The 72,089-nt window shown below is 32.5% G+C and overlaps 6 protein-coding genes across 7 annotated transcripts; 3 read left to right on the plus strand and 3 right to left on the minus strand.

Moving 5' to 3' along the window:
- Positions 1-13,631: 13,631 nt before the first annotated feature.
- LOC125836493 (protein NUCLEAR FUSION DEFECTIVE 4-like) lies at positions 13,632-17,896 on the plus strand. Its single transcript, XM_049515665.1, has 3 exons — positions 13,632-14,177; positions 16,123-17,060; positions 17,126-17,896. Exons 1-3 carry the CDS (start codon positions 13,839-13,841, stop codon positions 17,631-17,633), a joined length of 1,785 nt encoding a protein of 594 aa, XP_049371622.1. The 5' UTR covers positions 13,632-13,838; the 3' UTR covers positions 17,634-17,896.
- A 294-nt stretch (positions 17,897-18,190) lies between these two features.
- On the minus strand, positions 18,191-25,284 carry LOC125836194 (mitochondrial import receptor subunit TOM20). Its single transcript, XM_049515297.1, has 6 exons — positions 25,113-25,284; positions 24,884-24,962; positions 24,483-24,652; positions 24,345-24,392; positions 18,890-18,976; positions 18,191-18,535 (listed from the first exon to the last, which is right to left on the minus strand). Exons 1-6 carry the CDS (start codon positions 25,206-25,208, stop codon positions 18,401-18,403), a joined length of 615 nt encoding a protein of 204 aa, XP_049371254.1. The 5' UTR covers positions 25,209-25,284; the 3' UTR covers positions 18,191-18,400.
- Positions 25,285-29,337: 4,053 nt separating this feature from the next.
- Positions 29,338-33,267, plus strand: LOC125836220 (B2 protein-like). The gene is made up of 5 exons (XM_049515337.1): positions 29,338-29,933; positions 30,557-30,657; positions 32,474-32,557; positions 32,645-32,755; positions 32,862-33,267. Exons 1-5 carry the CDS (start codon positions 29,375-29,377, stop codon positions 32,901-32,903), a joined length of 897 nt encoding a protein of 298 aa, XP_049371294.1. The 5' UTR covers positions 29,338-29,374; the 3' UTR covers positions 32,904-33,267.
- A 692-nt stretch (positions 33,268-33,959) lies between these two features.
- Positions 33,960-37,698, minus strand: LOC125836225 (transcription and mRNA export factor ENY2). The gene is made up of 5 exons (XM_049515341.1): positions 37,673-37,698; positions 37,487-37,574; positions 37,309-37,403; positions 34,758-34,834; positions 33,960-34,446 (listed from the first exon to the last, which is right to left on the minus strand). Coding segments are annotated over exons 1-5 (336 nt in total). The 5' UTR covers positions 37,675-37,698; the 3' UTR covers positions 33,960-34,372.
- A 2,579-nt stretch (positions 37,699-40,277) lies between these two features.
- On the minus strand, positions 40,278-43,297 carry LOC125836146 (SWI/SNF complex component SNF12 homolog). Of its 2 annotated transcripts, XM_049515237.1 has the most exons (4): positions 43,194-43,297; positions 41,427-43,094; positions 40,575-40,671; positions 40,278-40,544 (listed from the first exon to the last, which is right to left on the minus strand). In XM_049515237.1, exons 2-3 carry the CDS (start codon positions 42,995-42,997, stop codon positions 40,602-40,604), a joined length of 1,641 nt encoding a protein of 546 aa, XP_049371194.1. In that variant the 5' UTR covers positions 42,998-43,094; positions 43,194-43,297; the 3' UTR covers positions 40,278-40,544; positions 40,575-40,601. The 2 variants fall into 2 exon arrangements, with proteins under 2 accessions (XP_049371194.1, XP_049371193.1); XM_049515236.1 differs by having other exon boundaries at positions 40,278-40,671.
- A 19,153-nt stretch (positions 43,298-62,450) lies between these two features.
- LOC125836269 (30S ribosomal protein S21, chloroplastic) lies at positions 62,451-65,623 on the plus strand. The gene is made up of 2 exons (XM_049515441.1): positions 62,451-62,974; positions 65,320-65,623. Exons 1-2 carry the CDS (start codon positions 62,529-62,531, stop codon positions 65,429-65,431), a joined length of 558 nt encoding a protein of 185 aa, XP_049371398.1. The 5' UTR covers positions 62,451-62,528; the 3' UTR covers positions 65,432-65,623.
- The last annotated feature ends 6,466 nt before the right edge of the window (positions 65,624-72,089 follow it).

Here is a 72,089-nt window from a genome sequence, read left to right on the forward strand (position 1 = left end):
ACTAGTAGCAAGAGCAGCCTTGAAAAGGCCCAAAAACGGGAAGCTATTATTATTGGGTTAAAACTCGGGAAGACAACAGCATCAATAGCCTAAAGGGGCTGGAAAATTGAAGATTGGATGAACTCAACAGTAGCGACCAATTGCTTTTGGACTAAAAGTCCAAATTCTTTTAAATTTCATCATTCTTACCATTTTGGATGTCTTATTATCTATTATATTATTTGCTTACTAATCTTTGTTAATTTAGGTGATTCCTTGGGGAGATTTTTTTTATTTAAGTATTCAAATTTTCAAAACATGTTTTAAGTTAGGCAATTTAAGCTTCAACACTAACTTGAGATTTATTCATATTCTTTCATAGTTAGTATTTACTTTTCAAATTCACGCCTACGTGATTGTGTTGATTATTCGACTAAAACACTTGACTCGGATAAATTATTAAGTTAAAATTTTATTTCGACACTTTAACGTTTAAAATATTTCATTATTTGAGATAATACGAATATATAAGTATCAAAAAATTTCTCATTTTCAAAAAAATAAGATTTTTAAGTAATTTAAGTTTTTTTAAAAAAAAATAAATTAGCCAAACTTTTTAATTCGCCGGTCAACCGTGTGTTAGCGAATTCTCTAAGATGCTTAAATCCTTTCTTGGAGAATTATTTGAACCCTTACTGGAGATTTTGGTTTATTAAAGTTTTTATTTAAAACGTTTTCTTACAAAAAACTCTTTTCAAATGGTTTCTTAATTTTTCATGAAATTAAGTGGCGACTTCTAATAAATTGTAAATTTTTTCCAAAATCAACAAATTGCCAAAGTTGTGAAAATGTTTTCGAAACCTTAGTTTCTTAAATCACATCATAACATAATGGAGACTCTGCTGGGGATTTATCTAGGTTCTAACCAAAATGATTTTATCGTTTGGCTGACTATTTTTGTGTTAATTGTTACTTTATGCAATTATGTGTTTAAATTTTGAATATTAACTCTCATATTGCATTCATGGCATTTTCCAATATGTATGTATAGTATATTAAAGAACGGTTTTGCGAAACCGCAATCGGGCTTTTTTATACTCAATCCTTTTTCGAAATGATTGACAATTTATTGGTTCATCATGCGCCCAATGGTTGTTGTGAGTTCCAGCCTAATTTGTCCGTTTGGGTTTTCGGTCTTTCAAAAGTCACTCCTAGTCAACTAGCATAGAGCGAAACTAAATACCGAATTTAGCGCATTTTGAACTAAGTTGACTCAACACCAAAGGCGTGTTGGGCCCATTAGAAGACCATCTTATGTCTAATTGACCCCCGGTCAATATAAGACGATCATTCAACTACTTGTTAAATTTGAAGGATATGTATGTCAATTTGTGAGTGCCATTATCACTTGGGGGTCGGGTTTTTATTTTATAGGTAGTTTCTTTCTTTAAGTCAAAGAAATATCCTTCTCATCCAGAAGAAATTCAAAAGCATCAAGAAGTTTTGGAATGAATATTTTATGTGAAAGCTTAGTTTAGTTTATCATTGTACCCCTGCATGAAACTGATATTTATTTCCCTCTCATCTATTATGTATCCCCATTTGTTTTATTTATAAGGTTTGTATAAATATTTTGGGGCAGTGGAACATTTTTCAAACGATATACACATCATTCAAACATTAGGCCTACCTTTGACTCAAAATGTCACATATATGTTAGGAGGCATTATATATTAAAAAAAATTGTGTTAATTGTTACAAATTTTGTTTCATTTGTGCTTGTTTGACCTATGTGTTTATATACAATGTTTTGCTTTAAACATAATTGATTCATTATTCCATTCCAAAGTCCTGGAACGTCATTTAACATATAAACTCAATTTTCAAGCCTTATTATATTTTTTGACTCCATTAACAAAATACGTTCAAAATCACTTAAGTTCTAGGTTCAATAGAGCTTTAAAAAATTATTCGGTCATCATTCAAATTCACGTTGATCTCGTTGTTTCTTGAAAAATATAATTTTTTACACCTACCTAGCCGGCGTTACTAAATATTTCGTCAGTTTCGAGTCAATTTTAAGACGTCTTTGTTTCTCGAAAGAGATTTTCAATTGAACCTTCCAAAAGGTACATTTGAATCTTCACAAAAATCATATAGTTTGCTTTGTTCATACTCCTTTCTTTCGTTAAAATTTTAGTTCACAAAATGATCAAAGTTTTTCCCTTTTTGTCACCCTTTTAGAGTCTTTTGTTCTTTGAATTTTGGACAAATTTGTTTTAAGCAAAACAAATGTTATTGTTTTATATGTTACTTTGGTTGATTATTATGATTAATGGACTAACTCTCTTATTTTTTGAATTTTTTTTTAGAAGAAGAGACTAATTTGTGTTGGTAATCAAACTTACTCACTTCACAAAAGTATCCGCTAGCAGAACTTCAATATTTTACACGGTCTAAGGTTAAGGAAATTTCTAAAGACTCTTCATTTCTTACTTGGACTACTAAGAGAACTTGGTCAAAAATGGATTTCACTATCAACACGATTGTTTAGTCCGAAATGATCCCCACTTCATCTGTCGTGGTTAATCCTAGTGCCTCGGTAGCAACATAATCACCCACGAAAATCATTGCTCGTCTAGAGCAACGAATTGGTGAACTGAACCTCCTGGTAACACAATGTCATGCTGCTTCTCATAACTTACCACCTGATGCTCGCCAAAAAGCGCCCATGCCACCTTCGCTTCCAACTTCAAGTGAGCTCAATCAAGTAGATCATTTTACCACATTTCAACAAACTCAAAGTGCTTCGCTCACTCATTCAACTCAGGATACTCCTCTTGTGTACACATTTGCTCCCCCAAAAGCTTCAACGGTAACACATCATGCTCCGCCAGTGTACACTTATGTCACTGCTCCACATGTTACCAAGGCTCAAGAGTTTCACCACCAAGTTGTTAATCAATATGTTGGAATTGAAAATTATGCAAAAAATCAATTGATGCTGAAATGATGAATAGGAAGATGAAAAACTTAGAAGATGCAACTAGAGGTCTTCGTGGGTTTGATAGTAGCCAGAGTGTGAGTCATGAAGAGTTGTGCAGATTCCTTAAGGTTGAGCTTCCACCCGGTTACAAGATTTCGAAGTTTGAAAAGTTCAGTGGATCAGAAAATCCTTTCTTTCACTTAAAAATTTACTGTGAAAAGTTGATTGGCGTTGGAAACAACGAAGGGATAAGAATCAAGCTATTCAATCAAAGTATGACTGGAAAAGCCTTGGAGTGGTAATCAAAGCAAGATGTGACTAAATGGAGAACTTGGGATGATCTAGCGAATGCTTTTGTGGATCACTACAAGTTTCATGTGGAAATCCTCCTGATATGATCTCTATTACCAAGCTAAAACCAAAGTCGACTGAATACTTTCAAGAATATGCCATTCGTTGGAGGGCAGAAGTTGCTAGGGTGCACCTACCTATGGGGGAATCAGAAATGATCACCTACTTCATTCAAGCTCAAGACTCAAAATACTATGAACGTATGGTGACAATGGGTGGAAAGACATTTGCAGAAGTTATCAAAGCTGGAGAAATGATTGAAGACGGTCTCAAGACTGGCCGAATAGTGAGTTATACCTCATCCCAGTTTGCTAACAGGGCCTATCAAACAGGTTCCTTTGGAAGTGGAAAGAAAAAAGAGAAAGAGGTTATGATGTTAAAGACTCGAGGAGCTACCTCATATAACTGTCAACCACCTCCAGGCTATCCTGGTTCACAATATTATGTTTGCAATAATCAAGCAACATTTTGTCATCCACAACCAATGCAAAATCATCGAAATAATACACCTCGTCCCAATTTTGAAAAAAAACCTCTCTGAGTCATCACTCTATTGTGTGAGACACAAACTCAACTTTTTGAGAGATTGAAAGAGGCAGGAATACTCCATCTAATGGAATCCAAGATTGTGAATACTTCAGCCGAGTTGTATGACCAAACAAGCGGTGTGCTTATCATTCAAGAGTTATTGGGCATGATACTGAGAGGTGTATCACTCTGAAGCATAAAATTCAAGATCTGATTGACAACGAGGTGGTAAAATTTGCTCAAGCTCCATCGAATGTGAACACCAATCCATTACCGAAGCACAAAGAGTACTCATTGGAGTAACTAGTTGCGAACGAGAATCAAGTTTTTCTGAAAGTCACACTTTTGGTGTCTTTTAGTCTTGCATTTGGAGTTTGTTGTTTTATTTCCTTGTAATCACACGTTTATCGCTTTGTTTCCTTTGTAATCGTTTGTTTGGATTTGATTTCCTTTGTAAGCATCTTTCATCTGTAATGAACTACGTTCGACCTTAATTCTCAAGAATGAGATATGTAGGCGGCCTATGTCGGCCTCGGTTGTTTCCATAGTTAAATTTTTCTAGTCCCGTTAATCCTTGAGAGTTGGAACTACGTTTGACCTGATTCCCGTTCAACGGGATACGTAGGCGTTACACCAGCTCGATCATATTCCCCGTAAGATTTCCATTTTTCTTTATAATGGAAACTGGGGCAGAATTTTGAAAGGATCTCAAAATTCATTATGAGAGGAATTTTCCCAACAAGTCTGAATCAAGGATCACTTCGGAGTTGCAACTGGGGCAGAATTTTTGAGTGAACTAAAAACTACAGAAAGTTCAAAGCTATATTATCTTTTAAACCGGGGCAGAATTTTGAAAAGATCTCAAAATTCATTATGAGAGGAATTTTCCTAACAAGTCTGAATCAAGGATCACTTCAGGATTGCAACTGAGGCAGAATTTTTGAGTGAACTAAAAACTACAGAAAGTTCAAAGCTATATTATCTTTTAAACTGGGGAAGAATTTTTGAGAAGGTCCTAAAAAATTCCATCAAACAACATTTCGACCAAACAAACTTGTAATCCAGAAGGCAAAAGAGCATCAGGATGGCAAGGCAAAGCCAACATGAATCAGTCTCTCAAAACTAAGAATTTTTCTTTGGATGCAGGAACTACAAAGTTACAAGGCATCATTAGACCCACAGTGGCCTCGTCATAACTCAGATGATTTCTACTCTTACTCATCTTCTAAAATTTTCCTTTCGTTTTATTGTGACTTACACATTCTCAATTTTACAGACATAATAGTTTGGCACAATGAAGAAGAACATAAAACGTTATTCCAGAATCTCGTGTTCTCTATTGTTACCAGATCGTCATGACGTGTTCAAAAGTCTTGACATGGGTTAATTCTTGTTATCTATTAAAAAATTCTTTATAAGCATAGGAACAACCCTTTTTAGACAATCACAGATCTTACCAGCTTTAAAAATTACAAGAGACAAACCACATTACTATGTTATAACCTTACTCCCTATATTTTTAAAATTTGTTCTTTATAATTAGGGTATTATTATTGGAGAGTCACTTCCTTCAACGTGACACATTATTATATTGGAGCATCACTTTCTTCAACGTGACACATTATTATATTGGAGTGTGACTTCCTTCAATGTGACACATTATTATTATTGGAGCATCACTTCCTTCAACGTGATACATTATTTTATTGGAGTGTCACTTCCTTCAACGTGACATATTGAATTATTATTGGCGTGTCACTTTCTTCAAACATGACATATTATATTATCAAGCATTACTTCCTTCAACGTGACACGTTAAATTATTATTGGAGCGTCACTTCCTTCAATATGACACATTAAATTATTATTGGAGCGTCACTTCCTTCAACGTGACACATTAAATTATTATTGGAGGGTCACTTCCTTCAACGTGACACGTTAAATTATTGGAGTGTCACTTCCTTCAATGTGACATGTTAAATTATTATTGGAGTGTCACTTCTTCAACGTGAGATGTTAAATTATTATTAGAGAGTCACTTCCTTCAACATGACACATTATATTATTGGAGTGTCACTTCCTTCAACGTGACACGTTAGTTATTATTGGAGAGTCATTTCCTTCAACGTGACACGGTAACTTTGGATCACTACTTCCTTCAAGAGCAATACACTTGAAATTGGATCGTCATCTCCTTCAGTATGGCATGTTAAACAAGGTGTTCACAAATTATATTTGTATTTATATTACATTTTCTACTAACAATTTTCTTTAGACTTTGCAACACACGAAGTGAACAACGTCAAAATAGGACGCAACACAACGTGGAACTTTTCTTAGCAGTGAACTTGGACATAGTCCAAAGAGGAATATCAAACTCTTAGGACGTGAGTTGAGGAACGATTTCCATCACAATCAAACCACATCCATATCAAAAGGCGTGTGGGTTTTTTCTTGGGTTTCACAGTTTCAGTTTTGCCTTAGTGAAAATTTCAACTCTCATCGGAGGCAAATTTTCAAATTCGAGTGACAATACACCTAGAGCTTTGGAAGTTATGTCCCTGTAAGTTCTTACATATGTGTGTGAAGGGCGCCACATTCATAGTTGAGAAGTTTGCAAGCCTCTTTTCCACGCTCAATTAATTCGTCACTCATCCTTAAGCTAAAGGTTATTTTCGCATACGAGATTTCTGTTTCAACCAATTGAGTCGAATTACAAGTATTTTGATTCCCAGAGTCTAGGGATATGTAGGCGGGCTTGGGCCCAGTGTTGAAAACTCGACTGTATTCAAATGAACCACTTCTCAATCCATTCTCGAGATATTCGGTCTCTCCATACTTCGACACCGGAATAACTTTTGAAATTCTTTGAAAATCGTGCTTAAAATGAAGCGTTACAAACTACTAGTAGCCTGATTTCTCATGTAAACTGAGATAAGTAGGAAATTTGATACAAGGGTCCGACCATAATTCCTCAGAATTTTACCAATCACCGTTTCACGGACAAAATTGGATTCGTCAATTTCGTTTGCCTTGAATCTCTTTCATCGATCCTAAGCAAACGAGGGGCAATTGTTGACATCCAATTGTAGCCCTACTAACTTTCAAGCTTCTTAAATTTCAAACAATTTGAAATAATTGTTTTCGAAAATTAAAAAAAAAAATACTTTAGAGATCATTTTCAAGGCGATTTTCCATTTTCCTATAAAATATATCTCTAAATACTTAAGATATATAGATTTATATAATTTTCATTTTTTTTTAATAAATAATTAGAAAATCGTTTTACTAAAAAATAGAGTTTTAATGAAGTACGCATCCTATTTCCTTTAAAAGTGATAGCAATTTAATTAAGATCTTTTCAAAATAATTAATTTGTTTTGTTAAAGTTAAAGAAGCTTGAGTAATCAGTTGAGTTTATAATTTTGTCTCGTTCCCATTTTATCAAACGTGAATTAATTGAAATCAATTTGAGTTTGATGGAGATTTAGATCAAAGGACTTGTTCCCTTTGAATCCCTCAATACGAACTTTATTTAGTTCATATTTGGACTTTCAGATAACCTCTAACCCAAATTTTAGCCCAAATTCCCAAAACCCAATTCTTTTGGCCCACAACTTCATTACTCCACCGATCCAGCATACAAACGCACCCCCCCCCGATCTGATACTCTTCTTCTTCGCATGAAAGAACAAAGACCAAATCTACAAACCTAGAAAGCAGTCCAACTAGTCGCGACCCATTATGAGTCCAATCGTGCGTGTCTGTCCTCTTCTCTCCTCTCTTTCTTATCATTTTCGTACAAAGAAGTTGGACTATCCTTAGGTGTCGAAATCATATGGCTTGATCGTCCTTTTCCAAAAATCAAGCGTCTCTCTTCAAATAGCCGTTTGAGAATTGTACAATTTCGTACAGAATTCCAGCTCGCGCCTTATTCTCTAAGAATTTCAAAATTCCAATAGTCCCACATCGAGAATTCATTCATTTTTTGGGATTTTTGGGTTTCTATATAAACTCACCCCATTCACTGTTCAAGGGGACGGATTTTCGGAGATCAAAGAGAACCCTAAAAGTTTTGGGAATACTTGGTTCCATAGTTTAAAATTTTAAAATGTTTTGAGAATGTTCGAGTTGAAAGAGGTGGAATCATCTCCGTCAACTCGTCGTTTCGGTTCGCTACCCAGAACCAGGTAACATTCTTATTCCTTTCCTTTTAGTTTTCTGCTTTATGAAATCAATAGTAGATTCCTCTGTTATCTGCCAAGTTAAATTTAGTCTTTCTTAGTTTTGGTATTAATTGTTTGTTCTTAATTTAATTTTGATGTTGAAGTGTTTGTTTTTCTTTAGCGATTATGTAGGACTAATTTAGTTTACTAAATAAAGGTGTTCAAACCTTCAACTATTCAATTTCAGTTTTGATAGGGGTGATTAAAATTTTGTTCAAAATTTTGGGTTTAGCTGTCAATTCTCCATGGATTTGATGTAAAAGGTCTTATGCATTTATATGCCCTGTTATTTTCTTTTTCATAATGCTGAGGTCTTTTTGTTTGTTGTTTCAAGTTTTATGCTTAGCTGAAATCTCGTGTTGCAATTTTTCCACCATTTTCTAAATACATGTTGATGGCTCCAATGTTCTTCCGAAAGTTGTTTAAAGCATGAACCTAATATGAACTTGTAGATGTCAATTTTAGTGTGTAATCTTGTATTCCTTTTTTATTTGAATAAGGTGATTTGTTCATCAGGTTTGTTTAAATTAGTGAGGTTATTAGCTGTGTAGTTCTTCTACTCATCTAGTTCGAGTGGTATGTTTAGCTTATTTAAGCCTTGCTTCTGTGTTAGATGAGTTGATGCATATTTTACTACTCCAACACTGCATGTGATTTGTTCATCAGGTTTGTTTTCTAGTTCATTGTTTGCATCAGAGTCATATAATACCCCCTCATTTTTCTTTTTTCTTCTTTTCAATGATATTTAAGGTCTTCATGTTCATTAAGAATTGAAAGTGTAGTCTGTTTTTGTGCCATTAATGTCTCATCAGTATCTTCGTTGCTTAAATTTGAAACTTCTTTGAGCTTTTGTTCTATTTGTTGACTTCTCTTCTTGCTGATTTGTTGATCTATTATGTTAAGTTGTTGGTCATTTGATTATAATCTATATATCAATGCATTTATAACCCTTTGACAAGTTGATGATGTTGCATAATGTAATTACTGCCATAGATCTTGTTCATTGATCAATTGCTAATTCCTTTTCTTATTCATTTTTTACATGAACTCATCTGTTTGAGTCCATTTAGACTCTCCATCCCCTTGCATTCCTTCCTTTTCAAGTCAACCTCCATTAAGATGTGAAAGAGAAGCTGATCTTATTGGGTTAAAATCCAAATCGGTGACAACAGCTCAGTAGCGGAATAATAACAGTCCTAAAGGGTTGAAATTTGAGTTTTTGGACTTTAAAGTCCAGTAAAACCAGCAGCACCAGCAGCCTTGAAAAGGCCAAAAAAGGGGAAGTTATTATTATTGGGTTAAAACTCAATAAGACATCAGCATCAATAGCCTAAAGGGGCTGGAAAATTGAGAGTTGGACTTAGAAAAGTCCAAGTTGAACTCAGCAGCAGCGGCCAATTGCTTTTGGACTAAAAGTCCAAATTCTTTTAAATTTCCTCATTCTTATCATGTTGGATGTGTTATTATCTATTATATTATTTGCTTACTAATCTTTGTTAATTTAGTTGAATCCTTGGGGAGATTTTTTTATTTAAGTATTCAAATTTTTAAAACATCTTTTAAGTTAGGCAATCTAAGCTTCAAGACTTACTTGAAAATTATCCATATTCTTTCATAGTTAATATTTATCTTGATTCAAATCCATGCCTAAGTGATTGTGTTGATTATTCGACTCAAACACTTGATTCGGATAAACTGTTACGTTAAAATTTTATTTCGACACTTTAACATTTGAAATATTTCATTATTTGAGATAATACGAATATATAAGTATCAAAAAATTTCTCTTTTTCAAAAAAATAAGTTTTTTAAGTAATTTAAGTTCTCTTTATAAAAAAAATTAGTCAAGCTTTTTAATCCGCCGATCAACCGTGTGTTAGCGAATTCTCTAAGATGCCTAAACCCTTCCTTAGAGAATTATTTGAACCCTTACCGGAGACTCTGGTTTATTAAAGTTTTTATTCAAAAAGTTTTCTTTTTTAAAAAAAACCTTTCCAAATGGTTTCTTAATTTTTCCTAAAATTAAGTGGCGACTTCAAATAAATTGTAATTTTTTTCCAAAATCAACAAATTGCCAAAGTTGCGAAAATGGTTTCAAAACCTTAGTTTTCGAAATCGCGTCATAACATTTAAATTTTGAATAATTCAATTATTTTGAAAGGCCAAAAAATCAGCGAAAATATAACCAAACGTTTTCGTCATGTTTGATTGTGAAAATTCTGATAAAGTCATTTTAATTATTAAATATGTGATAGGCATGTGGGACAGGAAGACCGGCCAGATAATTAGAGATAGACAGGCGGCTCCACTTGGTAGTACACCACTTCTTTTTGTAGTTTATAGCTTTTATTATGTAAAAAAAAATAAAAATGTATAAAATAACAAATTATTAATTCAAATTAAATGTTATAACCACAGTTTAATTTAATTGTAATCGGTAGCAAACAGTTGTCATTCGTCTCTCTTCCTAGGTTTCTCGCTCGCCTCTCTCTCTTTTATAAAAACACAAATGTATAAAATGCGTTTTTGTTTGTATAAAGCGAGAGAAAACTGTATATACAAATACGACTATGTATGTTTTTGTCTTATACACTTATAATTACACAAATACAGATCTTCCTCTGCTCAGTTCTCTTTTACCTTTCTCTCTTTCTCGCTTTATACAAACACAGATTGTACAAATTACAATGTATAATTTGTATTGTATAAAGCGAGAGAGAGAGATTTGATATACACATATTCTATTTCGATTCAATTATATACAAATTTAAATTTTAAGCAGATATACAAACATATAAAATTGAATTGAGAGGCTAACATCGATTTATACAAACGAGAGACTGCCAACAATTTATACAAATGGCCTGCCAGCGAAATTATACAAATCTGAAGTTCTTGTCAGTGAGTTATACAATTTGATGCTCCATAGCAAATTTTATGGAGTGCAATTATACAAACTATAGCTATAACATATATATATATATATATATATATGATTTTATGTTTGCTATATCTGAAAATTGCTAAAAATAAAAATAGGTAGCCCATCTCTATCGACAGAGGAATACATGACAATTGATAAACATCTGCTCAATGCTTTGTGTTCCGTCTTTTTCTTCCTCTCAAAATTACCTTGAGTTGACGTATTTTTCAACCTGGATTGTACAGGTTAAAGAATATATTTGAAATATATAATTTTTTTATATAATAATATAAAGTGGTTATGTATTGTTTTATAATGTATCGTATAATATTGTGTTGTGTTGTATTGTATTGTATTGTATTGTACTGTACAGTATTATTATAATGAATATAGTGTTTAAATAAATTGTATTGTTCTTTGTCGTTATCTAATGTCACACATTTATAATTTGAGTGATAAACCTAGCAGAAAAGTAGGGTATGGTAAAGCTATTATGAAAAAATAGGAGTACAAGATGAAATATGATTATTAAATAATAAATAAGATAAAATGAGAAGAATATATTATGGTAACGACGTGATCACACCAAATCGATCGTTACATAAAATGAGTCTTTTTGTTGTTACCTAACGATGAATTTAAATGATAAGATACAATATAATTTAAGTAACAATCAAAATAAACGTTGTATTTTAACAAACAATACAAAACAATAAAACAGGTACCAACCATCCAAACAAGGTATAAAATAGTGGAAAACTTCATAATTTTTCCACATAAAACCGTTATTTTTTTTTCTTTCACATTGATTCAATTAAAATATTATAAAAATAGCTACTAGTCATTTTTAAATGAAAAAATAGTGATTTTTTAAAATAATATTGGTCCCTAATCTCATCGTGTTTTTACATCAGGTTAAGAGTCACACGATTGAATGAAAACTATTTATTTATCGTGTTACCGGCTAGAGTATGATTTATCTCAATTATTGTGTAATAATGTTGGATTTTTATGCTTAATTTTAGATGTGAAGTGTCGTGTTAAAAAGTTTCACATCGGATAAAAAGTGATAAATGGTCTTCTTGTAAGATTTGGACAATCTTCTTGTTAGAAGCTAGTTTTTAAAGGTTGATTTAATTAAGCTCAAAATTCATTTATTTACTACATCAAACTACTATAATTTATTAGAAATAAATAATTTAATAAAGTTACATTATTTAACTATAGTTAAATGATAAGAATGTATAGTTTAACACATATTATGTATTTATTAGCTTCAATTTAAACATACGTATTATGTAGTTCATATATATCTTTCATTTTCGCTCCTTTTCTATAAAAATAAAAACAACAAAAACCAGTGTATCATGTGAGTATTAAACTAAACTTAAGTCAACTAATAAGGATAAAATAGAAATTTTAAGACTTTCTAATTTTTGAAAAGAGGATGCCTTATATTTAAACAGACTATAAAACCGTGCAAATAAAATAGGATAACTTGTTTGAATAGTTGTTACATATTTAATTCATGTTTATCGAATGTGCCTTTAGTTTAATTTATATCAATTATTTTTAATTATAAATTCAAAATGCTGTCATATTATTTTACATTGTTATATAAAATCATACCTCAACAATCTTAAGAATAAATTTATAATAGGAAAATTACATGGATAAGCAAATATATACTAGTTAACTAGTCATCATAGCTATAGTTGTAGTTAGGCATAATACATAAACATGACCCTTAACTTGGCGTCAGCTGACAACTATGACCTTTAACTTTGGGTGTGCACAAGCAGACACTTAAACTTGTATAAAATTGAACAAATAGACACATTCATCTTACTGCTCGCGATCAACATTTAATGATAATTATGCAGGCTAGGGTTTTGAGTTTGCCTAATTCGCACGTTTGTATAATATAATTGTACAACTTTTGTATAATGTAATTTTGTATAATATAATTTGTATAAATGTTTAAAGTTTAGGTGTTTGAGTTTATACAAAAATAGCTCAATTATACAAATATACCCGTGAATTATACAAACTCACTCGTGATTATATAAACGATGCAACTTAAAGCCTTAAATTGTAGCTACAGCCTGTAAATATGCAAACTATAGATGTGGAGCATAATTAAGTTTATTATATTAGTTATTTGGGAAAATTCCCTGTAATAATATATTAGGTAGAAGAGTAAGAAATGAGGTAAGATTAGTTTTTTTAAAAAATAGGATAAAAGATTTTAAAATATATTAAATAATAATAAAATAAAGGAGAAAAAAATAAATTAATCATACCAAATCTATTGTTACGTAAAACAAAATCCCCACTCTTACATAATCATATATTTTAAGATTACACATGTTCGTAGAGGTTCAAATAAAATTCTCATTGTTACGTAACCATATATTTTAAGGACACACATATTACTAGAAGTTCAAATAATATTCTCATTGTTACACAACCATATATTTTAAGGAAACACATGTTACTAGAGGTTTAAATAATAGTAGAGATTCAAATAAAATTATCATTGTTACATAACCAACATGGTATAGAGATTTAAATAGAAGGATTATTAATCCGCCCAAAGTTATGTTGAAATGAGTTGAGATTATAAATGAACGAGTTCATAACCCGTCACAATGAATTGAGAAAGGAGGCTCTAGCTTATACCTTGCTGTGCTCCTCTGATCTATTCTCATCAAAAAGAGAGTAATCAAACGCAACGTATCCCCACACCCCCATACCCCACCCCACCCAACTTCATTCATTCATAAACAAAAATTGAACTTGAAGATAAAAAATCTGAAGCTCTAAATTGGCTTGATCTGATTCTATGACGATTTATTTGAAAGAGAGATTTGGCTATTTTTTCAATAACAGATGGCTCGTGTTCGTTGCCGCAATGTGGATTCAAACTTGTGCGGGCATTGGATACTTATTCGGCAGTATTTCTCCAGTAATTAAAATCTCTCTGAATTACAATCAGAAACAGATTGCTCGATTGGGTGTGGCTAAAGATTTGGGTGATAGTGTTGGATTTTTAGCTGGTACTTTGTGTGAAATTTTGCCTTTATGGGCTGCACTTCTTGTTGGTGCTATTCAGAATTTTATTGGATATGGTTGGGTTTGGCTTATTGTTACTCGAAGAACTGCACCTTTGCCATTATGGGCTGTGAGTACACTACTCTTCTTCATTCATCTTCCTTCAAGTTTTTGATCCAAAATTTTATTTTCTATTTAAATAAAAAAATTTACGAAACTTTAACTATAGAAAATGATATTTCTTAATTGAAGCTGGAAACAAGTTTCACAAGTGATTCAATTGACTGTGTTCTTGTCAACTTATAACACATCTCATCTTCATCTCAATCGCGCAGTTTTTTTTTTTTACTTATACTATCGTACACAGAAAAAAAAAAAAAAAACGTACATATTATTATCCTGTTTTTTTTTGTTTTTTTTTTTTGCTTATGAATCGAACACAAAAATTTCTAAAAATATTTTCTTAGGAAACAATTTTCATAGAAAATTTCTCCGCACTGAACGCACCTCTATCTCTATGAGTTTTCTTTGAAACAAGACTCTTGCTGTCCACTCATTTCATTTGTACCTTTTTGCTGTCGTTGGACGTTGAAAAGTTTGCATTTTTTTATATGATATGCATTAAATTAATTGGATTGTCACCAAATCATATTTTTTTGTTTGCTTTGTCAAACACAAAAACTAATTTTCAAAAAGTTTGGTGTGGCACTCTTGCCATCTCAACATGCGTTGAGCTCAAATGGCCTCGAAGTCGAAAAACATGTTTCTGTCCGGAGCAGATCCAAAGTTTTAGCCACGGGTTAACAAAACTAATAATTTTTTTGCTAATACTTGTGTATTAAAAAATTCACTAGTATGTTATAAATATTTAATTGTGAACCCAAATTAATTTGAGATTATTGTAAGAAATTCATAAATTTCAAATTTTGGATTCAGTTTTGTTTCTGCATACTGATGCATTCAATAATTCTGTTTATTTTTCCTAGTCTGACATTTCTATTTTGAGGAAGTATTTAGTGTAAAAACAAAGTTGGAATACTATATATATACCCCGTAAATCGTAATACTCCCTCTGTCCACAATTGTTTGGCAGGTATACTAAAAATAGATGTCCAAGATTAATTGTCAATTTAAACAATCAAGAAATAATTAGTCACTTTTTTCCAATTCTACCCTTAATGATTGTGTAGTTCAATTGAAAAGTTATGTGGACTTTTGGTATTCTTCATATAGTAGGGTTATATTAATCAAATTACACCTTGTATTAAATTTTCCTTGCATGACCTTACCCTGACAAACAATTGTGGACGGAGGGAGTAGTAAATGTTAGACAAGCATTTGTGCCTTGTAAAGAAAGGTAACAAGTGTACTTTTCTCTTAACGAATGGAGACAAAAGTGCTTGTGTCCACTCGTCCAAGTTGATACCTTACATGTGACATATCAAACAATCCCCTCAAAGTGCTATTTAAATTGCATCCGTATCTCCTCAGTTTAGGAAAGTATTTATATATATATATATATATATATTTATATATAAGATGAGATATAAATACCCTCTAGATTATGATCGAAATTTCAGAGACACTTTAACTAAACTAATGTCTTATTATTCCCAAACCCTTTTTTTTTTGTAATTTTGTACATTTTCCATACGCCTCAACTATGCGGAGTCAGGGAGTATGCCACATAAGCCAAAAGGTGTACAAAATTACAAAAAAATGAGTTGAGGTAATAGTACCTTAGTTTAGTTGAGGTGTGTCTATGAAATTTCAATCATAATCTAGTGTTACTTGTGCCTTATCTTATCACCAATAAGCCCTGCTTGATTGGAGTTGAGGCATAGTACCAAAGTTTGCACTTGGATATCGATATTAAACATAATCAATACTCATTCTGCTTCTCTCAGATAGTTGGTCATTGACCTCAGTCCCTATATTGCTGACCATCATAATGAATTATGTCTTATCCATGACATAAATTGGGCATAACTTATTAGTGTCAACTAGAGTGCAAAATTGTCACACATTCCTTGTTTTCTCTAACAGTTGACTTAAGTTTAACCATTTCTCTGCAGATGTGCATTCTTATATTTGTAGGAACAAATGGTGAAACCTACTTCAACACAGCAGCTTTAGTCTCTTGTGTGCAAAATTTCCCGAAAAGTCGTGGTCCTGTGGTTGGGATTCTTAAGGGATTTGCTGGGTTAGGTGGTGCTATTTTAACTCAGATATATGCAGTAATCCATTCCCCGGATCACGCTTCACTTATATTTATGATTGCCGTTGCACCAGCAATGGTGATTATAGCTCTCATGTTTATAATCAGGCCTGTTGGAGGCCATAGACAAGTTAGGCCTTCTGATGGTTTAAGTTTTTCATTTGTTTACAGTATATGCCTCCTTTTAGCTTCTTACTTAATGGGAGTTATGATTGTTGAAGACGTTGTTGATGTTAGCCAAAATGTTATTGTAATCTTCACAGCTATTCTATTTGTTATCTTGATAATCCCTATTGTGATCCCTATCTATTTGAGTTTCACTCAAGAGCCAAGAGTAGTACCAGAAGAAGAGGCACTTCTATCTCAGTCAGGTGATCAAGGTCCTGGCAGATCAGAACACGACGATGGTCAAGAAATTATATTTAGTGAGGTTGAAGAGGAGAAACCGAAGGGAGTAGACTTGCTTCCTGCTTTAGAAAGGCAGAAAAGAATTGCGCAGTTACAAGTGAGACTAGCACAAGCAGCTGCAGAAGGAGCTGTGAGGATCAAAAGAAGACGAGGTCCTCGTAGGGGAGAGGACTTTACTTTAGTCCAGGCTATAATAAAAGCAGATTTCTGGCTTATGTTTTTCTCACTGCTTTTCGGTTCTGGATCTGGTTTGACTGTCATTGATAACTTGGGACAGATGAGCCAATCTTTAGGATACGATAACACACATGTATTTGTTTCCATGATCAGCATATGGAACTTCCTTGGCCGTATTGGAGGTGGATACTTTTCTGAGATAATCGTCAGGTATTAACTTATCTTTACATGAATATTCAAATCTCATAAATCTCTCACACGACCTTGTCAAACAGGGATAATGCATATCCAAGGCATGCAGCTATGGCTGTTGCTCAAGTCGTGATGGCCTTTGGTCATTTCTTCTTTGCTATGGGTTGGCCTGGAGCTATGTATATTGGTACTCTTTTGGTTGGACTTGGTTATGGAGCTCATTGGGCGATTGTGCCAGCTGCTGCTTCTGAATTGTTTGGGTTAAAGAATTTTGGGGCTTTGTACAATTTCCTCACTATTGCCAACCCAGCTGGTTCATTAGTATTCTCAGGTCTTATTGCTAGTAGTATATATGACAGGGAAGCTGAAAAGCAAGCTCAACAGCCCCATGAAGGACGTTTGAATTTGGCGTCGGTTTTGACAAGTTTTTTAAACATGGATGAACCTCTAAAGTGTGAAGGTACCATTTGCTTCTTTTTGACTTCCTTGATAATGTCAGGACTCTGCATTGTTGCAGCTGTTCTAAGCATGATTCTGGTGTACCGCACAAAGACAGTGTACGCTAATCTGTATGGAAGATCTCGTACGTAATGTATCCTCGAAGGATAGAAATATAAGCATCCTGAAAAAAGACATCGTCTGCCAATTCATATTTCCAAATATCATTATAATGTGACACTAGAAACCATCACCAGAATACTTCCAGGTGAGAGCAAACGACGAAGAAGACAATAGCCTGGTTTTGCTGTTGCAAAAGTATTCCTTGGTTGAGTGAAATAATATTTGTATTGCAAGTCATTTCTGTATATTTGTAATTTCTCAATCTTCAAGTTTGTTAAATTTTTTATTGTCAACCACCATCAGTAAGAGTGTTGATTGATTTTTTGCTAATTGGCAAATCCTTTTCTGTCAGAGATTGGTCCAGTGACATTGATAACAATGACGACAATAACATACCTAATTTAATTTTAATCCCACAAAGTGAGATCTGGAGAGGCTAGGATGTACTTGCACCTTGTCCCCTACCTTGTGAAGGTAGAGAGGCTGGCCGCTCAGTTATTTTAGAATAAGTTCTTGATAGCAGCAGCTACACAGATGACATCTAACTATACACAATAATGAAGAAAACATGCAGATTAAGTCAAAGCTGAACACCATGAAAAATATCGAGAGATTATAAGAAAAAACAGTCTTATTTGATCTATTACACCAGAAAAAAAGTCTTTAAAGAATTCACCAGAAAGTTTTGAAGTTTCAGTAACTAGCTAAATGACAGGCATAAATGCCTAGCGCCCTGTTTATGCAAAAGGAAAAACTCTAATAAAGTATCTTCACCAGTAAAGCTGTATTTATGGCTTTCATTGTGGAGGCGGTGGTGGTGGTGGCGGCATATTAGATTTTGCAAATCCCACCCATGCAACTATGCCAACGGCAAGTATAACCCATCCAAAAATGTCATACTTGAGATCACTGCTCTTCGTCTTTTTTGAACTCTGTAATGCAAGAGCAGACACATAATGGTGAATCAGCAACAATATAGACAGATCGAAAATGAATCTAACAAAACCACCAGATTTTCACAGAGCTTCAGTACCAGTCTTAAGAGGACTTTAACTTTCAAATTATTCACCAGGGAGGATAAAGGAATCTTAACATTCAAAGGCGTACAAAATAAAAGAGCAAAAATTAGACTCTGTGAGGAAGGCATCACGACTTATTCTGGACAACAATTTAAATGGAAAAAAAAAATCAAGACACATCGATTAGTAGGATTATACTGAACACAGAAGATAAGATATTGCTCCTATCAAGAGATAAGGGGTGAGAACTAAAGACTAAAGAGATACCTTTGTGCTTGTTGATGTTGAAGGTTCTGCTGCCATAGTTTGTTGCATGGGACCATGTCTGTGGATTTCCATGTGCAATTCTGGAGCCTAAATATAATGTAGAAGAGCATAAATCGAGACTCCCAACCATAAAACGAGACATTTCATGAGTAAAGATATCACAAATTTGACAAATTAAAACAAACTAAACAATCGTTAATTTCCATAAGCTGCACCACCTAGTCAGGACATTTCTCAAGCTTGTTTGTTTCGACATATCAGCATATTCTGACACTCAACCATTCATTACCAAAGACAATATGCAACTCAATCAAGGAAATGTTGGAACCAAATAGTCGGGAGGGGGGGAGGAGGAGGGGGGGGGGGGTTTATACAAAGATTACCCACCATTCTTTGGAGAACTAAAATCTGCAAGGTTTAGGATAGATATATGCAAACAACGAAAAAATAAACACCTTTTTGTGCAAGCAAGTACCATTGCATGCCAGCACACATTTGCTCAACAAAAGCTAAGCAATCAGAAAGTTAAGGGAAAGTATAGTCATCTTAGTACATCTCATTACTATGTCCACAAATATGACAATAAAAGCTAGATTTAACTATATTACACTAACATCCATTCACCTTATAATAAACCAATTTCTATACATAATCTTATATGCAAACCAAATCCCCCACCCTCAGAGGATTGCTTTGCCATTGGGAACATCCTCAACCAGCCTTTGGCTTGTGCTTTCCAATTCAGCCTTCTAAGGGTTTGGGGAATATACCAGTAGGGGAGAGAAAGGGAGGGAGGATTCATCGACAGAGACCACAACCAAAAGTCAAAAGATCAAAAAGGTGTTAACATGACATCAATATCATAGTAGCATTTTCAGTGTCATCACTCAATGAGACGATGTTCCACTTGGATGCATAATGCACCTTCCATATAGCTTACGATAATAAACATACTAAGATGCCTGGAGAGGAGGAAAAGCTTTTAAGTCTGAAACCTTAACAAATCTCTCATACAGTAAATGTTGAATGTTGTCCGTATAAAGAAATTCTCAGCAGAGGAACAAAAAAAATTCACTTTGTTCCAATGTGGGCTCCGGACACCGGGTGGGAAACCAAAAAAAAAATCACTTTGTTCCATTTTTAGTAAAATAGTGAAGGATATCCCATTAGTTGTTCAAGTTGATTAGAAGGTGCAGAATAGCTAGGATTGAATGCAAAAAGTATGAAAAAACATCTCGTAATGTATTTAACGTGAAAATATTCCTAGGATAGGGATCTTTTGCGTTGCAACCAGATATAGCAACTGTCAAATGCTACTGTCGAGTCCCACATCGTGAGAGGGTTGATTAGGTCTCTTTATATGGTTTTGAAAATCCTCACCTCTTGATCTATCTTTTGGGGTTGAGTTAGCCACAGACTCCATTTTCTTATCATGGTGACAAGTTCATCCCAATTCTTTGTTTATCCGATGTTGGCCCCCCATGTTATATTGTCCACATTCTAAAGACCAATCCCGGGCGTGTGGAGGTTTTGTTGAGTTCCACATTGAGTGTGGGAGGATTGATGGGTCTTGGGCAACCCCCGCCACTTAAGCTAGCTTTTGGGTTTGAGATAGACCCAAGGACCATTTTCTTATCATATCCAGACCCTTGTGAAATCCACTTCTACACCAACGAAACCAAGGAAATACCCAGCCAGCCAAACACCAGACTGATACCTAATAAACTCCAACGGAACCTAGAATCTCAAACCCCATAATTTTTGTGAATAGCAATAGAATAAAATAAAGGGATACTTAAGAAGATGTAGCTTCGGCCATCCAGTTTACCAAACATAAACTGAAGTACACACTACCTATACACTCTGTACGTGTTATGTTAACAAGATGGCCCAAAGGTATTGGGCTGTAATTTACTAATTTTTCCTAAAATAAATATTGATGTGGAAAAAGAATTTGCAAAATTTTGAACTTCCCTTTTTCCTGCTAGATAGGTAAATTCTGAAGGATGCAGTCACTTGGTAGTGTACTGATTGGTGCATCTTTGCTTCAGATTTTATCCCAGTTCTTTCTTAATTTCCTTCCTTATTATGAGTCCTAATTTCATTTTCCTTATCTGTTGCTACTTTTGTGAACTCCTAGCAATGTAAGGAATGGAAACCGAAGAAGACATCAAAAGACCTTCAGGAACAAAAGTAGTATGATGAGCAAATTGATGCACATACTAGCAGCACATATATAATATTTTTATTTTTATTTTGAACATTGGTAAAGTATCACATATATAATATGCTGCATGAGCACATGTATCGAGGAATAACACATATTTTGATAGAAGTTCTTATTTTTCATTTTTAAAGTAATTGCACTTCATCTCCCTCAATATCAAAGTTGAATGGCCATCCAACAATAAGTGTTCTGGCATTACAGTAAAGCAATCAACTTTATGTGACAATCCATCCATCCTTTACCGCAAGATGTTTTCTTATTTATCAGTCTCTAAGATAATAGATATGAAATAACTGTTTCACCTACGTAAACCGCACATACAGACCTACAACATGGCTAACTATAGCTCAATGTCAAACTAACCAAAACTGAACAGACATTCTAAAGCAATCAGTTTTGAGTGTACATCAAGTCAATCAGCTTGGGCTATATTCAAGCTAGCAACTTTGACTTCTAATCTAATTACCCGAACAGACACAAACTGAAAGTTATTGGATTGGACAAGTAGTATGTTATCAAACACAGAGTGAAAAAAGCGATTCAACATTCTATAAAGTAACATGATTCAAATTATGTCAAATAATTACAACTCAGTTAAAATCATAAATTGAAAAATATTGGCATTTATATGAATTTGGGAGCATATAAATTCTGTATTTATAGATAGTAATAGTTTTTTGGGGTATTTATTAGGTTTTAATTTCACGTGTGATATTTCATGGTGCAAGACTTTATGCTAGTTAAACGTGGTGATAAGTTTAGTTTTAGACGAAGTTAAGGAAAAAAATTAAATGCATTAAATGAACCTCCAGAATCAAATTAGGTTCTTCGTATATAGTTATGCTTAAAAATATCAATCTCGGTTAAAATTACAATTTGTAGTAAATTTTGTATAGTTTTAAACATCTAAAAATTTAACTTTAAAGTATTAAGTTGATCTTATTCAATCTAGCTTCAAGTTTAGTCAAACTGAATCTCGAAAATGGAAAGTATCACATAAATTGGACCAAGGCACAGTAATTAGTAAGATGGAAACATGACTCTAATGGTAAGCTCTCTGTGCGTAGACCGTATAAGAGAGAGATCATGACTCACTCTGGGGGAATTCTTGGTCCGTGGAAACAAATATGGAAGGGCAACACCCCAACCAAGGTGAAATGCTTCGCCTGGTTGGTCACCAGAAGGGCATGTCTCACTCAGGAAAAACTCAAGAAAAGAGGCTTCCAGATTGTCTCCAGATGTTTTTTTGTCATGAGAAGGAAGAAACTAACAACCACTTATTCCTACACTGTAGGGTTACCGTCCAGTTGTGGCACATGGTTCTCAGCATTTCTCAAGATCCCTAGGCGATGCTAGAACATACTGCTGATCTTTTGAGCTGCTGGATGAGGAGAGGGGGGAGCAAGACCCAAAAAAGATGGTGGTCTATAGTACCTACTTGTGTCTGGTGGGCTATTTGGAGAGAAAGAAACCTTAGTGTCATGAGAATATTACTAACACTATTCAAAAAGTTGAAGAAAATTGCATTAACATGTTTTTTTGGTGTAAAGAAGATGGTATAGAAGAAGTAGAACAGTTGGTAGATTTCCTAGGATCTATGTAATTATGGATTTAGCTTGTAACTTTTTGGAGGTAGCCAGCATTAGCATACCCTTAATGCTAAAGAATACAACTTTAACTTTATCAAAAAGCAATAATTAGTAAGATCTAATAAATGCTCTGATTGACAACCAAAATTTGGCTCCAATGTTGACTAAATTTTACATGTGTATAATGACAAATAATGCAAAGGGTTATCTAAGAAGGTCCCACCAAAACTATTGAGGACGATATCACACATCGTTTTGGTGCAGGGTGGATATGGAGGCTCGCCTCCAAAGTCTTGTGCGTTAAGAAGGTGCCACCGAAACTTAAAAGGCAAGTTCTACATAGTGGTGTTTAGACCAACTATGGTGTATAGGTGGAATGTTGGCTAGTCAAGAACTCTCACATTCATAAGATGAAAGTTGCGGGAATGAGGATGTTGACATAGGTGTGTGGGCATACTCGGAGAGATAGTATAAGAAGTGAAGATATTTGGGACAAGGTGAAAGTGGCCCTGGTGGAGGATAAGATGCGAGAAGCAAAACTAAGATGGTTTGTACATGTGAAGATGAAACGAACATATGCCCCAACGAGGAGGTGTGAGAGATTGACTATGGATGGATACAAGAGAGGTACAAATAGTCCGAAGAAGTATAAGGGAGAGGTGATTAGATAGGACATGACGCAGTTACAATTATCGGGGACATGGCCTCAAATAGGAGGTTATGAAGGGCATGAATTAGGGTAGAAAGTTAATAAATAGTTGAGTGTCATCTTGTTTTTCCATACATACTAGTTAGTTGTAGTATTACTCTTGCAGTTTCTTTGTCTTTCTATTTCTACTACTACATGTTCCTTGTACTTCAACTATCATAGTATTTTGTTGTAGTTGCTACACCTTTTCAGATTGTTTTGTCATGCTCTCTATAGTATTTTTCCATGGCTTGTCCACTTCGTCATTTCTTTTCAATCTAACTTTAAATTGTTTTTCCATGAGCCGAGGGTCTTATCAAAAACTACCTCTATACTTCCGAAGATAGGGGTAAGACCTATGTACAATCTACCCTTCCCAAATCCCACTTGTGGGATTACACTGAATATGTTGTTGTAGTTGGTAATCTAATACTCCATATGCTCCATATATATGGTATTTTATGCCTGGACACACCCCTTTAAGAAATCACTTACTCATAGAGATAAGAAGTGATTGCACTAAATCACCCTTCATTAAATAATTTTACTTTAATATGATTTCTTGGTTAGGTAAAACTTCACTTATCTAAGTGTAAATTTGGAAAAGAACTATTAATACCTTCTCGATTATGTTAAAAACCATCTATTTTGGACTAAATGTAAAAGCTAAAAATACTATAATATGGATAGGAGGGAGTAAGAGGCAAGAAAAGATACACAAAAATTACTACAAATTGGATACACACCAATTACAAAGGACCACGTAGGAATGGACTTGAAAAAAAAGAATTGAGTGCAAAAATTGGGAATAAGCGAGTAAAAGGAAATGGCACACAACCACGTGTAGCAGCTTGATATCATTCATTGGGAATACCTAAATACAACATAAAGATGCAAAGAATTAAACATATCGAGACTTATCTAAAGTCTAAACAACAACAAAAGTTTCACCTTAGCAGTAACTTCCAAAGATTTGCGGTAAAGGTCATTTGAGGGATCCTGCATTCAGAGTAACAAAAATCTAAGCTAATTGCAAGTTGCAACAGTAAAGCACACATACATTTGGAATGTCTGTTGAGAAAGATATACCGCATCAAATGCCTGCTGAAAGCACTGAGTTGCTTTTTCAAAGTAAACCTTAGCCTCATCCATATCAGGAGTTAAAAAAGCATGTGATGTATGCGCATTTCCCAAACACCAAAGCGCATCATGCTTTTCAGGGTTCACCGTCAATGCCTCCTCCAACTTTGAGGTTGCATCTGCCAAGTTAATTCCCCAACACATAAAATAAACGACAACAAATACACACTTCATCAGTCTCTTAGAATTTCAAAAACTCACAGAACCAGAACAGCATACTAAAGAAGAACATTTTTTTGGCTGAAGAAACACATTATAGGTTAACTTAGAAATTTTACTAACCGATCCTTAAAAAATCTAATTTATAACAAACTATTCAATCAATTCCCAAAATTCAAGCAACTCAATACCAGAAATCATTTGTTTCGATTCAGCTACCGGCTGGAACTGCGATAATTCCAGCAATGCACCTCCCCACCTCGTCAAGTTCTGCATTTATTGTGGCATAACAAAAACAACAAACTCATTTATTCAATAAAACATCTAACTTCAAATTGAAAAAAAACACATCAAACAGCTGAAATCCAATTAGAACGATAAAACAGAAACGATAAATGAAGAGAAAGAGGAGATACGGACATCAGCATCGAGGGGATTCTGAGCATAGGTGGTTTCAGCACTCTTACGAGCGTGCTCGAAGAAGAGGAGACGATCGAATTCGCTTTGCATCTCCATTGCTGAGCTGCTTCGATTCGATCTGTTTAGGGTTTTAGCTAAATCCTCTTGCCCTTGCTTAGTTTTTATCAAAAAATAAGGTCGGTCTTTAAAAGGCTTTCCAGTTAAAGTTGTACTGCTATAACGTTTGTGACACGTCATTAATTTGAGAAAATACTGTGGGCTTGAATTATGGGCTTTTAGTAAATTGGAATCTATCTATTGGGCTACGAAGAAATTTAGGCGAAAATGCCATTTATAGCCCATTTTAGGACTACTAATTAATAAGAGCTGATTTAAGGAAATAACACTTTTCGTCCACTATTTAAATTTTTTCTAATTTTTGAGGTCGTATTATTTTTGTCTTCCTTTTTTTCTTTTGAGGAAATTTCGCAAATAACCACTAAAAATAAACTTAATTAGGTTTCATAATTATATTTTACTAATTATGATTCATAGCTACATGTTAGAAGGAGGAGAGAGGCAAGCGAGAGAGGGCAAAGAATGTAGAGAGACAAATTTTATTTGTATATCTGTAGATAATTGTAATTGATATACATATGTATCAATGACTGTATTTGTAAATCTGAATAATTGTATATATAATTAGTATGTATATGTATCACTGAATTCAATAGTATTAACGAAATACAATTTGTATCAACGAACAAACTATATACAATCATATCAATTTGTATTTGTATATGTATAAGAGAGGAGAGACGAGAGAGGTGAGAGAGAGGAAAAAAGGAGAGAGATGCACATAATTATAGCTAAAATTAATCCGTGAGTGGTAATTAATGCATGGAAACTTTATCCGCCTGATTTCCCCTTTTCTTGTTAGACAACAATCGAAAATTGAGTTTGTCTGATAGTGAGTGAATCTCGAGGAGAAACACAAACTTAAGGAGTTAATTTAAACTTGGTTGACTGTCATTTTGATCCTAGTTGGATTCATAATCTAGAAAGTTCAATTTTTTCGGCCTTGGTGAAGAGTGATATAGTTCTTAATCAAATTTGTATGTCCTCTAACTAGATTATTGAATCTTTCGAAAATGATTGTTAATTTATATCGAACTTCTATTAAAGAAAGTAGTGATTCCTAGCTTAAGGCTCAAACTTGTCACAATGAGAGCAACTATTTCATTCACATTTGACCTAAAGTAAAATGATGTAATCGATTGAGAAATCATCCTGGCGTGTTATTGTCCATATAATTTTTTAAAAAAAATACTTTTTTGAACAATATTAGATTCCGATCTTATATTTGTTTACCTAATCTTACAAACAAAATATCAAATACTTGTCTAACACTGATGATATATTACAAAAAATTAGGTTGTGATCTAACGTTCTTTCATTAAAATTTTAGTTTGTTCAGAAATTTTTTTAGACCATGATCTAAGAATCTCATAAATTAATAAGCTAACTAAAAAAATTATTTACTAAATAATTGTCTCAATAGGTACAAACCAAATTATCTTGCATTAAGCAGTTAGCAAAATCATGATCAATTAATTGTCACAACTGAACATGCATTTGAAAACACTTAAAAATTAAGAGATCCAAGTCACACTATCGTGATCTCTAATAATGTTTCTTTTATTTAAATTTTAAACAAGTGCATCCCTATCTTAGGAAACATCGAATCCAAACTCTAATATTTTGTTGTGCATAAACAACTTGTGTTATAATCAGACTTGTATAACACTCCACATGACAACCAATGGAATTGGTCTGAAAATGCAGGCCACATGAATCAAAATTCAACCTCAATTTAAATATTATTGCAACTTAAGAGTGTTCTAATTAATATTATTTAATTTTAAAATAAGATAGAATAAATTTTGAGTTTAATTTACTCTCAAAATTAAACTTATCAAATTAGGATTGTCCAAGATCATATGAATTATTCTTCCTTTTCTTATCGACGGCTTTCATCAAATACGACTTTTTTATGAGATCCAATATGGAGTATTGTTTACTAACTTTAAATTGAGTATCAACTAGGGTTGAAAATCTTGTATTTTATATATCTGTACGTTTAAGTCCTTAAATTTCTTAAATAGTGTAAAAAGAAATGCTTCAAATCATTTCTATTTGACTCGAACATGTTCTAAAAAAGTCAAGAATATTTTGAATTATTAGTTGATACAGTCAAAGCTGATGAAACTCATAAGTTACACAAGATCGTATAAGAAAATCAAAAAGTTCACATACCACATATATGAGACAATTTAACATCCTCCTCCACCTCCCCGTGCGCCGCCAAATATGTAAAATGGAGCGTGAATAATGTTATACAAAAACTCAATATCAAGAATCACAATTGAGATGACTCTGACTTGATACGGCAAAAGAAATGAACATTGGTCTAACTAAATTATAAAGTATTTGACTATAAAGTAAGAATTGTCGAAAAATATATTACATTCCATTGCTCACCGACTATTTTTTTAGCTCTGTAATTAAAAAATATGTCATAATTTTTTTAAAATTACACAGAATGAAAAGGTCTATTTTGAGCTCAATCCAGTCGGGTCAAAAAGACCTTAACAGGCCCAGACCAAGTACGGAATTAGTGGGCGTTCGTTTTTTTTTCTAACCCGATTTTGATATCTACATTAAAGCTCGATTAAATTCAAATTTACGTCGAAAATTCTCACATTGGAGGGTAAAGCGTTCTCTAACAAAGACAACTCGATACCCAAGGGGACTGAAATCCAAGACCTCTGAATTAAGGATGAATGAGTACTTACTACTCCACCAAAATGTTGGTGGGCCTTGTTTCTTATTCGACCGACAAGCCCCTATAAATTAGCACATCTTCTGTTCAAAATGGCCAGCACGACACCGATGTCTGACCATACTTACAAACCCATATCCACTTGCACCAATGACGCGTGAATACTACTCTCATCACTCAGCAGCCGTCAAACAGCTCAAACTGCTTACCCACGTCATGAACAGCGCGTGAATTTTCATAATAAAATTTTGAAAATCTAATGTCAGAGAATGTAAATATTTTATAATAAAAAAAGTTAATATTTAATATTTAATATTTATTAGTAAAAATAAGTGTGTACTCCGTGACAGCTGAGATAATAGGTGTAAAAGTTTTTTCAAAATACTTAAACTGGTGCTAGCTTCTCTTCTCTGTGTCTTCCTGGAGACGAAAAAGGTGAATTTCTCTCTTTTTTGTTCTGCTGTTTTAAGCTTTAGCTATGGATTTCAAAATCTAGGGTTATTATGACTGAATAATATTTTGTGTTGATCTGCTAGTTAAATATCGATGACATGCTTTGAAACACGGATTCGGTATTTGAAATTTATGAGTTCTGAATTTTAGATTAATGACATTACTGAGAATTTTTGTATGTGTTTAGCGGATTGATTTGGCTTAATCAGTAGGTAGCTTTCTAGCTATGCCTCTGTTGCTTTTGTGTTAAGTTTAAACTAAGCTGCATTTCCAATTTGGTGATCTTATCTGTGATTCATTGGATCCGTACTGCTTGAACTTTTTACCTAACCATGTATGGGCTTGATTAATAATTTTTTTCATTTTCCAGTTTTCTTCTGAATTGACACAATTACCATAAAGTTTGTGTGTTCTCTGTTATGATTCGTCTTTAATCGCTGCTTGATGCTTGCGCGGTGTAAGTTGACTTTATTTGCCATATTTTGTTATGTTCAGCAAGCTTTTTAACTGTTCCCAACTTCTTAATCACCACTATTGACATTTTGATGCTGATGTTGTTGTCACTATTAGCTGATCTATAATGTAATTCAAGTGGTATTTTCAGTCTCCTTCCATGACGTTGTTTGACTGGCACAAAATTTATTAAAAGACTAAATTTGGAACTTGTGATCTCAAAACAAGTTGTAGACATTTGTGTGGCTATTGCTCATAAAATGCATAGTTTCAAGTTAAATTATTTCTAAATGAGGAAGTGTGACCTTTTTTTGAGACAGACTCAAAAAAGTATACTTGTATAAATTGGGACAAAGGGAGTATCTTATACTATGATGTGCTTGATTTTAACTCCTTTTGCTATGATTTTTAGAATATAGCCTGATATTTTGTGATGGACTTACTTATTAGTGCTTTTCGTCTGATTTTTCGTTCTGCTAAAACATATGTCATGTAGGTTTTGGAGGTGTATAGTTGTATTGTCTGATTCTGCAACATGGACAGTATGAACAGCTATTGGCAATTCGGGGATGAGCTTCGAGGACAATCAAAAGTATCGGAAGATCATACATGGACAACGGGTGCTGTAAAATTGGCTGAGCAGTTAAGGTCCAAGGGTGAGCGGAGGAATAACCTTGACCTTTCGAAAGGCTCAGCTGAAAGTAGGTCCAGGGATTATCTTGGTTTACAGGAAGATAACAAGTGGGGAAACCTATACTTCAACATGTTGAATATTGATACCAAGATAACTGACAATACGACCAAGAGCTCCTTCAGGAATGACATTTACAACATTAATTCTGTTTGCCCGAAATCCAATGTCAACAGCTTGGGAAATACATCCTTTAGCAAGTTCAATAGCAACCACACGAATGACGCTTGCAACTATGGCAATAACAACAACACTGAGAATATCAATGGGAATAATGCTGTTGACAAAAGGTTTAAGACTTTGCCTGCTGCTGAGACACTGCCCAGGAATGAGGTTCTTGGTGGGTATATCTTTGTTTGCAACAATGACACAATGCAGGAAGACTTAAAGCGCCAGCTGTTTGGTAATTTCTATCATCTTTTAATTATTTTGTGAACTTGTTCGTTTGGCATAATGAGAGTGGAATTTATGCCTTGTATACGTTTGGTTATAAACATCTTAAGTGCATGTTGAACCTGCGCTTGATCAACAGTGTGACTGAAATAATGATGTAACACCACATTCTTTATTCCATATGCGAACATGCGGACAAAGTCGATTAGAAGAAAAAGTAGCAAACTAAGAGAACTCATGTCCTTTACTTGTTGGTCTGTATGCATTTTACATGATTTGACAGTTTACCATTGGTGGCTGATCAGAGTTTGAATCACTCGCGAGAGAGAAAAAAGAAGAAGCTTAGATCCTAACCTTATAATGCCTGGAATGTTGTTTTAACCGTCTGTATGCATTTTACATGCGTTGATATTCTTACAATGTGCGGTCGATCAGAGAGTTTTAGTTGTTTGTGAGACAGAGAGAGAGAGAAGACGCGAGATCCTAACTTGATAATACCTTGAACCTTATATAATTCTATTTTGCAGATAGAGCAAACTTTAGAGAAAGGTGAAGTCATTGATAAATAGGGGGTGATGGAATTATATATATTTGTTGTTATCACAAGTCTCAACTACAATCGTTCCTTCGCAGGTCTACCTCCAAGGTACAAAGATTCTGTGAGGGCAATAACTCCAGGGTTACCGTTGTTCCTCTACAATTACACTACTCACCAGTTGCATGGTATCTTCGAGGTATGTCCAACAATATTGTTTTTACTGGTGTGCTCCAAAAACATGATAACATCTACTTGTTTACATCCTTATGATGAAAGTTTGGTCAAAGACCATAAGATATTGCACTAACAAAAGCATATTTAGACATGCATTTGGTTGCTTTGAATATCGTAAGATTTTTCTTCATAGAACAGAGAAACTATTCTTTAGTATTAGGACTTCGTTATCTTCCAATGGCGAGTAGTTTGAAGCATTGCCACGCAGTTATACTGGTTATTGGTGAGGGACTCACAATTCTACTTCTTTTGCCTTGAGTATTAGGTATTAACTCACTACCGTCATATTTATCAAAATCAGTCCAAGTACTATAAATTGCTGAAGGATGAGCATTACTAGCTTCCATTTTAAGGTGGCTTATTTAAAGGGCTCATTTTTTCTGCTATAGTTATTGTATGCAACAAAAAGAGATGTTAGAACAAGTATGATATCATTCAAATTCGATTATTTGTTCATGTGTGATCACGCCAAACTCTAGTCCTAAAAAGGATAAGCTACACTTTATTTATCAAATAATTATTTAAGGTAATAGTAAAAAATTAGAGCTAATTATAAACTAAGAAAAATAAGAATAACTAATATTAACTATAAAGCAAGAGTAATGGAATAAATTCAAAGAGAGAAAAAGACCTAGAGCTAAGATTTCCCTATTTATTGGATTGAACTACTAACATGTCTTCCCCAAATTAGGTCTAGTTGATATCTGCAGATTGCGAGACTAAATTTACCACTAGTTCTTTCGCATCTTTAGTGATTAACATATTACCTTCTCAGGCTAATGATCTCGATAAGGACCTCAGTTTCCTCTTGTTGGCAACTTTAAGTTAAAGCATTCAATCCTTATCCTGCTTTACAGTATTGTTACTCAACACAACCCCAGTCTAAAATCTTTTACAAAGCATTCTAAACCTACATGCACAATTAGTTGATAGCCTTTTCAACTAATTAGAATCACAAAACAACAGTTGAATAAACAGAATAAACTAGGTTTCATTAAAGAAAGACAACATCAATAATTCAAACAATAAAAGGTTCCGTCAAACCCCTAGAAATAAAGCTTAGCTACACATATTCATGGCAGCAAGCACAAAATCTTTCGAAGAAATAATCAAATGCAAGAAATAAAGAGAGAAAGAAATGTCCTACGAAGAATCTTGCTTCCACCGTCTCTAGCTCTTGCGCACCTCAAAGAACTTTTCTTACATTGTGTTTACCGTGCTTATACCGCTCGTAGAAACAACCCCAGATGAAAAATACCCTTGATGAAATTCAGAGTACAAAACTGGGCTGAAGATTACCCTGGCATGTCGTGCCAAGAGTGATTTACAGAAGCCTCTGCTTTTTCATCCTAATGTGCTCTTAAAAGTCTCTCCTTGCTTGGTTTCATCACGTTGAGTTCTTGGTCAGCAGCCTTGATGGATTTATATTTCCTGGGCATTTAATTACTCCTTTGCTTGCTTACATGACCATTACAACATCAGTTTCATCCAAGCTAAGAAGATCACATGGCCTTGTTAATTTCTTTATTCTTTTTCTTCTTTCCTTTGAAAACTTTACACTTCCCGTCCAATTTCTTCATCTTCGTCATGCTTCCACACAATTTTGTTCCTGCACAATATCAAGCATAATGCACTAAAACTAATACTCTAACGACATGTGAACTATTAAAATATGTGGCTAAGAATAGCTAAAAAATGTACATTTCTTGCCAAATATCAATGCATCATCAGAAGCAATGAATCTCCACTAGGATCTCTTTTAACTATTTTATGTGCAGGCAGCAAGTTTTGGAGGTTCTAACATTGATCCAACTGCTTGGGAAGATAAAAAGTGTAGAGGAGAGTCGAGGTTCCCTGCTCAGGTAATCGTGAGTTACCGCTTCACTTATTTCTCTATAGTTTTTAAAAGGATTTATTTTACTTATGAGTTTTGTGTACTTAACATCTAGGTGAGGATCCGGGTTAGGAAACTTGGTAAGGCTTTGGAGGAAGATGCTTTTAGACCAGTTCTGCATCACTATGATGGGCCCAAATTCCGTCTTGAGCTCTCTGTGCCTGAGGTAAGATGAGAACTTATTTCATAGTTTTGAGTCCTTATGCAAGTATTATGGCTAGAGTAAGAGTGTTAACAACGCCTAACAAGTGACCACCTGATTGGTTTTGCAGACTTTGGACTTGCTGGATCTCTGTGAAAATACCAGTGCGTAAGCGCCAGTCTGAAGTCATGGATTTATTAGCATACATTATAAACTCGTGAATGTTGTAGTTTAGTAGTGTTCTTCACTGTATTCGAAACGTGTTCTCCACAGATTTCCAAAGCACAAGTTTTGGTGTAAAGTCTGGCTGAGAGAGATTCTGAATAGCAGGGTTGGCTAATTTAGCCAATGTAGTGTGATTTTCTTTGGAGATGCTTGAATATGAGCTTCCCAAATTTAATGTTGTGATCTTACAATGAATTAGAGAAGTAATGATCGGGTGAAAGATTGAACGTCTTTTTTCATATCTACATTTGCAATTTGCAACTCTGTATTATCCAATTTGTGCAATATTAAACTGTCATTTCTTCTCTTTTTCTTGGGTGCACAAGGGTATTAAATTTAAAGGTGAAACTGCACCAGCTAAGAACTTCCTTATTTTAGAACTTATCTTGCTCATTACAGAACACAGATTGTGTAAGATGACAGCAAAGACACCATCTTTTGGTTCCTCATAATAAAACACAGATTTAGTAGAGATGAAAGCCTAGAATCAACTGCATGGACTGCAGCCTGCTGCATTCCATTTCAAAGATAATTATTCCTTATGCCTCATTTCATTTGATACATTTTTTATTTTATCTTTTTGTTGTTTCAAGAAGGGTACATTTTTATTTGTACATAAATATTTTGACTTTAGACTTCGTGTTTCATCCATAATGAGGTAATTTAAACTTCTCGTTTTATCTATAATGAATAATGTTTTGTGAAATGTCAATGAAGGTAGTAAGTTACAACAGCAAGTCTGGCTGTGACCAACGGGGAAACTACTGCATTAAGCACCGCAGTCAGAAAAATAGCCAAGTGCCTGAAGAAAATTTGCTTTGACGTGAGAAAGTTGCTCATTGATCTTTCTGATCATATTATGCTTAAAAACAATATGTAATCAAATGCCTGTTACCTACATATGGCCTACAAGATGTTAAAATCCCTCGACACTTTGGCACTTGGGTTGCAAAGATCTGGGAGAGACACAAAACACAGGGGTAAGTACGATGGAGAACCAAGCTAGAGAGAACACACATCCAACTGGCTTTTACTAATCCCATCAACACATTAATAAAGTACACACAAAAGAAGAGTGGGGATTCCGCTGTGCAGGCATTTCAATAAAAACTACACTTTCTTAAAGACTAGGGATAACCAGAAAACAGATAATATAGCCACTAAAAGGTGAGGGTGATGCAGTGGTCAAACTCTGAACCTGGGCCATCAACATAGAGTAAACCACCAAGTAGCAATTTATACAGTTCTACGAAACTTGGAACAAGCAAACTGCCAATAACACATCTTCTCATATGGCTCCTGGTTCCCTCATTGTGGTCATAATCTAGACAAACGATGTTCCAAGATGAAATGAGTCAAACAGAATGCCACATCTTCACCTATATTGCTACCCTCTTCATGCATGAAGCTGTTGAATCAGAGAGTGGGAGAAACAAGAAATGTACGAATTCTCTGAAGCAGCTCAGCTTTGATCGGATCAGGAATTGAAGCTGCAACATTCCAAATAAGCAGCAGAGAAGTTCAGCAAGGGTAACACCAATCACATATAATCAAATGCAGGCAATGCAAGAGCAACATCTAATATATCCAAAAATCAGAAACTGAATAAGAATTTGGAATGACGTTTACTCAAGGGTATATGTCAACATCAATGCTCATTTGTTGCTTAAGAAAAGTTAGAAGATTAAGCAGAAGGAATAGCTTTTAAGCATATATATAGCCATTCCTTTTTCAGGTGTGTGAGTGTGTGTGTGTGTGTGTGTGTGTTGAAAGAAAGCAAAAGTAAATACAAAGCCCTTACCTCTGCCTTTTGGGGTAATCACATGTACAAGGTCGTCAATGGTTATATTGTTCCGTCCTTTCTTCTTTATATACTCCCTAATGAAAGTGTTGATAGAGAAAGAATGTGACAAAGGTTACATGTCAAAATGAAAATTTGGTTGCTATATGTACACAATAACGAACAGCAAACAAAGATCATAGAAGGTAAGCAAATAAGGTCATAACTTGGATAATTTATTTTTAAGTACCCTCAGACACAGAAACAAGTGCGTATTAAGAGCTGAAAGATTGAGACAAATAGTTGTCACCCTCGCCACTTAAACAAAACTTGTTCTCCAAGATAGCGCCACCAAACCTTCTTATAATTAGGACCATAAATAAAAAACAGGACAATATTTAAAAAAAAAAAAAGAGAACTTGTAACACAAGGATAACTAGAACGAGAGTGGTTCTTATGACATTTTGCTTCCCCTGTACTATTAAATACCCACCCCTCCCCTTTCTCTTACATCATCTAACTAAATAACTTTCACTACTGAACTGATCTACCCTCCCCCTCATATACAACTCAAATTCAGCCACAGCAAAGTGCCCTTAAGTTGGCTGTAATCACCAAATCAAAATTGATAGCTAACATAATTTTCAAATTTAAAAGACAAAATAGAGTATTACTAAACAATTAGGTTTTGGCCACAAAATACCACATAATTTAACAAAAGCATATTGTCAAAATACACAAGTTCACCATCGACGCCAGCTTAAAGTAGTTAATTTGGGGAAGAAGTAATACTTTTTCCCCTTTCTTCAAATAGAATAAAATCTCTGTTACTAATCAAACAAGTCAAGCATTTCCACTACCCTTATTTTGTATGTTTTCTTCCTCCTCTTTATTTCCCCACCCTATCCCACAATTCCGCCCCTCCTCAAGCATATCCCACAACTATTCCCCATCCTACTTTGACAAATTGCCTTACCAATTCCATGATTCTTTTTTTTTTTTCAGCAGACCTGCAACCCTCTATTGTCCCTTTGACTACCTTCTAGCCATTCCCTTCAAACTCCCTTACCCCTTCTTCTCCTCCATACATCCCCTTTTGTGATGCTTCATATCTTCACTTCCCTTCCTTGCTTTGGGCCCCTCATACCCCTTCCATCTCTATCCCTTCCTTTTCTGAGAAAGTTCTTTTAGTTTTATTTTTCAAGGAATTCCATCTCTATCCTTTCTACTCATCTTCTAGTTGCCCTCTCGAACTCTTACCTTCAAAACCCCCTTCTTCTTTTTAACTCCTCCCTAGGAGCTCCCATCCATTTTGCTCCCTAAGGTGACTCGAACCCACAACCTCAGGGTTGGAGGTGGAGGGTGCTTAACATCCGAGCAACCTCCTCTTGTAAAAAAAAAATGTTGGAGGATTATCACTCCTTGAACTCATCTTTCCAATTTAATTTTTTTTTGGGAAATTGAATATCTTTCCAATTTAACTATCTTTTAATATGTGTCTGGTTGAATGAAAAAACATCTTGTGACATCTTTTGTCAAGGTTCTAGAACTACAAAACAAAAGTTTATTACTTTTAAAATAATTCATGGTAGCCATCTAATTAGAGAGGTTTGATAATTGGATTTTAGAATTAGGATAATAGAGTTTCTTCCTTTCCTTTTCACTAGTTGAATTAGAACTAGTTGGGGTGTCAACACTATTTTAAGTAGAATTAGGGTCAAAAGTAGGGGAAAAGGTTCTTTTGCACCCAAGAGCATGGACTGGGTTGAGAACCATGAGATCTCATGTTCAATTTTCTCATGGTCCAATTTCCAGCGGAGACAAAAACACAAGGTGATCTTTTTCTTTTGAGAATGAAAACACTAAGTGATTTCTTCCCATCTGTCTATTCATGGCAAACACCTATGCTGGTGAGAGGTAGCAGGTACCCCATGTAAATAGTTGAGGTACATACAAGCTAGACCAGACCACGGTTATAAGAAAAAAGGTTCTCTTTCCTTCTTCTTTTTTCTGGTTTGGGAAGGAGGGGGGATGCTGTGCAGAGGGTTGGTGTGTCTAAGACAGATAATTCTTTCTTGTTTGGGAAGGAAAAGACACTAATATCAGTGTGTCTAAAGGAGGAAAGCAACCAATTATTAGAGTAAAGCAGCAGTTGGAACTTGGAACACCTTACTTGTTAGTGGTTTCATTGTTCAAGTAGTATGAAAGACTTAAATAACCTGCCTTTCTTGCCGCGCACCATTTGGGATCTAAGGGGTGGGGATGGTCTGGGATGAGGGAAGGGGAATGAAAAGGCCTGATGAGAAATGTAGTACACACAATTGCCTTTCACTTGCCAGAAAAATCAACAGAACAAGGTTGTCAAATAAGCATCAAGTATTCACTTGCCAGCAAAACAAGAAAAGTTATAAACTTCCCATCTGGGGTTCATTGTAGCAAAAAGTCAAGGCGCTAATTGCTGAGAAACAGATCAAAACACATGTATGAAGAAGTAGCTGACTCATTTGGAGAAAGCTCAACAAAAATTCATCCTTCCAAGTGTTTGAAACAAGGTCACAGAGAGATACATTACCTACAAAGAGCTTTCATTTCATCCTTCCACCCAGACTCAACAAGCCTTTCCCTCAAAAGCTCCATCAATCTTTCCTTTTCCCCACTTTCAATCAACTAAAAAAGCAATTCATCAAACAGTAAAAAAAAACCACACAACTAATCAAAAACAACATTCTGAAAAGGGACTAAAAATTGACCTTAATATTGATAATTTCTTTAAGTGTAGGCTCATTTTCTTGTTCATCTCGTGTATCAGGTGTTGGTGACCGATTTACCGAATGCCTCCTAGTCATTACAAATTCACAACACCAAAAGTATTAAACGAACATTATGATTTTTTTAACAGATAAATAGGGATTCAGAGTTAGAGAAGGAAAAATTACATATTTTTGTTCAGCTAAGATTGAACCTTCGCGCCTGTATCTTCCAGCCCTACCGCCAAATCTGCGTCTAGAAACTTCCAAGTTCTTTCTATCTCCCCCTTCCTAAATAAAAAAAGAGATAAATAAACCTACGAGTAGACAGAAAAGATGTACGACACTGTTCCTTTTTGCTTTTGATAAGGATTTTTTTTTTCCTTTCACCGCCTTTTATTGGGTCCCAAAATTAAAATATGAGCAACTTTCATATATAGCAAACACAAAATTTATATTTGTATGTTATAGCAAAGTTTACATAATTGCGGTCCATAGCAAACATAAATATGTATATTTCGCTATACATATACAAAAGAAAGCAATTGTATAATCTGTTTTGGTATACATATACAAAAAATCAATTGTATAAAGTGAGCGAGCGAGATCTGGGAGAGAGGAAAAAGGGGAACGAAAATATATGTATATATACAATTTTCACGCATTTTATACATTTGCGTTTTTGTATAAAGTGAGAGAGGCGAGTGAGAGAGCGAGATCTGGGAGAGTGGCGAACGAGATCTGGGAGAGGGGAGAGAGGGGAACGAAAATATATGTATATATACAATTTTCTCTCGCTTTATACAAACACAAACGCATTTTATACAATTTGCGTTTTTTGTATAAAGTGAGAGAGGCGAGTGAGAGCGAGATCTGGGAGAGTGGCGAACGAGATCTGGGAGAGGGGAGAGAGGGGAACGAAAATATATGTATATATACAATTTTCTCTCGCTTTATACAAACACAAACGCATTTTATACAATTTGTGTTTTTTGTATAAAGTGAGAGAGGCGAGTGAGAGCGAGATCTGGGAGAGGGGAGAGAGGGGAACGAAAATATATGTATATATACAATTTTTTCTTGCTTTATACAAACACAAACGCACTTTATACACTTGCGTTTGTATAAAAAATGAGAGAGGCGAGGGAGAGAACGAGAGTGGCGAGCGAGATTCACCAGGAGAGAGGTGAAATAACAATAGCTTGCTATGAGGTACAATTAAATTAAACTATATTTATAGCATTTAATTTGAATTAATAATTTGCTATTATATACAATTTTCCCTTAAAATATTTGATACTATTTGTGGTATATATACTTCTTTTTTAGTATTAAGTAGGGGTGTTCACGGTTTGGATAAAAATCGGTTCAAACCAAAAAATTGAATCAATTCGATTAAATAAATTAATTTTTATTTGGGTTAGGTATGGTTTTGTTTTATATTTTTAAAAATCGACAGTATATGAGTTGGTTATGGTTTTGTTCGAAAAAATCCCAAGAAATAATCGAACCGAACCGACAAATTATATACATATATTTTATTAATATACATACATAATATATTATTTTTATAAATATTTTTAAAGATCTTATATGTGTTTTCATCAAAATTTATTTATAATTTACTTATCAAAGAAAAAATTCTCAAAGTGAGAATATTTATCTTATTGGTTTTATGTATATGAGTGTGTCTATGACAATTCTCTATAAGATTGAAAATATCACTTTCTCTTTCTTCTAGGCCAAGATAATGAATTTTGAAGATTTATTCCTAGTAAATTCAATAATTGAAAGTTCTGTAAAGTTAGTCATTGTAACTATTTTCGTTTTAAATGGATTGTTGTCACTTTTTTCACGTTTTGAATAAATTGTTTCTTTTATTTTTGTCTATGGTTAATAACCGAATAACCAAACCAAACCGAACCAAAACCGATAATAACCAAACCGATAAATATATACTATATTTAGTTTGGTTTGGTTTTGATAATTTTAAAACCGATTAAGTTGATTTGATTTTGATTTTGACCAATAACCGATCTAAACCAATCCGTGAACACCCCTAGTGTTAAGTATTAACTGTCATGCTTCTTTATCTATCTTTACTTGTCCATTATCCTATTTTTGAATATAGTAGATAACTATTGTTGGACAAAGCGAGTTTAAAATATGAAACATTTAACTCAAATTATTTTTATTTTTTAAAAGAAGAAGATGCCGCTAAATAATCTTAAACGAAAATATCAATACATATATTGAAAATTTATTGGATAAATTCATATTAAATTTTGGATAATATATTGATCAAGTTAAATTTTTGATTAATAAAATTGGATTAATCATGACCTTCAAATTCCAAGGTCCGGTAGAATTACTTAAGAGACCTGCGCAACAAAAAGAAAAGAGCATGAATGAGGTAGCCTCAGCTTTTTAACTAATCCTACATCATGGTTTGTCGAATTGTAGTCCATTTTAGAGAAACTTTTTCAAAGAACATTCCACACAACAAAAGATTCTCAGCAATCGTCAGTCGAAAGTACTTTTACCAGAAGCAAATAAAAAACGTTTTCAAAACAAACCAAATGACAACAAGCAGTTGAACTGGTGGAGACAAGTTTGGTGGGGAGCACTTTACCTTGACATGAATTTTCCAGGGCAAATCTAAATTAATCTAGACACAAAATGGATACTGAACACCGGGTGAAAAAGAAGATGTTGCTGGGGCTGGGCAGGACAAGAGAACGATGGAATAAAACGAACAGTAACAAACAAACAATACAGTGATCACGGAAAGATGGAATGCTAATGAAGATCAATAATTTAAGTCCTATCATCAGACATTAACGCATCCAGATATCCTACACTTTTACATGTTTTGTCGCACATAGCAACAAAGTTTTTTTTTTTCGATTATGAAAATACAAATACTGAACATCTATTCATAACACAGGGAGATGTTAAGAACAACCAAACATAGTTTAAGGCTTCTTTCAGAGGAATTCTTCCCTGTACCCCACCCAATATTGCGAGCAAAACCTACATTCCTGACTATTTGAGATAACAATGATGTCAGATACATTCTACAGAAACATTCTGACACCAGGCAAGGATCCAGTTCAGCTCATCCACTTCCAGGGGCATCAGAAGCAGCTGGCTTGCGATTCAGGTAGCGGATAACAGCATCCTCAACCCTGGCAATAAAAAACAATCTCCATTAGCATCTCCAAACATCACTTCAACATTGCATAATTTTGCACCACCAACAAGGGGAAAGATATCGTGATGAGGTCCACAATGTCTTGAATAAAAGGGTTGATTACACCAACAAAAAATTGTCCCTTTTGGTTAAATTTGTCTTGAAGACCCTCCTTTCTTTAGTCAGTACTATACATTTGATTTCGAGTAATATTAAGAACCTTTTAATGCATCTTTAACTTCTTTGACAAATGATCCTTCCATATGGCATCTGTGCTGGTAACTTAAAATGCGGTAAGTACTAGAAAATTTTCTTTAACACCTTTAGTTACAACATCATCTTAAAATTAAAAGAAAGTAACTAGAAAGGAAGTTGACGCAATGAAATAAAACAAAAATGACATGACCTGCCACAAAATCACATGAAACAATAAGCAAAGTACTTCCTACTGAACTCCACCCGCTCTAAATTTAGACCCGCAAAAATGAAACTTGACTTTCCATAGAATCAGAATAGAAATGATTTTCTAATTTGATCATTAGTTGAGATAGAATATCCGTGGGGAATAATTCAAATGTTGTATAACTTTTGTCCTAGGTGAAAATTGTTGTATTTCTTACCAAATTTCTGAAACTTCAAATATTAAGCTACTCCGTATGGTAATAAGCAATTTAACTTCCAAGAACATAATTTACTATATAGCAAGGGTAAGTAAAAATTAGCAGCAGGAGGCAAAGAATTAGTAAATACCATGGTTGGCTATAAAACTGAGACCGGCGCTCCTTCTCAACATTGCGACTTGGCTCTCCACTAACAACTTTCAGATCCTTGCTCTGGGATTCTAGAAGTGCATTAATAAACTCAACAGGGGATTGACTAAAACCCAGAAAAAAAGCCCTTCTCCTTCTATGCTCATGGATCTTCCTTATGGCAGAACAAATTGCTTCATCACAAGTTTCAATCTCTTTGGTCTTTTCGGTATTGGCAAGCAGAGCATTCAGCTCCCTCTGGATAGGGAATGGCACATCAACCAATACATCATAACAAGCAGTTCCAACAGGGTTATTTCCAGTAAGTTTAATCCTGTGTTCCAAATGTATGGGTTGTGGAGGAGACAAATGAGGTGTGATCTTTTGTGTGACTGTATTGAACTTAACCTTTCCTTCCCCAAAAACTTTCTGAAGTGGAGGATCACAGTTGAAGTAAGAAGGATCATCAGGGTTCTGCAACTTTCGAGCCTTAACATAATGCCAGATAGAAGAGACAATTCTAGCACGAGTCTCGACCTCAATACCCAGAACTTCAGTTAAAGCTGGTGAAAGTTTGTATTTCTCAGGCATGTAATTCAATTCTAGTCTTAAATTAGCAGTGAACTCTTGCTCGCCCTTTCTTTTGACCTCGAAACCATCCTGAGGTGCAGGAGATCGCGCAGAGTCCCAAATTATAATATGGTTATCAGGATATAGTTTCTGGTCCAAGGAAATGGTGACTCTTTTGAAGAAAGTAGAAAACTTTGGGTACATGGAGCTAGTTTTCTGAAACATGGCAGCTTGATCAGGATCCATTCCCTCCTCCAAAATCCTTCCTACAATCTTAAGAGTCCATGTAGGAGGTTCAGCATTTGGCTTCTTAGGAATCGTACGCACCTGATTAGCAAAACTATTGAATACATAAATTCGAAGCGTCTTCTGAATAGTAGGTGGATTCTTCAATGACTCCTGGATGTCAACTTTCTTTCTTGTTAAAGCGGAATCAACCCGAGATTCAAACTCAAGGAGCTGAGTATAAAGGGAAGATTCAGGCAAAATAGCTGCCACCTTCTCGTGCATGTGCTTCTCAGGAAGCTTCTGCTTTTTCCTACGAGCAGCCGCTGAAAGCTCCATTGTTCTCATTGGAGAAATTGTGTTAGTAGTTGTGAATGCAGGCGGACGCACCGGAGGTTTCTGAGGTAAGCGTTTTGCCAAACCACTTCCAGGCATCGAGGGTGAGGAAGAACCAAAATTGCCAAGAGCATGAGCCTGGCTAAGGGACAAACCCTGAGCCTGTAACTGGGCCTGAAATTGGGCATGGGCAGCTTGAGCTTGTGCTTGTGCTTGAGCTTGCGCATGAGCCTGAACTTTCGACTGTGCTTGAGCAATTGCTTGGGCATGTGCAGCAGATAGCTGCGATAACTGAAATGCCCCAGGAAACCCTGAAGGCATCTGTTGCTGGCCTTGTGATTGTGCCTGGAGGTGTGCCATCGGATTACCCGGCGGCGAATTGCCAAAGGAGGATGGTCCTCCGATATTCTTGTTAGGGTTATTATTGTTGTTAACCGACATAGCTATGCAACAGTCAAAAAGATTCTCGCATATGCATCAAAATACATACAGTTTCTTTTCCAATTCACTCAAAACTCAACCGCACCAGTACAAATCACTGAAAAAAATTAGGGCTTTTTTTATAATCTAACCAAAAAAAGAGAAAGTAATAAATCTAGAAAAGGAATAAGCAAGAGCCACAGATGGAGAAACTTACTACTTGATTTCGCCGGAGAGAGAGTTCGCTGCCTGAAAAAAGGGGAAGAGGAGCGTTAACAATCGCCGGAAAGTGGTCGATCGTCTTCTTTAGAGAAAGAGTAAGTCGACCAACCCTGGTGATCGGCGGGCCGTGATCATTTTGGAATTGTATATTGTATTGCTGTTTGGGCTTGAAATCTCCAAACAAACGCCTAAAAAGGGATTTGGGCTTCTGAATTTGAAATCTGACCCATTCTTGTCCTCACCTCACCTCAAACAGGAAACTTTACTGTTCCTTCACCATTTGGGAGCACTAATATTTTTTTTATAAATATATTGCTAATGTAATAATACTTTTTTCATCTTGTAGAAATTTAAGTCAATTACTGAAAATCTTGATTTTAAGCTCTAATTCATATGTCACTTCTTTTCGAACGGTGTAATCATCATCAGATACGAATTAAATTTTGAAAATTTAAAACTGAAAGAAGTTGTTAAGCTTTATTTGGTTACTTGACATTTGAATCACCTAAGTTATCAAATTTCTTTCTGTTCGACGTTGTGAATAAAATTTTATGAAATTCGAAAACAACTATTGTTGAAACTCTATTTGGTGGTTACAGTTCGAAGTTGAGAGATGTATTTCATACTGATTTAAGCGCTGAATTACTCAAAAGAAATCACATAATTCCATTGATGCACGTTTTAGCATTGAATTTGACTTTCTAGGATTATTTTTCATTAGGTGTTGAAGCTTTACATCATACACACTAGAAGAAGTCATCGAGGTGTGTTGAAATTTTTTGAGAGAGATGATAATAAGAGAAGAGATGTGAGGAGAAATATAACACGTAATTTAGTAGCCCTAATATCTTTGAAATCTTTAATTTGTGAATTTATTAGAGATTATATATCTTACGTGAAGATTTTGTTTTCATATATTGAAAGTGAAATAGTTCTATACGTTATTCTAAATACAAAATTTAATTCGTAATCTCTATAAATAATCATTAAAATATTTCTAGACTGCATTAGCTAATATTTATCTTTTGCCCCCATACTAGTATCCGTTATAAAAATAGACATGTTTGCCTTTACGAGAGAAGTAATATGACATTTTCCTTGAAATAGTAATTAAAATATTGCAAATTTTGAAATAAGTTACCATTTTCATAAACTTGAAGATTCAGTATGAATTGTGAGTAATTTAACAAAATAATTATGTAGAATATAACATAAAGTCAGGTGTGTTTTTTCATAAACTGCATGCTACAAATTTTTATGTTTGTATCATTAGATGAGAAAATACATAATTATCCCATTGAAGTAAGACCTATTTTTGAAAAAGACACTTAGACTTTACAAGGGTCCTAGTACCCCACAAAACAATTTAAAAGTGATATAAATATCTCATTTTTCAATTAATCTCACTTATTATAAAAAAGAAGGTATAAGCACGCATCAATTGTTGTTTGCCACCTGTCAATTTTTATATAATTTCCTAATCTTTTGTCTTTCTTTATGTTTTTTTTTTAGTTTTAATTCTTTATTTTTTCTTTCTTCTTCAATTATGCTTAACGTTGGTCTTCTTCATCCAGTTGAGTGGCCGCCATTACTACAATACCATTTACAACACTAAATCAAAATTAAAATTGGAAAATCAAATCCGCTTTCAAAATTACTTTTTTTCAAATTAAAATTTCTATTGAAGTCTTCTTTTTGTGTGTTTTGCCTTTGATTTTTACTCTAAATCAACCTGGGTTGTATTTGAAAAAAACGAAAATTCTCTCTCCGGAACGCAAATGAGATTATGTTTGCTTGGTCTGAATAGGATTTCAGCCCTCGTAAATTGATCAGGGATTAATTGAAATAATGCCGACGATTCTATTTCGAAGTCGCCATCATCTTCCTGGAGCTTCTCACCCCAACTAGCCAAGAAGGAGGAAAAGAAATCTGAGGATGAAACGGCAAATTTGTCGTTGCTTCCGTTATCAATGGAATTTTTTTGTCAGTGATCATTCTAAAAAGACATTTTATTTTATGTATTGAGATTGTGTTATTTAGTTACAATCAAATCTCTCCGTCAAAATCCAATCTAAATGAAAAACTTCAAGCGAGAAAAAGAAGAAAAAAAAAACTTCAAGCTCTCCTTCAATGGTGAAGCTCGGGAAGGAGAAGAAAGAAAAAAAAATTAACAGTAAAATAAAAGATTATTTATATAGTTAATAAAAAATATTGCAAAAAAAAAGTTTAATCTTATTTTTTTAGGTTCCCACGCTCTTCAGGTGAATGGTATACACTCTCTCTATAAAATATTGAAAAATGGTTCAATAATTTCACATTAATCTAGTTAAGGGATGTATTAGAATCACACAAAGTTTGAGTGTCTTTTTCAAAAATAGGTCTTACTTTAATGGGGTAATTATGTATTTTTTTCTCATTAGAATCATGACAATTTGATAAGCTTTGTGAATTATCCATCTAAACAATTAGATTGAATATAGCATGAGCGCATATTAAATTGTTATGAAATGTATTTTGTTTACTTTGTTACTTCGAAATCGTAAAAGATAGGTACCCTAAATGAAATGGAATAACTAAAAGGAGAGATATCAAGAATTAAGAGCTTTCATGTATATATGACATACATGCATCATACATGTGATATACAAATGATATACACGTGATACACAATACAATAATGATGTTTGCCACTTTTGAATTTTGACTAATCTAATTTTAAATCACCCCAAATATTCTCAAATTTTGTATATGATCTCGTCAAGACATTTTAAAATAATAGTAATTAAACCAATTTAGAAAATTATTTTAAAATCCAGGCTTAATTTGAAACTTCGAATAAGTATTAAATGGTGATGTTTTAAAATATAAATTTAATTATTCATGAAATAAGAGAAGAAATCATTGAAAGTTTGCTTGATATATTTGAGATGAAAGATAAAATGAGACATGTGGAGATCAATATAGCATGTAATTAATAACTTGAATATCAACAAAAAATTTAATTTGTGGATCTTGTGGAGATTGTATACATTATGTGAAGATTTGGTATCTCTATATGGAAAGTAAAATAATAGTACAAATTATTCAAAAATAGGGAGTTTAATTCGTAATCTCTACTAAAATTCATTCAAAAAATTATCTGAATGCTAGCTAATATTTATCTTTTGTCTCCTTATCTATCTATATATAACAGGAGAGGTACAAAGAGTCACATGTTAGCACCACAAAACTTTAACATTTTTAAAATTCAAAAAATAATTTTAAATCTTTTAATTATCTATTTTAAATTAACCAAAAAGAAATAAAGGTTACTATTTTAAGGGTAGAAATGGATAAAATAAGGTGGATTGAGGAGTATTTTAATTTTAGCCCAATAAGTGAATGAGGGGGTATATTTAAGGGAAAATTAGCAATTAAGTCATAATAACTAACATAATTAGTCATAATAACAACACTTTAAAATATTTATTTAAAATGACAGAATGACAATAATTTTATAAAATAATATGTATTCAGATTTTAGTAAATAAAATTAATTTTATTTAGGGAAAGAGTCCTTTATTGGACCAAATTGTATACCAATAACGGTTTAAAGAAAAAATAAATTAACTAATACACATTAACCCTTTTTCATCACCATTCACGTTTCTTCTCCACTATTCATGTTTCTTCCCCACCTTTCATGTTTATCTTTTTTAAAGGTGCTAAATTGTTGTTCATCAAGAAATCTTCTTTATTGTTAAATGAAATTTATTTAGTAATTCAAGCAGATTTCTTGATTAGCAAGGTAATTTCCATTATCCATTTTGATTTATTTTGATTTGATGTTTAAATCACCGATTCTATATATTACGGATTTCCAATTGAATATTTTAATTTTTATGTGATTTTGTTTAGTTATTCATCAAATATTTGTGATTTTTCTTTTAATTTTTCGGATTTTGTAGAATTTGGAAATTCATATGGAATTATGGCCAACAAAAAAAAGATGCCGGAGCTATAAGTGACAATGAAGCACCTCCGCAATATAGCAGGATTAATGTATCATTTGAGGATAATGATACAATTCAAATAGATTAGTCATTGTTATATTTTTGGTGTGTTTTCAATATTCTTAGTTAATATACATTAGTTTTTGTATTGCTATGGAACCCTTCTAAAGTTATCAAGTTCTGATTTTATTAATGTAAAAATTCTTTAACTTTTTTGAAAATTTTCCCTATATTTAAACCTTCTCAAATAGTCCAAGATTATTTTTGATCATTTTCGATATTTTTAATACTAGAATCAAATTTGATCTATAAATTTAACGTTTAATTAATTAGCACAAATCAATTTACACAAGCCACATATGCTATTAATATTCATTATACGAAAAGAAATACATGTTATAATAATGGTTTGTGTCTTGAAGAACATATCCTTTCTCTCTCTTTCTCTTATATATATACTAGGTAATGTTGCCCGTGCTATGCACGGGCACGGGCCCAATAATATAAATGGTATGTTTTGGGGCTAATAACGGAGATTTTGAAGCGATTGTTTGCGTGGATAAAGGAATAAGTTTTTTTATCACAAACTTGTACTTTATTTGACGCTATTCAAGGCACAATAAGACTATCCACATACAACATTTTTGAAATATTTTATGTTGTCAATTATCATGATTTATAGTATTTTTACGATAGATTCACTTAAAGAATGAGTGGAATTTTTTGTATTTTTTTTCAAAACATATTTTATGTTGTCAATTATCATGATTTATAATATTTTTACGCATTTTTTAAATATAAAAAACCAAAAAAAAAATAAGACAAATAAATTAAAATGGACCCAATATATGTTATTTTTGTTGTCTCAATTTATGTCACACAAATAAAATTTGGAGAGTCATCCAAATTTATTTATTTTTTTTAAAAATGTTTTAAGTTATTAATTATTGTGATTTATAATATTTTGATGTAACTTTCAAATAACCAACATTACTGGTCACTTTGTCCTAATTTATGTGATATGGATAAAAATACAAAATTAACCCTTTTAAAATGTCTTTCAGATATTTTAAGTTGTTAATTATTATTATTTATAATACTTTTTTGGTAATTTTAAAATGATATGTGTTATTTTTTCTGTCATAATATATGTGAGCCTGAAAGAATTCTGAGAGTGAACCTATTTTATTATATAGCTTTTAAATATTTTAAATTGGTAATTATTCTAATTTTTAATGCTTTTTAAGTCATTTGTAAATGATATATGTTGCTTCCTTTGTCCCATTTTATATAGTATAAATAAAATTCCCGAAACCAACTAAATTTTTAATATATTTTTAAAAATATTTTAAATTATTAATTATTGCGATTTATAATATTAAAAAAAAGGTACAAAACTTGTATCAGCCTAAAAAATGACCACGATAATTCGAAGCCTACATAAAGCAATATGGTTGTACGTAATTTTTAAATACTTAATATATATTACTCCAATTGTCTCAATGTATGTAACATTGATAAAATTTCAAGATTCAATCAAATGTTGTTAATTGTTAACATTTATAATACATTTTACGTAGTTTTCAATAATTTCACATTAAACAATACATATTACTACTTTTGTCTCATTTTATGTGACATTGATAGATTAATTTTAAGAATCAGTCAATTTATTTTTTCTATTTTTTTAATAAATATTTTAAGTGGTCAAAATCACGATTTATTGTATTTTATACATAATTTTTAACGATAGATTAATTTCAAGAATTAATCGAATTTTTTTATATGTATTTATTTTTGAAATATTTTATGTTGTCAATTATCATGATTAATAGTATTTTTACGCAATTTTTAAATATAAAAAAAATTAAGACAAATAAATTAAAATGGGCGCAATATATGTTATTTTTGTTGTCTCAATTTATGTGACACAAATGAAATTTGAAGAGTCATCCAAATTTGCATTTTAAAAAAAAATGTTCTAAGTTATTAATTATTGTGATTTATAATATTTTTTTGTAACTTTCAAATAACTTACATTGCTAGTCACTTTGTCCTAATTTATGTGATATGGATAAACTTACAAAATTAACCCTTTTAAAATGTCTTTCAGATATTTTAATTTGTTAATTATTATTATTTATAATACTTTTTTGGTAATTTTGAAATGATATATGTTATTTTTTCTGTCCCAATATATGTGACCCGGATAGAATTTTGAGAGTCAACATATTTTATTATATATCTTTTAAATATTAAATATTTTAAGTCATTTGTAAATGATTTATTATATTATATTATTATATATATATTATATTTATTTCTACTATATAATAAAAGGGGTTTTATTATGATATTATATAATAGTAGAATATATATTATATAAACTCCCTTTTATTATATAGTAGAAATTACAATTACAAAATTAACCCTTTTAAAATGTCTTTAAGATATTTTAAGTTGTTAATTATTATTATTTATAATACTTTTTTGGTAATTTTAAAATGATATATGTTATTTTTTCTGTCCCAATATATGTGATCCGGATAGAATTTTGAGAGTGAACCTATTTTATTATATATCCTTTAAATATGAAATATTTTAAGTCATTTGTAAATGATTTATTATATTATATTATTATATATTATATAAACTCCCTTATAGTAGAAAAATAAATATATATTAAATAGTAGAAAAAATGATTTATTATATTATATATTATATATAATATAGGGAGTTTATGATTGGACATTACAATGTCCCATCATAAACTCCCTCTTATATAATAAGAAAAATAAATATATATTATATAGTAGAAAAAATGATTTATTATATTATATATTATATATTACTAGATGGTTCTTGCCCGTGCTAAGCACGGGCCCAACGTTTTATAATTTTACTTGTGGGTTTGATCTACCTATGAAATATATTCGGGATCCAACATAGCAAAAAATATTGTTAAATAATCGTAATTTCAAAAAACAAAATGTCCATCATTTAGTAACGGATCACATTTCTTAGCTTGCATGATAAAATAATCCACATCGAATAAAATACAAGCGAGATCCACAATCATTTTCTTTCAAGTTTCAACAATTGGTTCAATATTAAGTTGGTCAAACATTTACAATTTAGCATCCATATTCAAAGCTTATCAATATACCTAATAGGAAGGCAATCGATTATTATAACATAGATATTGAATGGACTGTAGAAAATCTACTTGTAAAGAACACTTTGACGCTATTCTTTAAGGATTAACAATTTATTTTATGCTACATAATCAAGACTACTTCAAAAGCAAGTTTTATTACCATCTCAATTAAATATTAAGAAATATTGGAGCAAATAATGAAGAGGAAGTGATTGTACTCTAGATGTGTGATTAACTTTTGAAACAATAGCTGCTCCAAACAGACCTTGAACAACTACTTTTGTCTTCCTTTGCTCAAGTTGAAGCTCATCATAGAAGACCTTATTTGTTTTCTCATTTTCAAAGTGAATGGAAATTTTTATGTTTTAGACTTTCTCGCTCAAAGATCGAAATAAATGCTATAAAAATTAATGCAACATTAACAACCTTCACAATATCATTTTCAATGAAAATACAATTAAGTCTCACCTTCAACTTTACGATTTTCGCATAATCAAGCAAGGTTGAATTATAGCAATAAAATAAACATGGGCATACCAATACTCATATTCAATTAAAAGACGACACACATGAATGCCTTTCATTCTCAGCTCTTTCTATTTAGGTATCTGAGAAGGGTTTTTTTAAGTTTTCAACGACATGACTTCTTTTAAAAGATAAAATATTTATCTTTACTTGATATTATAAAAGTAATAAATGAAATAAATAAATATATTTTAAAAATAGTGGACAAATAAAATTAAACAGAAAGGTAGTATAGTAATTTCAACAATAAATAAGAAGACACAAATTTTGCTCATAAATCGCGTTCGTTGAATGCGTTTTATGCCTTTCATTCTCACCTCTTTCTATTTAGGAATCTGAGAAGGGTTTTTTCAAGGTTTCAACGACATGACATTTTTTTAAAAGATAAAATATTCATATATTATAAAAGTAATAAATGAAATAAATAAATATATTTTAAAAATAGTGGACAAATAAAATTAAACGGAAGGGGTAATATAGTAATTTCAACAATAAATAAGAAGACACAAAATTTTAGTCATAAATCGTATTCGCTGAATGTGTTTTATGCCTTTCATTCTCAACTCTTTCAATTTAGGTATCTGAGAAGAGTTTTTTCAAGTTTTCAACGACATGATTTTTTTAAAAGATAAAATATTTATCCTTTGTTGATATTATAAAAGTAGTAAATGAAATAAATAAATATATTTTAAAAATAGTGGACAAATAAAATTAAACAAAAGGGGTAATATAGTAATTTCAACAATAAATAAGAAGATATAAAATTTTACTCATAAATCGCATTCGCTGAATATCTGAGAAGGGGTTTTCAAATTTTCAATGACATGACAGATTTTTAAAGGCGAAATGGTCTGATGAATCCTTATACTTGTATGCGTTTGTATTCTAGACCCTTATACTTAATCTTTGGTCAACTGAACACTTAAACTCAATTAAAATGAAACTTTTAAAACCCTCTGACCATTGATCGACCTTATGTGGCATTTTTATTGTTGACTCAGTATAGAGCGTGGTATTCACACTCTAAAAGGAGATTAAAGCAATAAATTTGCTTTAGAAAACTAATTAATTAATAAAGATAAAAAGGCAAAACAAATTAAACTTCTCACCTCTCTTTCCGCCATTGTCATCGTCCCCAACCCCTTCTTCCATCATCATCATCGTCCACAACCCCTCCTTCTGTCATCGTCCCCAAAAATAGTACAAGTCGTTTCAGACATCCTTCTTCCCCAGACCTCCCACACTTCCAGCTCCTTATAGCCGTTGTTATCAATGGACTATCGTAAAATGGCAATTTCCGGTGGATTTCAGCCTCCTCCCTCTCTCCTGTCAACTTTATATCTCTTCTATCAACCCTTTTGATAAGAAAACAGATCCCTGCACCACCTACACCTATAATTTTGGATAACTTTTGTTCAAAATATTTCAAATTTTGTGGCTGAAACTGGTCCAACGACTCAAAATTCTGAAAATGTGATGTTGATTTTGTTTTTTAGTTGCAGTTCTCGGCCTCCAACGAAACTTTCCGATTGCGAATCCGACCTTAAAGTCTGATTTTTGCCTATAAAAGGGGAGGTCGTCTTTCCTTCCGGACGCATCGAGAAAAACGAGTGAAGAACTGCTAGAACAGAGAAAAATCGCAACACTTCAGAGCTTTTAGAGTTTGAAAATTAAAATTAAATGGTAATTTCTTCAGCGTTGTTGTCACTTTCTTAATCCCTAGTCCGTCCCGAATCCATGGCGAAAGTTGAAGCTAATGTTGCATTTTGCTCCGGTTGCGATGAATCTTCCATAGTGGTTAGAGCATGGACGATGAAGAGAAATGGAGAGGAGAGCAAACGAATTTTTTTTTTCTATGTTGAGCTGTGGGTTTGATTTTGCGTGCTCTTCTTCATCGAGCCCTAAAAAATCTGCCACAAGATCCAATGCTAAGAAAAATGTTGTTAATTCATGTTAATTAGTCAAATGCTACCAATCAAGAAAACTTTATTGTCATTTTTCGAAGAAGAAAGAAATTAGAGGGATGAAGATGGTGGTGACATCTCTAATGGTGGTTGTAGAGGTGAAGGGAAGTTGAGAAATATATTTATTTTATTTTTTAAATAGAAAATTTATTATTTAACATTTTGGTTGATAATATCTGATGTGGCATTATGACATGGTATTATTATATTTGATGTGGATATGACATGACATTTTGTAAGGGAGAGTGAGTTACACACATGATTGGAGGGGTTTGAAAGTCTTATTTTATTTGAATTTAAAAGTTCAGTTGACAAATGATTAAGTAAGAGGGTCCAGAATACAAACTCGTACAAGTATAAGGGTCCATCAGACCATTTCGCCTTTTTTAAAAGATAAAATATTTATCTTTTCTTGATATTGTAAAAGTAATAAATGAAATAAATAAATATATTTTAAAAATATTAGACAAATAAAATTAAACAGAAGGGGTAGTATAGTAATTTCAATAATAAATAAGAAAGACACAAAATTTTGCTCATAAATCGCATTCGTTGAATCCGTTTTATTCCTTCCATTCTCAGCTCTTTCTATTTAGGTATTTGAGAAGGATTTTTTTCAAGTTTTCAAAGACATGACCTTTTTTAAAAGATAAAATATTTATTTTTCTTGATATTATAAAAATAATAAAGGAAATAAATAAATATATTTTAAAAATAGTGGACAAATAAAATTAAACGAAAGTGGTAATGTAGTAATTTCAATAATAAATAATAAGCCACATAAGACGGACGCTCGGAAAGGTTCTCGAGATTCTCAATCACTCTTTAAAAATAGTAGACAAATAAAATTAAACAGAAGAGGTAATATAGTAATTTCAGCAATAAATAAGAAGAAATAAAATTTTACTCATAAATCGCTTTCGCTGAATGCGTTTTATGCCTTTCATTCTCAGCTCTTTCTATTTAATACATTATTTTAAAGACTATTTTAATAAACAAAATACAAATTTTATTAGAGATCGTATTATGTGCCATAATATTAAAAATATATTTACGTAATAATCTTTAAAAGTATTTTTAAGAACAATGTATTGGCTATTCAAACGCATTTTATTATAAAATAGTTTTAAATTTTCTTTTGTAAAACATGTTAAAACAAGCTTAGCATTTATTATTGTTTGTAAGAAGCTAACCAATAGAAACTCTTCATTTTAACACAATTACAAAAATATCATTATGGACCCTCACAAAAATAAAGACATGTATGAATTTTTCTAGATTTTCATTTTGATAATTAATTATACAATTATTATTTTTGTCCTTAAATGATGTTAGAATTACTAAAATGTCATTGGTCGTCCTTCTCATGTCTCTTGCCTAGCACGACCTAATGATTTAGCTTGTTGCTAGAAAATTTGGAGTTTCACATAATCGTTGAATATTTGTTTCTAATATTGATCAAAATTGTTGATGAAAAATATCTTTAATGTATTTCCCCTTTAAAAGACATGTATATGATATGGAATAATTCTTTTTGCCAAAAATTTTTACCAGAATCATATTTTTTCTATGTTATTTTACCTTTTTAAACATTTTTATCCTTTTAACTTTAATACCTTTTAACTAAAAAATGAAAAAAAGATTAGTTTATTTTAAAATAAAAAAATATATTTTTAAAAATTTCTGAGCAAATTTTCTGCCATTTAACATTACCCATATGATATTTAGTCTATATATCACAATAAAGGTGTTCATTTCTATTTTGCAGATTCCAATTGATAATCACTACTTATACAATCATCGTCGGTGAAAGCTGGAAGTTGCAAACATTCACAAAAATGAATACTATTTTTTTTTAACCATACAAAGTAGTGACCACTTTGGCTTTATACAAACACAAGACACTATTCACAAGTGTATACACAATAAATTTAACAAAGTGCAGTATCTAAATCTCTTCCACCTTTTTTTTTTTTTATTTCTCATTTCAATATTTTTCAACCACGTATAATTATTGATTCTAAGAGATTGACTGAAGTATCTAACCCTACCAATATGGATCATATACGAACGAGTCTTTTCCTTTTCCTTCCATACAGAACTCAGAAAGATAAATAAAGAAATGATCATGTAAGCTGCTGTATAAGTACTTTTATCAGGTGCAGTTTTACATGCCACACCATAGGCACAGTTGCACAGAGACATAATTCACAATCATTGTACACCAAAAAATAAAAACTTTAATGTGGCGACCCAAGTATATGAGATTTGGTGTGGGTTATCAAAATTTAGCTATATATGTCACATTCAGTGCTATCAAAGGTGAAAAGCGCAAAAAAGCTGTAAGGTCCATGGGGGCTTTAAGCGCAAAGCGTAAATAAAGCGTGGGCTTTAATGAAAAAAGGTGCAAAGGGAGAAAAAAATACAAACATATATGTTTAGTCCAAGACTAATAATTATAAGCATGATGACAAATATATGTCCAAAGAAATTGAAAAAAAAATTATGATAAAGTGAAATATCAATTGTTTAGTGTCACTTCTTCATAAGAGGCTCGTTGGCAAGGAAAAGTTTGTCTTAGAATCTTGATGACGAAGCGTGCATAAAGCGGGGCGAAGCGCTCAACATGTTTTGAGCCTTACTTCAGGGCTTAAGCGCGCTTAAAGCGCGCCTTTGATAACATTGGTCACATTGTATGGTCGAGCTTTCACTGCAAGCAAACTTTGTTTTCGCTGCATCAAATTAAGGAAAGTATTGCAAGATAATAAGTATATTATAGAATATATTATTTCAAGTATTTGGAATGCATATTTCGTGTTTCTAACCTTATATTATCTCTTTGAGGAGTGGGCGGCGCAATTCTTGTTTCTTTATTCCTTCTCTAGGAAGGAGAGATGTTGATCAATTCAGGAAAAGCGTGATTTCTTTCCGTGAAAAATAAAACGACCAGTATAGTAGTTTTTTTATCTGGAATTTTGTGTAGAAACTTTGTACCTGAAGAGTGAACAGTTCACCAGTCAATTGTCACAAAAACACACACCAATTAAGATTTATATAACATGATATCAATACTAATATAATGAGAAAGCATGAAAATGTGTTATTTATGTTTCAGTGATATCTTTGTGTGAACCTTGATAGTGAGAGTTTCATATGATTTTTCGATTTTCATGGACATTGTACAACTTCTGTCTATAACGTCAAGCTCAAAAAGGCAACTGCAATGAAAACAAAAGTTGCATATAAGCCACTGCCCATCGCACAGGATGGTGCAAACCAAGGTAACTCATATGATTAGTAAGGTTATGTAGGGAAAAAGAGAGCAATAATGTTGTCTCATCGAGTAGACAATATGGTAAAAAGTTTCAATTTAGGTTTTGTACCCATGGAGATATGTTGCCGATTAAATGAAAATAAGGAGCTACATCCAAAAAAAATGTTGAGCAAATACATGATAACCATATGGAAAGACATAACAGAGGATTGGCGCCATCTGCTTTTTTTCAACAACTTTTCCGAATAACCAAGAAAGGCCCTAAGATACGCAACATATACATCTTAGTTAAACAAATCAGTTTCAAAGAAAGAAAACAACATAAGGTTGTCCTATATTAACACAAGCATACAATTTCATACGTACGCCAATTTAGTGGTTGCCATATTATGCAACACACCAATATCACTTAGAGGAACAAAGTAGAAATATCTCATCTTTGGTAGCTACTGGTTAATTCATAACTACAAGTACGTTTCAAAACAAAGAAAAAACTACTTGTTAATTTTGGGGAGAAGCTACCGTAAATAGGCAGATTCAAACTGATCTTTTTTGTATAAATCTAGAAAATTTTCATGAGTAATAGCACGTTGAGTTTCCATAGGTGATATCTTTCCAAATTTAAATATATCTTAGGAACTTTTACATTCTAGAATGAAGAGCTTTGCTTTTATGACTGGAATTTATGTTCTCATGTGCTAAATCAGCCATCAAAATGAGTACTCATGGGGAAAAAGAGTAAATTTGCTACATATTCGGGAATTCTATCGATTTTATTTCTCAATATCATATTCAAAAGGTGAGTACATAATTTTTATATTAGAAGTAGTGAAGTTTTTTTAAACCATCTCTTGAGCAAAAAATTTAAGTCGTTAAAGGTCTAACGGCCTCCAATCTCTACAAGACAGTTATACACATCATTTTTTATATCATACACTGCACAACAACCAAAACTCCTCGGCAGTGAGGAACTCACCCCTACGCCTTCTACCAAATTCATCTCGAGTTGAAACTCCATAACAAAACTCTCGAGAAACTGAATGAATAACTTTTGTACAGTCAAAGACTAACAATAACTTGTAAACAACCAATCATATCAAGGAATGCAGAAATTAATACGAACATCATTCAAAGATCGAGATATTATACACAAACAAAGAAAATAAATAAGAAATTCTCATATATTCTATAGATTAGAAAGCATTTAGAAAATGATAAAAGAAGTTGAAGTCCATAGAATTTACAGAGAACTTATCGAATTCAAGAGAAGAATAAAAGAAAGTTTACAAATAACTTACCTGAAATTGAAGAATTCGAACAACAGAGGAAGTTACAACCTACAATTTGGCAAGCCAGGAGATGAGCTCTTTGATAGCAGGTAATACCTATCTTGTTTATTTAAAGCATGAAATAGAAATTTCTAGAGAGAGATATTTTTGCACTTGTGTTTGATATTTCTCCACGTGGAGAGAAGTTAGGGAACAAGTACGATAAAATCAAATTTTGTGTAAAATAACAAATTACTCCATATTCTTCAAGATAGTTCCAGATCTATGTACAGTGACAACCATACTTTAAAGATCATTCCAGATTTGCTATAAAAGAGTGTATCCTTTTTTTTTTTTTTTTTTTCTTATTCACGCTTTCTTAACAACAATTTTCCTCGAACAACAAATTATTTTTCACCTCCTGTACTTCTCATCTCATCCTATATATTAAGTATAATTATGATTTACCTAAAAAAAAAGGAGGCAATTTATCGTTCATCAAACTAACTACAAAGTAATTGATATTTTTATTAAAAAATAAAAATAAAAAAATTATTTCAAAAATAAAAATAAATCCGGGAAAATTAGAATTAAAAATCCAGATAAAAAAAAAATTGGGTAAGAATTTTTCATTCATCAAACTACAAAGTAATTGAAATTTTTATTTAAAAAATAAAATAAAATAAATAAAATAACAAAAAAAAAAAACAGAAATCCGGGAAAATTAAAAAAAAAAATTAGATACAAAGAAAATTGGATAATTCTTATCTATTTTCATTAACAATACAGTGAGAATTGAGAATGAATTTTTCAAATCTTTTTTTCTTTTTTTAAAAAATGGAGTACAAGAGCAAATCCCCAAATATAGATGTGTTTATAAGCGGAAAAATAACATATAGAAATTTGAAAGAAAAACATACCTCCGATTTGTTGAGCGGAAAGAGAGGATTTTTAACAAAAAGATTGTGATGAAAGAGAGGAGATTAAAGAGAGTGTGCTAAAATGCAAGAGATTAATGAAGGTCCTGCTTTGCTAGTGCTGGAGAGAAAGGGGAAGATTTGGATGTTAAGATGAAATTACTATTTTACCCTTATATAGTAATGATATTTTCTAAAATGCCAGTGGTCGTCTGGTCGTCTTCACATTTCTATATAATAGAAATATAGGGAGTTTATGATTGGACATTACAATGTCCCATCATAAACTCCCTCTTATATAATAAGAGAATATATATATATATATATATATATATATATATATACTTTTGTTACTTAGTAATAATTCATATTATTTATTTTAAATTAAATATAATTAGAGATTAGTATATTTGTGCAACGCGCGGATACGTATACTAATAATATTTAATAACAAGGTAAATTATCTCTTGATTTTCTAAATTTGACAAGTATTATTAGACAATTATTTTTAATATAATGAATAAAAATATAATTGTTGACCAAATAGCTTGGTCAACAATTAATGAACATTTTTTTTTACTTTCTTTAACAGTACCCTCGTTCTATTTTAAAAATTCTAAATTCGCATTAAAGTATTATACTTCTTGATTTAAGACTTTTTTGTTAGGATTAATATTATATTATTGTTTGTAGTACTCTTCAAAATTTTATTTATTTATTTTTTTTAAAAAAAAGATCAATCTCCAAAGGTTAATTTTTTTGGTCTTTTTTGGACACAGTCTTTTTCTTTTACTATTCTTTTAGACTTTAGTAATGTCCAAAATTATATATTTTTTACCAAACGACTTGGGTGGACAGTGGACACTGGGCACCTTGATATTAAATTACCATTTTTTTTTCGTTAACCTTATACATAATTGAATTAATATTTGCAATAAGGTGAAAAGAGCGAATCCTATGTTTCATTACTTATTCATGAGTCAGGACTATTTCTAATCTCAAATTAAAATCTTAATATTCACAATTTAAATAATAGTGAGACGAAATTATATGTTATAAAACATTTGATTCGAATAAAAAAAATGTATCACATCAATTAAGATAAAATCAATATCACTAACACTTTGATGCATTTGTATGTGTATATAGGATAATAAGCATTGCGTCAATTAAAATTTTAATTCAGAATCATCAATCTCACATTAAATAACAATATATATTTCTCTCCAAAATGCTAAATAAAGAGACACGTTTGTGTTTCTTGAGTAGAAAAAAAAATGGGCTACAAGTATAACATAAATTAAGTAATATATTATATATTCCTAATGTTTACAACCAAGGATAGACAAATCTGAAGTCACTAGATGAACGATTCTGGTTTTTAGTATGAGCAAAATATATATCAGAATATTTCATCAATCAAGTACAATAAATATCTTGCTTAAAAAAATTAAATCTACAAGGACTCTTTGCATTTAAAAAAGTGTCAAAATTATTATTCTTCAAACCCCATACAAAAGCGCAATGAAAATGAATAGTGCCCCAAAAATTCTGATGAAACGAAAAATTAAACTTTTTATTATTTTAAGTGTGTGAACTCTAAGATCGTCATTCCGAGATTTACAATGAACTTGAAGTGCAGAAGTATTTTGAGGGAGATCACTGACAAAAATTTCAGTAACTTTTGCATGTAAAATAGAAGCATTTGTCATCATCATAAGATTGAAAGATAAATGAAAAATGAACTTTGGTATAAGGGTAATAAGCCATTTCAAGAGTGAAAATGAAGTTGGTTTCTTCACTTTGGGTGTGTTTGGTATGAAGGAAAATATTTTCCGGAAAATGTTTTTTAATTTTCTCATGTTTGGTTGGGTTAAATATTTTGGAAAATGTTTTCCAAATCAACTCATTTCCTCAAATTTAAGGAAAATGACTTCCCTTCAAAACTTAAGGAAAACATTTTTCAAAACTCTCTTCCAACTACCAATTAAAAAAAAAATTGTTGAAAAAATCAATTTATTTGGTCCCTACCCTCAAATCAACCCCCCCAACCACCCCCCAAAAGAAAATAAATTTAAAGTTTGTTTTTAAATTCAATATTTTTACCCCACCCTCACCCCTACCCCCACCCCTACCACCACCCCTCCCAAAAAAATATTAAAAGTTGTTTTTAAAAGATATTTCTAATTTCAATTTTTTATTTTTTTACACCCCAACCTTCTACCCTTGCCCCCCCCCCCCAGCAGCCCCCTATCCCACCCTCTTCAAAAGGAAAAAAAATTAAGTTTGTTTTTAAAAAGCATTATTTCATTTTTTCACCCTTACCCTTGACCCTCCTACCCCCCCTACCCCCCCCCCACTCCCCAAAAAAAAATTTAAGTTTGTTTTTAAAAAATATTTTCGACTTCAAAATTTCATTTTTTCACCCCCCCCCCCGCCCTACCAACCCCCACACCCCCAAAAAAAAATTTAAGTTTGTTTTTAAAAAATATTTTCGACTTCAAAATTTCATTTTTTCCACCCCTACCCTCGACTCCCCCACCCCCACCCACCCCCTACCAGCCCCCCCACCCCCAAAAAAATATTTTAAGTTTCTTTTTAAAAAATATTTTTAACTTCAAAATTTCAATTTTTCACCCCTACCCTCGACGCCCCCCCCACCCCCAAAAAAAATTAAGTTTGTTTTTAAAAAATATTTTCAATTTCAACAATTATTTTCTACTCTAGTAAAAATAAAAGAAATTTTTCAAAAACATTTTTCATTCATAAATCAAACACTAAAAATCTTTTTCGGAAAATATTTTCTACTCACCAACCAAATATGAGAAAATAAGTCAAAAATCAACTTGTTTTCCAAGAAAACATTTTTTGGGAAAACATTTTCCAGGGAAAACATTTTCCTTCATACCAAACACACCCTTTATAAAGATGATTTATATATAGAGAGAGATTTTACATTGAAGCATTAAGTTTAATTTGAATTGTTCCACTCACTAATGATTCTATTAATATGATGTTATTAATGAAATGTCATATTTGACTAGTTAATTTTTTAGATGATCACTGATTTTTTTATCGTATCAAAATTAAATTAATTTGTGACAAAAATAATTACTCAATTTTGCATAAGAATCATAATAAGTCATGTTTATTAAATTAAATTATCCATCGAGACTGTTACTCCCAATTGTAGAGGAGAAAAAATACATGATTAAATAAGCAAATACTAGCTTATTATAAAAATAGACATGTTAATATTTACGAGGAAGGAAAATAATGTCTTCCTGTGAAATAACAAGCAACACATTGAGAAGAAAAAAAATATTACAATACAATGGTATCAAATTCATCACTACATAACGTATTGAGAAGGTGGGAGTATATTTTTAAGTATTTATATTTTATTTTATTTAAATAAAAAAGTAACATTTTTTTTTACAAAATTCAAGCTTCTCACGCGCTGAAAATGATTACATCATACACAATGTGCCAACTCAGCGAAAAGTGTTAAACTGACATAATAGAACCTTACTATGAGCGTCTAAAATGAACAAAAACTGATTTAAATGTCTAAGTGAAAATTCGTGCCAACTTCAAGAGGCTATCGATGAGTTCAGCCTAAAATTAGATGTTTAGTCATTGGATAATGATAATAACATATTACACAATGTATTTAAGGGGTCGTAGTTGGCTAAAGTTATGCAAATATTAATAATATAGAAAATTAGTTATGGGTAAATCTATATACTATTTTTACAGAGATTAGTTATTTATATATTAGCTATACATGTATTAGTTTTATTCCATCTTTGATCCTGCATAAAATAATATAAAGACTTCCTCTTAACTTATAATATATGCATTAGTTATGCAAAAGTCTAAATTTCAAATCGAACACTATATTAGTTTCATACATAAATTATTTACCTCATAATAAATTACCAAACATGATATTAACGCACACAAAATTTAATACATGTATAACTCAATTTCAAACCAGATACCAAACAACCCCTTAAACTAATGCTCGAGATAGATACTAGGAAAAATGAGTTGATATACTTCTCAATTTTACTATTTAAAGTTAATATACTCTCGTTATAAAAGTGACTCATATATATCTTGTTATAAAAAAGACTCATATCATCCAAACAAGCCTCTACTTCAACAAGAGTGTCATTTTATCCAAAAGGATACAGTTAGCTCTCTCCACAACCTCATTCCAATCCTCAAATGGCTGTCTCATCCATAGCCAATCTCTTCACCTTCTTCAACCCCTCCAAACCCCCAACACCCAAAGCTCCAACCCTTCAATTCTCTCCCTCCGCCGTTGATTCTCTCACTTCTTCAAGACCTAACAATGATTCTTCGTCAATGGTCGTTTCATCCAATGACAATCACAAATACCCAATATTACCAGTATCGTCTTCTGATTCCGATGTTATGGCTGTAACTTGTCCCTCACTTGCTTATGCGAACACCCTTTACTTCAGATCGGCTTATAATGTTCAGGTTATTGTGGGTGATAATGAACCGGAAGAAAAGCTTCTCGGCCGGTTTAGGAGGGAGGTCATGAGAGCTGGGGTTATCCAGGAATGCAAGCGTAGGAGATATTTTGAGAACTCGCAAGATGAGAAGAAGCGCAGGACACGTGATGCTGCTAGGCGCAATCGTAGAAGGTGGTTCTCTTAATACCCTCCTACCCATTTGGGGTTTTACTCTGTGTTTGGCCCCTTTGTGCTTGTGTTTTTTTATGTCTATGTTGGGTATTTGCTAGAATTGTAAGTTATTTGAAGTAGGATTAGTCCTTTTGGCTATTAGCATACCGAGTTGGTACGAATTCAAATCAATCAAACAATAACAACAACATACCCATAGTTATCCCATAAGATGGGTCTTGCGAGGGTAGTATGTATGCAGCCTTACCCCTAGTTTGTAAGGGTAGAGAGGCTGTATGCAAAGTAAGATAAAGGGTGAAGGTGAAGTGTAGTACTAGTTATGCTGAGACATAATGGAGAAGAAAACAGTATCAACAACACAATGCGATAATTGAAGCATAGGAAACAACAAGTAATAATAAAATTGTAGGATAAGATACTATGAGTAATAATAACAAAACTCATAAGAGAAACTAGACAACGCTCAACGACCTACTAATCTTTCTCTAATCCTCGACCTCCATATCCTTCAATCTAAGATCAGGTCCTCGATAAGTTGTAGGTGTGCCATGTCTTTCTAATCACCCCTTCTCAATATTTCTTGGGCCTACCTCTACCTCTCTCATACCTTTCGTAGCCAGCCTCTCGCACCTCCTCACCGGACATCTGTGCATCTCCTCTTGACATGTTTGAACCATCTCAACTTGTCTAGAATATCTTCATTCTCAATCTTATCACTACTAATATGTACACACATCTATCTCAACATTCTCAGTTTTGCTACTTTTTTTTTTCCTGAACGTGCAAGTTCTTGACCGACCAAGACTCCGCTCCATACAACATAGTTGGTTTGACAACCATTTTCTAAAAACTTACCTCTAAGTCTTGGTGGCATACTCTTATCACACAAGACACCGGATGCGAGCCTCCAATCCAGCCCGCTCCAATATGGTGTGTAACATTGTTGTTGATCTACCCATTTTTTTTTGGATTATAGAGCTAAGATACTTGAAACTGTCTCTCTTGGAGATGACTTGTACATCAATGATCAATCCTCACTTCCACATCTGCCTCATGAGTTACATCACTGAACTTGCATTCCAAGTACCCCGTCCTGGTCTTTCTCATCTTGAACCCTTTAGGTCCCAAGGTTTGCCTCCAAATCACCAGCCTATCGTTAACTCCATCGCCACTGGTTCTCTTGTCTTGCTTCTGTGTGGCTGCATGAACACGTACAGTAGCGAGGCAGCTGCGTTTTTGGCAAATAATAATATTGGTTGCATTGAGGCAGCTGCATTTGTAACTTTGTGGCCCAATTCTTCAAGAAAACATAAAATAGGCCATTTTAAATTTAAAAATAGCCAACTGACAAGCAGAAAAACAGTCTGGTCCATACCGAAGAATCGAAATAGAAAAACTGAACTTGAGAAAACCCAACTATACCGATCGATTCGGTATTCGGTACACACTAACGAAGAACTGAACCGAAATTTGAAAGAAATGAGCCGAGCACCCACCCCCAATACTTATTCCCTCTATTTGAGCCTCAATTCTGGTCACAACTTAAACCCGTTGATACGTATTGTCTGCTTTGGTCCCACAAATCTCACGAATTTGTATCTTGGGATATGCCATCATTGAGCCCATTTGTGTGCATACCATGTGAACTTGTGCTCTGTCTTATATAAGTATCACTTTTCTATGGATTTGGTTTAGGTGTTGTGCTCACCCATTATTCAGAAACTTGCAAGCCTATAAACCTGCCAGCTACTCTTTGATCTACCCTCATAAGCTCACACTTCGTCATTGGGCTTCACACAAAGTCTATTATGTTATAACGATAAAGGGAACCTAAAAGTCTCTGCAGTTATAAAGCTTCACTTTGGTACCGCCAGTCAAATTAGAAAACTACCGCCAGTTAAATTAGAAAACCGTAATATCATGTTTGTGGCAGTAAGTGAATTCTACTAAGCTCTAGTTATACCTAAATTGCGATAGCATGTGTTAGCGTCAAAGGCCTGGTTCTTGACAATAACTTTCAAGCTTCAAAGAGAGAAGATGTACAAACTATGCATCCTTTATGCATTGGCTTTTGCATTCTTGGGTGTTAATTTTGTCATCCACAAAATGTCGAATTGGTGAGCTTTGTCAAGCTAGTGATTTAAAATGAGACTCTGATCTATCAACCCTTCATATTAACCATTTTTGGTTTTATGGTTTAGAAGATGTTTATAAATTGTGATCATGATTCAACTAATATATATTTTTTTTTGATAAATAACTTATCTGCGTAATATATATCATCCAGTTTGAATTGCTGATTTATATATTTTTCCATCATTCTTATGGCCCTTCTATTGGAACAGACGTGGCCCACCAAGAAATTTCTCAGATGATAAGCAAGAGACAACTAAGAGCAAGAGGGATGACGATGGGGAAGATAACTGGGAACTCCCTGATGGAGGTGTTGCCTTTTGATTTTATTGTAGTTTCTTTTTTGTTTTTTGGTCCATCTGTAGAAAGTGGTTTATTTCCCACTTCGGAGAGAATTCTATTCATGTAATTTCCTTTGGGAATCATTTTCACTGATTTTACCAACTGCATTTACCTGATACCTTGTACTATATCTATGTACTCGTAAAAAATGTAGTAATTGTTAAGCCTGTTTCATAGTACGAGCTTCTTTGCTGTTTCATGTCTGATCTATCAAAACTATTAGTTAACTCCTAGTTGATAGGAGAGAACACATAAACGAATTAGAGTATTACATTGCCAATCAACAAAGTTGGCAATATTTGTTGTGTTATTAGCAGTCTCTAGTCTGGACAGAGTGAGAAGATGAATCCGCAGAATCTTTCTAAGATGGAGAAATTATTTTTATTTCATCCTCTCACCATATTGATTTGGATAACATAAGGATCTTGCCCACGCGGAGTTGTATTTTTCCGGGCACATTTCAGTGGTGAAGTTTGGGTTCCAACAGGGCTGTCTCTATCTTTTTCTTGTAATGTAAAATTCCGACCAGTATAAAAGTATGATTTGATCCCTGAATAAGTTATCTATAACAAGAAGAAACCTGGCACCAGGTAACGTAAGAGAGTAACAAAAGGGAAATTCATGAGGTGAGAAGATCCAGATTCCTGACTATTGTGGTGTTTTAACAATGGATGAACAATCATGAACTTGATGAGCTTGAAAGGTATGGCTACTCTCTTGTTCCCAACTGAGCCATCTTCCCAATGCATTATTCAATTGGTTTCATGAGCATGTTTCTGTGCCCTTTCTGTAGCACAAGCAAATGATCATACTGATTCCTACAAAATGGAACATTGTAACTTACTGTGAATTTGAGAGAAGAATGCTTGTTTCTTGTCGTTGTTCAACATGGTTTAACTGGGTTGGTGCTCTAAATAATATAATGGATACACTTGGAGCTAGTGATGTTCCTCATAAGCCCGAGCTATTTTGCGATGGGTAGCTCAAGAAGCTATTAAGGCATTTATCATTTACAACCCAAATTGATTCATTTATACCTTTGAATTCTGCTCCATAAGTACCAAACCTCAAAGAAATCTTATGGTAGCACAAACTCTTCTAACTCTTTTAAAATTTATATTGTAATTTTCTGTTTGGGCTACTCGATTAGCATTACTTGCTCTCCTGCAATATACCTGGAACTAGTTTCAACTTAATTGAGCTATGTCATTTATAGTGTTGCACTGATTTTCTTTTCTTTGGTCCTCCCTTGTACAGGAAGAACATGATTTGCTAATTCTGGGACCACTGGAGCTCGTGTAAATTTCGTCAATATCTCAAAATCCGGTATCTTTTCAAAGGTAAGTTTGCACAATACATAAAATTGATCAGCAACTTGTTCCGAAAAGTTAAATCTGAGCCCTTATGTTTGTGGCTATGTGAGAGTTTTCAAACTTTTTACATTGATAATTTGGAAGTTATTAAAGCTGCTCCTGTCTTTTTTTTTTGGCTAAGCAGAGTGAGTTCTCATTCATGTTCCTTTAAGATCATCTTGTCCTTGTACACTGCAGAATCTATGTGTGAATGAGCATATTGTCCTGTGGGAGAGTTGTTAAAAGAAGGTACTTATGCTCTACTAGCTGATATTGCCAATAAGCCAAAAAGGGCTACATGTTAAAAGGCTAAATGCCAAAAGGGATAGGCGTGGGAATTTGCACAACAAACTAATAAAGTAAATGGCCAAACGGCCATTTGGGTGAGCCATCAACGGAATTTCTTTGTCGCTAGGAGTTCCACGCTTTGTCCCTTTTGGTCAATCCAGAGATTCGTATTCCCTTTTTGGCATTTTAGCTTCAAAATGTGGCCCTTTTGGCTTTGAACTCCAAGATATGCCTATAAGTAATATGTTCTCCTAATGAAATAAATATTTGAAACACATTAGAATACCAATAAAAAGGATTATCACATTGTGTCTTAGCACTCTCATTCATGAACCTTTAGGATTTGAACTTGTCACCTAACCTTCGACACTACATTAAAAAGTGTCCTTGTGTTAAAAGGAGGATTCACCAATTTATCTTTTGTTCAGTATAATTAACTATATGGTGAAAAGTTCATATATAGGACTTATCTTTGAGCTATTATATATGAATTATGAACTATTTACAGCAACATACCAAGTGTAGTCCCACTAGGTGTGACATGGAAAGGGGAGAGTAGAGTGTACACAAATCTTACCCCTACCTCGTGAAAGTTACTATTGTTTCCAAAAAACCCTCAACTCAAGTAACTCACAAGTCATAACAAAAGCATTACGTAACAAATAATAACGAAATCATTACATAACATTTTAGAAAAAGGAACAGTAACAACATCAACATAATACGAATACCAAACTGATTCTATATATGCTTTCATAGTCTAAAAACTAGAAAGTGCTAATAGTAGGGGCCATTCTTGTACAAGCTCGTACAAACATGAGTTGTCTAGTTAGGGAGTGTAGAAGAACTATATCCAAATAATATGAGGCCAGTTGAATATGATGTGACTGACCTACACAACGTGATTTTCCTGTTAATATGGATTTTTGGGGTCCAGAAAAATTAGTAGGCTACTCAAATAAATCTAAAAAATCAATCAATTTTTCTTTTGGGTCCATACCTAATTTCTTCTAATACTTATCACTTTATGTGTGTGGTGGTTCCAACTTCCAAGTCAATACCATAATGAATTCGGGTGGTTGTATTATATGACACTCACTCCGTCCACTTTTAATTGTCATGATTTTTCTTTTTAGAGTTAAATTATAAGAATTTTGATTAACATTTTACGATATGTTTTTTTATCATATTGATATGCAAAAAATTGCAATTTATAGTATTTTTCATATAATTTTTGAATATTTAATTTTTTGTTTAATCAAATTAATATAATCTAATTTAACTTTGAAAATCAGTTAAATTGACTTTCGAAAAACGTTACATGACAATTAAAAGTGGACGGAATGAGTATTATTAGTTATTACAAAGGGATACAAAAAAATAAAAAAAATATCACGTTCAATCACGTTGTCAATTTTTTAAAAATATTAAATGAATAGATTTAACTGTTTTGAAAAGAGAAGATCTGGATCATTTTTTTATTATTTTTTAAAAATAATTATAAATACCCAAATATGGGTTTGAACAATTAAAAAAATGAGAAAGAGATAAATGAGGTGTTGTCATGCTTGGCGTGTGATCGCATTGCATTTAATCTGTTATGGTCACATTTCTGACAAGGATTGGGGTGTAGCACCTCTGTATGAAATAATGTCTTGGGTAAAAGAAATAGCGATATTTATATCAAACTAATTAATACTATATGATATGGATAATATATATCGAGAGAAAAAGCAAATATATACTCTCTCTCTCCATTCACAATAGATAAAATGGTAATTTGTCATATTATTCTTAATTATTATACGTCACTTTACTCAATGATTCAAAAATACGTAATACTTCTCTTAATTTTTAAAATTAAATATCTATTTTTAATATACTACTAGTAAATTAAGTAAAATTAGATGGAAGGAGTAGTTTGGTTGTATATATTCATGATAGGGTAGTATTGCTCTTTTTTCTCTTGTTTTTTTGGTTTGCGGGTGAGTGCATTATAAGGTTCTAGAGACTACTTATCTTTCAGTTAGTCCTCTCATTTTAACTGTCGCTTTAACTTTAAAAATAAAATAACTCTTCAAAATTAAAGTTGATAATTATTTCTAATTATTATAACCTTAACCTTAAGGAAATAGTTTTTTTTTTAAAATACTACTCAATTCTAAAAAAACATTAACGTGGGTTGTGCTAGTAAAGACACGTACAAGAACAACTAGACGTGTTTCTTTGTGTTAATTATATTCATTTGGGGGGTCTAGAAACTTAGGTTAGTCGAATATATTAATCAAAAAATCAATCAAGTTTTTGTTCAAACCTATTTTCTTAAACTATATATTTATGCGTGGTGATTCAAATCAAAGTCAACCCCACAAGATCTTCTACAATCACGTTGCCTATTTAATTATCAAAAGGATTGTATTAAATTGTTTTTTAAAAGAGAATAAGATAGAGATCTATTTTTTTTCAAAGAAGCAAGTATTGGTTTGAACACAAATTAATTAATTAAGAAATAAGAAGCAAGATAAATGAGTTGTCTAAATTAAATGAGGGTATTCAAATTCTTGGCGTGTTTCATCAAGTTATTAGATATCATCTATCGTATCTTTAGTTATTTGCTCTCAAAAGCATCTTAAATTAATAATAGCGAAATCAAAAGTTTCATCACTAAAAATATTTACGAATATTTAAGATTTAATATATATATACTCGCCATATAACTATGCATCAAGCCATTGGGTGGGGGTGGGGGGGGAACGTTGATTAATTACTAATGACTTTATGTGGCAGGCTAAGAGAGTTCCTTAGCAATTAAAAATCACCATTATTATTTGGATATACATAATCTTTTCTTTTCTTAGAATTTGGATAGACATCTTTTATTTATATTATACTATATATAAATAAATAATATAATAAACGAATATGTCTTCTCCAATTCTTGTGGCATTAAACTGAGATTGTAACACTTGGATAACATCTAATTCTTTTCTCTTTTCTAACAAACAACCAACAAAAATAAAATAAATATTATTTATATGTGGTAGTCAATAAAACTTTAAAAATATATCATTTATTGGAGACAATAATTATGGAAACCGACATATTATCGATGTCCAAACAATACATTAAATATGATATTTATTGATTATTAATTAATGATAGTAATTTAGTTATCGTAATATATATTTTTAGTAATAATTAATATTAATATCATTAAATTTAATAATAATTAACTAATACTAATAAAAAATAATACTTACTATCAACATGAATGCTTATTATTATCGTTAAAAACTATTTTTATTATCGTGAAATCTTAGTCAAAAGGAAAATAAATCAATTCAATAGTTGGCGACTCGAGATTGTTCAATTTCCCCTCTATTATTGCAAGTCACAGTGGGGCCCATTCTCTTTCTGTCGAGGCCCGCCACGTGGCAAGGGGGAGGGGAGCGGGGAGGGGGGGGGGGTCTTGGCCTAGCTTAATACTTGGACATTTTGGATTGACATATTTTTGTTTTCATCTACAAATAATATTTTTTTTCATTATTTTTAAAAAGATCACAAGTGATTCAATATTTAAGATTTATAATTTTAATAATAATTTTAAGTTAATATATAATAATAATTAAGTTGAATAACCCAGCAAGATAAGATTAATGTAGGAAGTAAGTAAGATAAAGTTATTTTATTTGATTCCATATTATATTTTTTCGGTACTGATTAAGACATACTCCTAAAAGATGATGGAGTATAGGAAATGAAATTTAAATATAATGAGAAATTATTCGAATTTATATTAAGTGAATTATTACACTGTTTTTTTTTTTATATATAATTTAAAATAATTAAAGATCAAAGAATTTTTAATTTACATTATTGAATATTTCTTCTTAAGAAATGTGTTATATATACAACAAAAATTTACTTAATACTCATAGACTAGAGAGAGTCCCAATTAATATTTCCTTATTACTTATGAATTTAAACTTTTAAATCCTTATAATTTATGAATGATATTTTAAAATCTTAATTTGATTACTAATACCCAAATTAATTTAGAAATGACTACTTAAATGATAAGGATTAAAAAAAATTATTCTTCTTGATTTGTTATAATGTGGACGAATAAAAGATAATCTCTACATTACTACTTATTAGAAGTGAGAGTTGAGGTGTACTAACATGTGTTTGGCCTACTTTATTCAACCATGTGTTTGGCCTACTTTATTGTTACTCTTTTTATTTTTAACATTTATTTTTAATTTTAAAAGATTGGAAATTTTATGTTAAAAATTTAAATAATAGAAAAAATGATTTATTTAACTTTTATCATCATCAATACTACTAATTTATTTGACGTTTTTTCTTAATCTTCATCTCATCATTAATGTTATTTATATAATTTTCTTAAATCACTTATTTTTTCTTTTTTAACTCTTTTATATATATAAAAGTTGGATATGTAAATAATGATGTGACATTTCTTAGAAGCTAAGATTACTATTTATCTAATTTTTCCATTTTTTTAAAAAATATTGAAGATATCATACGCAAATTTATGGTCAAACTTAAACTATTTGATTCTCGAGAAATAAAAAGTGTCACATAAAATGGGTCAGACGAAGGATAACTCTCAATTAAATTTATTTCACTTTTTATTTTCCATTTTTAACATAATTTTTCAAGTTCGATTTCTAGGAATTCTATAGTAGACCCATTTAAATTTTACTTTTTTGTTTTAAATTAGAGAACTTGGCCGCACTTCGCGCGATCATTTAAATTAAATATTTTTGATTAATTTTATATTTACTCTGTTGTTTAATTGTAATATTTTTATTTGTTTTAATAATATGAAGATTGTGAAAAAAATAAAGCTTCACAAATTTTACGTCTATTAAATGAGGAAGAATATATTTTTTATCAAATAAGTTAAAATATATTTGCTAATAACAAATTCTTCCATTGCATGAAGTTGATCCTTTAATATATAATATATATTC

Source organism: Solanum verrucosum, unplaced genomic scaffold (assembly GCF_900185275.1).
Source record: "Solanum verrucosum unplaced genomic scaffold, falcon-dt-bn FXZP01000278.1, whole genome shotgun sequence".
In the NCBI taxonomy this organism is placed as follows: domain Eukaryota; kingdom Viridiplantae; phylum Streptophyta; class Magnoliopsida; order Solanales; family Solanaceae; genus Solanum; species Solanum verrucosum.

What these genes read in the sequence shown, in the direction of transcription:
- LOC125836493 (XM_049515665.1), top strand. Translation starts at nt 13,839, where the DNA reads ATGACGATTTATTTGAAAGAGAGATTTGGCTATTTTTTCAATAACAGA. An exon ending in CACCTTTGCCATTATGGGCT is followed by an intron (nt 14,178 to 16,122) that starts GTGAGTACACTA and finishes ATTTCTCTGCAG; the next exon opens with ATGTGCATTCTTATATTTGT. An exon ending in TTTTCTGAGATAATCGTCAG is followed by an intron (nt 17,061 to 17,125) that starts GTATTAACTTAT and finishes CTTGTCAAACAG; the next exon opens with GGATAATGCATATCCAAGGC.
- LOC125836194 (XM_049515297.1), bottom strand. Translation starts at nt 25,208, where the DNA reads ATGGAGATGCAAAGCGAATTCGATCGTCTCCTCTTCTTCGAGCACGCT. An exon ending in AGAATCCCCTCGATGCTGAT is followed by an intron (nt 24,963 to 25,112) that starts GTCCGTATCTCC and finishes CAATAAATGCAG; the next exon opens with AACTTGACGAGGTGGGGAGG. An exon ending in ATCGAAACAAATGATTTCTG is followed by an intron (nt 24,653 to 24,883) that starts GTATTGAGTTGC and finishes TTAACTTGGCAG; the next exon opens with ATGCAACCTCAAAGTTGGAG.
- LOC125836220 (XM_049515337.1), top strand. Translation starts at nt 29,375, where the DNA reads ATGGACAGTATGAACAGCTATTGGCAATTCGGGGATGAGCTTCGAGGA. An exon ending in CTTAAAGCGCCAGCTGTTTG is followed by an intron (nt 29,934 to 30,556) that starts GTAATTTCTATC and finishes GTTCCTTCGCAG; the next exon opens with GTCTACCTCCAAGGTACAAA. An exon ending in AGTTGCATGGTATCTTCGAG is followed by an intron (nt 30,658 to 32,473) that starts GTATGTCCAACA and finishes TTTTATGTGCAG; the next exon opens with GCAGCAAGTTTTGGAGGTTC.
- LOC125836225 (XM_049515341.1), bottom strand. An exon ending in AAGAAATTATCAATATTAAG is followed by an intron (nt 37,404 to 37,486) that starts GTCAATTTTTAG and finishes TTGCTTTTTTAG; the next exon opens with TTGATTGAAAGTGGGGAAAA. An exon ending in GATTACCCCAAAAGGCAGAG is followed by an intron (nt 34,447 to 34,757) that starts GTAAGGGCTTTG and finishes GGAATGTTGCAG; the next exon opens with CTTCAATTCCTGATCCGATC.
- LOC125836146 (XM_049515237.1), bottom strand. Translation starts at nt 42,997, where the DNA reads ATGTCGGTTAACAACAATAATAACCCTAACAAGAATATCGGAGGACCA. An exon ending in CAGTTTTATAGCCAACCATG is followed by an intron (nt 40,672 to 41,426) that starts GTATTTACTAAT and finishes TTTTATTGCCAG; the next exon opens with GGTTGAGGATGCTGTTATCC.
- LOC125836269 (XM_049515441.1), top strand. Translation starts at nt 62,529, where the DNA reads ATGGCTGTCTCATCCATAGCCAATCTCTTCACCTTCTTCAACCCCTCC. An exon ending in GCTAGGCGCAATCGTAGAAG is followed by an intron (nt 62,975 to 65,319) that starts GTGGTTCTCTTA and finishes CTATTGGAACAG; the next exon opens with ACGTGGCCCACCAAGAAATT.